Below are 72,089 nucleotides of genomic sequence, written 5' to 3'. Positions count from 1 at the left end.
AATAGCCTCCCAGAGCTGCTGTTTTGATGTGAACTGCCTCCCATCCTCATAGATCTTTTGCTTGATGATACTCCAAAGGTTCTCTATAGGGTTGAGGTCAGGGGAAGATGGTGGCCACACCATGAGTTTATCTCCTTTTATGCCTATAGCAGTCAATGACTCAGAGGTATTCTTTGCAGCAGGAGATGGTGCATTTCATGCATGAAGAGGATTTTGCTCCTGAAGGCACATTTCTGCTTTTTATACCATGGAAGACAGCTGTCAGTCAGAAACTCGATATACTTTGCAGAGGTCATTTTCACACCTTCAGGAACCTTAAAGAGCCCTACCAGCTGTTTCCCCATGATTCCGGCCCAAAACATGACTCTTCCACCTCCTTGTTGATGTCGCAGCCTTGTTGGGACACAGTGGCCATCCATCAACCATCCACTACTCTATCCATCTGGACCATCCAGGGTTGCTCGACACTCATCAGTAAACAAGACTGTATGAAAATTAGTCTTCATGTATGTCTGGGCCCACTGCTACCATTTCTGCTTGTGAACACTGTTTAGGGGTGGCCGAATAGTAGGTTTATACACCACAGCAAGCCTTTGAAGGATCCTACACCTTGAAGTTCGAGGGACTCCAGAGGCACCAGCAGCTTTAAATATCTGTTTGCTGGCTTGTAATGGCTTTTTAGCAGCTGCTCTCTTAATCCGATGAACTTGCCTGGCAGAAACCTTCCTCATTCTGCCTTTATCAGCACAAAAATGTCTATGCTCAGAATCAACCACAAATCTCTGTACAATGATCTAACAGTACAATGATCACGTTTAAATTTTTGGGAAATATCTAATGTTTTCATCTCTTGACCAAGGCATTGCACTATTTGATGCTTTTCAGCAGCAGAGAGATCCTTTTTCTTTCCAAAATTCCTTGAAACTTGTGCCCTGCTTAATAATGTGGAACATCATTCTTAAGTAGTTTTCCTTTAATTGGGCTCACCTGGTAAAGTAATTATCACAGGCATTTGAGATTGATCTCAGTGATCCAAAAAGCCCTGATACACAATACCATCTATGAGTTTATTTGAAAAACAAAAAATTACATCTTTATGACACTTAAATCCAATTTGCATAATAATTTGGAACACAGTGTATATGTTCTTCTTCCTCTTATATGTACACTGGTAATAAATAGTTAAGTAGAGTATTGTACATAAATCATGCTATTAACCTTGGTGGTCCTCTTGTGCTCTGTAAACCAACTGATGCGTGGGAGAGGTGCCGCCCTTATGTATCTGTAGGATTTCATGTTCCTGAAGGGCGGATCCCCTCTCTCAGGTGGTGCTGTCATGGACTCCGAAAAATACCGTTAACCGGTGAGTAACTAAGACTTTCTGCAGTGCTAGCTGAGGGGTTTGATATAAATTCTGATTCTATTAGGCCGACCTGCTCTTGTAACTTTTGGATGTATTCTCTTCTTTTCTTTTTCCGTTTACTAACTTCACCAAGAAAGAGCCCTTCAACAAATGCTTTCATAGGATCCCATACTATTAACCTCGAAGTGGAGTCCATATTAATGTTAACCCCTTCACGACCTTTGACGCAACGTAGGTGTCATGAAAAATCGTGCCAAAACAACCAATGACGCCTGTGTGGCGTCATGAATTGATAGCCCCCCTGCGGGTCGGGTGACAGGGGTCACTGAAAGGTCACCGGACCCGCTCACAGAGGACACCTTAGAGTTAACCACAGGGGGCGTGGTTTAGTCCCCACGTGCCTACGATCGCTCTGATTGGCAGTTTCACTTTTAACAGCCAATCAGAGCGATTGTAATATTTCATCAATGAAATTTGATGAAATATTACAAATCCAGCCATGGCCGATGCTGAAATAGCATCGGGCATGGCATGAGACACTGAACCGACCACCCCCCAACTGACTGACATCGCCAATCGGCCGCCGCCACCATCTGACGGCGCCGATCGGCAGCCGCTGTCAACATCTGCTGCCCCGCCTTCCCTCCAGTCCCCCCCGCCCTCCGATCATGCCCTCTCACCCTGCACGGTGGCTCTGAAGTCCTTCTGGCAGTCCCGGTTTGTCTCCGTCCCGGATGATGGGCGCTGCCATCTTGGAAAATGGAGGGCGCATGCTTTATAAACTTCTGTGAAGCACTTGGGGGTTCAAAGTGCTCACCACACATCTAGATTATTTCCTTGGGTGGTCTAGTTTCCAAAATGGGGTCACTTGTGGGGGGTTTCCACTGTTTAGGTACATCAGGGGCTCTGCAAACGTAACATGACACCCGCAGACCATTCCATCAAGTCTGCATTTCAAAACGTCACTACTTCCCTTCCGAGCACCAACGTGTGCCCAAACAGTGGTCCCCCCCCACATATGGGGTACCAGCATACTCAGGACAATCTGGACAACAACTTTTGGGGTCCAAATTTATCCTGTTACCCTTGTGAAAATAAAAAATAGTGGGCTAAAAATCATTTTTTGAGGAAAAAAAAAATATTTTTATTTTCACGGCTCTGCGTTATAAACTTCTGTGAGGCACCTGGGGGTTCAAAGTGCTCACTATGCCTCTAGATAAGTTCCTTAGGGGTCTAGTTTCCAAAATGGGGTCATTTGTGGGGGAGCTCCAAAGTTTAGGCACACAGGGGCTCTCCAAACACGACATGGTGTCCGCTAACGATTGGAGCTAATTTTCCATTCAAAAAGTCAAATGACGCTCCTTCCCTTCTGAGCCCAGCCGTGCGCCCAAACAGTGGTCCCCCCCCCCACATATGGGGTACCAGCATACTCAAGACAAACTGGACAACAACTTTTGGTGTCCAATTTATCCTGTTACCATTGTGAAAATAAAAAATAGCGGGCTAAAAAAATCATTTTTGAGCAAAAAAAATTATTTTTTATTTTCACTGCTCTGCGTTATAAACTTCTGTGATGCACTTGGGGGTTCAAAGTGCTCACTACACATCTAGATAAGTTCCTTCGGGGGTCTAGTTTCCAAAATGGGGTCACTTGTGGGGAGTTCCAATGTTTTGGCACACAGGGGCTCTCCAAACACGACATGGTGTCTGCTAACGATTGGAGCTAATTTTCCATTCAAAAAGTCAAATGACGCTCCTTCCCTTCTGAGCCCAGCCGTGCGCCCAAACAGTGGTCCCCCCCCCCACATATGGGGTACCAGCATACTCAGGACAAACTGGACAACAACTTTTGGTGTCCAATTTATCCTGTTACCATTGTGAAAATAAAAAATAGCGGGCTAAAAAATCATTTTTGAGCAAAAAAAATTATTTTTTATTTTCACTGCTCTGCGTTATAAACTTCTGTGATGCACTTGGGGGTTCAAAGTGCTCACTACACATCTAGATAAGTTCCTTCGGGGGTCTAGTTTCCAAAATGGGGTCACTTGTGGGGAGTTCCAATGTTTTGGCACACAGGGGCTCTCCAAATGCGACATGGTGTCCGCTAACGATTGGCGCTAATTTTCTAATCAAAAAGTCAAATGGCGCTCCTTCCCGGGCCCTGCCGTGCGCCCAAACAGTGGTTTATGACCACATATGAGGTATTGGTGTGCTCAGGAGAAATTGCCCAACAAATTTTAGGATCCATTTTATCCTGTTGTCCATGTGAAAATGAAAAAACTGAGGCTAAATAAAATTTATGTGAAAAAAAGTACTTTTTTTTTTTTTTTTTTTTACGGATCAATTTGTGAAGCACATTGGGGTTCAAAGTGCTCACTATGCATCTAGATAAGTTCCTTGGAGGGTTTAGTTTCCAAAATGGGGTCACTTGTGGGGGAGCTCCAATGTTTAGGCACACAGTGGCTCTCCAAACGCGACATGGCAACCGCTAAATATTCAAGCATATTTTCCATTCAAAAAGTCAAATGGCGCTCCTTCCCTTCTGAGCCCTGCCGTGCACCCAAACAGTGGTTTATGACCACATATGAGTAGAGTTGAGCGACTTTGGTCCGATCGGGTTTCATGAAGCAAAATTTGTTTCAGATGAAACTGGTCCGACTAGGGCAAAAAAAGTCGGAATTTCGTCCGAAACCCGACCCCAATGCAAGTCAATGGGAAATAAAAGTCGGCATTGAGTGGACGACGTTCACATTTCCAACCACCAAGTCAATTCTGGATAGCAAAATGGTAAGATGTTGAATAAGGCCGGAGTCACACTGGCGAGGAATACGGACGAGTGATAGGTGCTAAAAGCACGCATTAGACACGGACCAATCATTCTCTATGGGGTCACTCGCACCAGGCGTATATTTCTCATCCGTATCCTACGCTCCGTGCCAATCGCAGCATGCTGCGATTGTCAGCTTACTACGCCCGTAGTACGCCAATGCAAGTCAATGGGTGCGCAAAAAATACGGATTACACACGGAACACACGTGTGGCCTGCGAGCAATACGCAGGTCTTTTGGCTGGTGACAGGAAATGGGCCAATCCATCATCAGGAAGCCTAGACATCCAGGAAGTACGCCTCCACGGAGTACAGCAGCAGCATGGCGCCCACATACATTAATGTTGAGATGCTAATTGTGCTGGTGCAGGAGCGTCCCGAAATATGGGACCCACGCGATGCAAATTATGTGAACCGGACAAGAAAGGAGGCGCATCTGTCGCCAGATGTACCATGACTTTGGTGACAGACCACGTGATGAGCAGCATAAAATTCGTAAGTAGAACCATAAAAACATCATTAACCTTAGCGCGCGCTAAAAAAGGATTCGTCAATCAGCACCCCCTTCCTGTGCATGTAATTTTATTAGCCTCATGAGGCCGTTACATTTGGATGTGACACGTGGCTTCACACAGCCATAATTAGGGGTTAGGCCACAAGCTCCTCATCCTCCTAGCCAATAAAATTAGTTTAAGTGTAGCTAATGAGACCCTGTGTATCGGCCCAATTACATATGCCACCATGGGTAGAAAGCACACCCCAGAAGGCCCCATGCCTAGACTACTGTTAGAAAATGTGACCTCTCAAATATGTGATTTTGACAATCTTTCCTGTCACATTGCAGTGGAAGATGTGATGAAACGGTGGAGAAGCATCCGGGACCAGTTCCTCCGGGACCAGTTCCGCCGGGAACGCCAGCAGCGGTCCAGGAGTGGGGATGCTGGACATGTGAAACGAAAATATATATATTATGACCGGCTGAACTTCCTCGCCCCAATTCTGGATCTGAGACCGTAAGTACATACCTCACACCACATTACACAAATACATTACACAAATACTTTACAGGGACAAAAATATTGATGTATTTTTGCCTCTGTTCTATTTCATAACAGAACTCAATCCAACCTTACGGATCGAGGAACGGCCTCAGAGGCAGAGCGCATTATAGATCCTGTAGGGGATGAGGTGGCTGGCCCATCTTCTCCCCCTACAAGAAGGATGGCTGAAGATGAGGCATCACAAGACCACACAATGGCTGGCCTACACACCACACCACCAGGACGGTCTGCAGCTGCAACCTCACCCATCCTGGAAGAGCCGGGCAACTTGAGCAGCAGCCCAACTGCCCAGATCAGGTCCTCCCCACAGGCTGCTCTAGCATCACGGCGAACAAGAAGAAGGCGCCAGGTCACTCTTCAAGAGAGCAGGACCAATGTGGACACAGGGGTCCTAAATTATTTGTCCAGAGTAACTACAGATGATGGTGAGGAGGCCTATGCACGTAGCCTCACCCTTTATCTCCGTGCCCTTACCCGTGAGGTCAGGCTCCGTATTAGGGGATGTATTCAGATCCTGCTTGATGCAAGCACCCCCCCAATACCCAATATGAGGTTTTTGAATTTCTGGAGAGGTGGCAGCTCTCACCACGAAATTTAATGCGCATGAGACCATCCACACAGATGCTTGCTCAAGCAGGGTCTGAACAGCCCCTAATACGTGGGCCAACACCTCAACCCCTTCCTCCCCCTACCCAACCTTCTATTCCGCAGCCCCAAATGTCTTCCTCAAGCCAACCCCACCAATATGGCCACTTGTACCCACCCAGTGTTGGAGGCTGGTCCCAACCTGGTTGGGGACGATCTGGCTACCTTGGTGGGTATGAGCCACGGGCCTACCAGAGCCAACAAGAAGCCCCTCACCATCATCATTACTCTGGCCAGTATCCCCAACAGTCCCAGGAGGCTGGACAATTCCAGCATCATGGGCAACAGTATGGCCCCACACAGGGCGATGTTGGCCACAATGTCCAGCAGCACCCACAGGCTGTTCTTCCACGTTCCCCTTCCCCAACATATGAGGATTTATGATTCTGATGGGTGGAGATGTCCAGTGAGATGTAACTGGTGCTCCTAATATAAATGAAAAAACAGGTGTTCTCCTTCACCATCCTTTAGAACATAATTTAACATTCACATGTCTTCCAAACATATGAAACAATCCATCATGACAGGCAACGCTACCTCACGCCTTTCAGACAGATATTACATGTGTGTAGAAGAGAGAATATTTAAATGCGCTATACTGTAAAATGAAAGGATGAAAATACACTACTCACTTGCTAACGCCTAGGAAAGGCGTGCTCGCCTTAGTTAAGTAATCACCGTTTTTGTTAGCAATCTCTAGTACAAAAATTCTAGGTGACCAGCATTCAGAATATCACGCTCTCTCTATGTCTTAACAAGTGAGTTTTGTATTTTCATCCTTTCCAGTATAGCATGCTTAAATATTGTCTGTTCTACAGACAGGTAATATCTGTGTGAAAGATGTGAGGTAGCCTTGCCTGTCATGGTGGAATCTTTCTATGATTGGATAACATTATGAGGAAATGTGAGTGTTATCTTGTTGCCTTTATTTTGGTGATGGAGCTCACCTTTTGTTGGCAAATCTAGGTAAATCTAGTCATGCAGCAATGTTGTTATTTCCTAATGTTTGTTGCTGTTTTGTTATGTAATGTTAATTTTACAACAAGTTAAAGAAGGCACAAAGGGTCATTTTGGCCATTGCCAAATTTGTCTTATGGCAATATTATGTTTGCCTTTAAGCAAAAAAAAAAAAAAAAAAAAAAAGGCAAAACTAAAAATTTGTCTACTCTAGTTAACGTCTCTGTGTGATTTTTCACAATCCCTCACAACATACTAACAGACACCAACCAATGCAATGAAACACTCATAGAATCATAAAGGCTTGAGTAATATATATTTAGACACACTTAAAGCAACAAATTATAACATAGACACAGCATGCTCTTGCCAAGAAGTTGCCCCCTCAGGTGAGATAAAGTAATTAGTGAAAATATTACGCACTTTTAGGCCAGAGAGCGGTCTACGTTGAGGGTTGATAGGTGGTCTCACCCTGCGCACATTGTCCGGCCTACGCACAACACCATCAGAGGAGGAACAATCATGTATCCTGGTGAAGTTATGCAGAACAACACAGGCTTTCACAACTTCATTCACATTTTGCTCACTCAACTGAATGGCAGACTGGAGTACCCGCCATTTGGCACAAAGAATCACAAAGGAACACTCCACCAGTCGCCTAGCACGCGATAGGCGCAAGTTAAAAATTCTGCGCCTGTGGTCAAGGTTGCGCCGGGGATATGGCCTCATGACATTGCGCGATAACTGAAAGGCCTCATCTGCCACAAGGACATAAGGGACTGATTGTTCGGGGGAGCCTGGTAGCTGGCGTGGTGGTGGTAGATCCAACTGGTTGGTGCGTAGCCGCCGAACCATTATGGAAGTATTGAAGACTCTAGAGTCTCCCGTCCTTCCATAGGCCCCAATGTCAACAATTATAAACTTGTATTGAGGGTCTACCAGAGCCAACAATACAACAGAAAAGTATTGTTTATAATTGAAGAATTGGGAGCCTGAGTTCGGCGGCTTACGCACCCGGATATGTTTTCCATCCAGGGCCCCAATACAATTTGGAAACTTGATGGAGTCTTGTCCAAATTTGTGCACATGTAGACCTCACTATGCCTGAAATGGTTGACTTTCCAATGAGAAACTCATGGTGGAGGGCGGCATAAGACAGGCCAGTGGACAGGAAGCTGTAGAACAACAGAAATAGTAAAGTTTAGAATGGCTAAAGTAAAAAAAAATCAGTTACAGTGGGGCAAAAAAGTATTTAGTCAGTCAGCAATAGAGCAAGTTCCACCACTTAAAAAGATGAGAGGCGTCTGTAATTTACATCATAGGTAGACCTCAACTATGGGAGACAAACTGAGAAAAAAAAATCCAGAAAATCACATTTTTTTTTTTCATTTTATTTGCATATTATGGTGGAAAATAAGTATTTGGTCAGAAACAAGCAATCAAGATTTCTGGCTCTCACAGACCTGTAACTTCTTCTTTAAGAGTCTCCTCTTTCCTCCACTCATTACCTGTAGTAATGGCACCTGTTTAAACTTGTTATCAGTATAAAAAGACACCTGTGCACACCCTCAAACAGTCTGACTCCAAACTCCACTATGGTGAAGACCAAAGAGCTGTCAAAGGACACCAGAAACAAAATTGTAGCCCTGCACCAGGCTGGGAAGACTGAATCTGCAATAGCCAACCAGCTTGGAGTGAAGAAATCAACTGTGGGAGCAATAATTAGAAAATGGAAGACATACAAGACCACTGATAATCTCCCTCGATCTGGTGCTCCACGCAAAATCCCACCCCGTGGGGTCAGAATGATCACAAGAACGGTGAGCACAAATCCCAGAACCACGCGGGGGGACCTAGTGAATGAACTGCAGAGAGCTGGGACCAATGTAACAAGGCCTACCATAAGTAACACACTACGCCACCATGGACTCAGATCCTGCAGTGCCAGACGTGTCCCACTGCTTAAGCCTGTACATGTCTGGGCCCGTCTGAAGTTTGCTAGAGAGCATTTGGATGATCCAGAGGAGTTTTGGGAGAATGTCCTATGGTCTGATGAAACCAAACTGGAACTGTTTGGTAGAAACACAACTTGTCGTGTTTGGAGGAAAAAGAATACTGAGTTGCATCCATCAAACACCATACCTACTGGCTACTGTAAAGCATGGTGGTGGAAACATCATGCTTTGGGGCTGTTTCTCTGCAAACGGGCCAGGACGACTGATCCGGGTACATGAAAGAATGAATGGGGCCATGTATCGTGAGATTTTGAGTGCAAACCTCCTTCCATCAGCAAGGGCATTGAAGATGAAACGTGGCTGGGTCTTTCAACATGACAATGATCCAAAGCACACCGCCAGGGCAACGAAGGAGTGGCTTCGTAAGAAGCATTTCAAGGTCCTGGAGTGGCCTAGCCAGTCTCCAGATCTCAACCCTATAGAAAACCTTTGGAGGGAGTTGAAAGTCCGTGTTGCCAAGCGAAAAGCCAAAAACATCACTGCTCTAAAGGAGATCTGCATGGAGGAATGGGCCAACATACCAACAACAGTGTGTGGCAACCTTGTGAAGACTTACAGAAAACGTTTGACCTCTGTCATTGCCAACAAAGGATATACAACACCTCTCCATTATTAACCCTAGAATAGTATAGTGTTAAAAAAACACACAGACATTAATTAAAAATTCTTTTAATGAAATAAACACACCAAGTTTTTGACCACATTTATTCGTCTGCTAATCCAAAAAAGCCATGGATCTGTAAAAGAAAATAAAATAAAAAAACAACAATATACATACCTCTCCGCTGTTCAGTCAGGTCACCCGCTGCAATCCATCAGAAGGGGTTAACTAGTTTACAATGGAGACCAGTGCTAATACGACCGGCCCCACCACTGCCGAATGAATGGATTCATCTCTGCGCAGCCTCCCCGGCTGACCAGGGATGAACTAATAAGCATGGGAAAGTTTCTGAACTTTTTCCCACGCTCATCAGTTCACCTCAGGTCAGCCAGGGGACTCCGTGCAGCATCACTGACAACCGCTGGTCCATGTGTAATCCATATTTTTCTCACTCCCATAGACTTGCATTGGCGTAATTTTTGGAGGAACACGCTGACAATCGCAGCATGCTGCGATTTTCTCAGCCCGTAAAATACGGCCAAGAAATAAACGGCCGATGGGAGCTGCCCCATGGATTAACATTGGTCCGAGTGCATTGCGTTGTTTTAGCGCCTCTCACTCGTCTGTGTTTCTCTCTAGTGTGACTCCGGCTTTTGGAGGATTTATCTTCCCTAGACCTACTCTCCTTCTCTCCCACTTTCCTGCTGCGTGTCATGAGGAGATACTCAGCGATGTCCCTGGAGCACAGACCGCAGAGAGAGGAGACACACTGGTCAGTTCTGAGCTGCAGAAGTTAGACTAAGGCTGGGGTCAGACTTGCGTGTGTGATGCGAGAAACTTGCATCAATACCTGGCCTGTTATGAATGAGTCACCGTAGGAGGCAAAAACAGAAATACTAGCTAAGTCCAGAAAACCAGAGAAGTTGGCAGCTATCGGATTGCAGACCCCTGAACCTATCAACAACAACTAGCAGTAGCCGTGGGGGGTTCCTACGGTGCCCTAGACCCCTAGATCACAGCCGGAGAACTACATAGCCTAAAGACAGAAAGAGAAATCTAAACTGCCCCAGAGCAGACCCCAAAGCAATAGGCAGCCCCCAACATATAATGACGGTGAAGCAAGATGAAAAAACACTCACACAGATAGAAAGATAGGCTGAGCAAATGATGGGGCCCAAGCTAACTAAATAGGACAGGATAGGAAAGCTGCTGTCTGCAATCCGCCAAAAACCCTATCAAAACAAGGGCCAACAGGCTGATAGGGAAAAAGGCCCTGAAGACGCTAGGCTTCAAAAAGACTATATCAGCACTCAGGTATTCTCTGAAGACAGAGCAAAAAGGAATTCACAACACTGGCCCTACCGGCGGCACTCAGGACCGGAGTGTGCAGCTGCATGTATTACTAGGCAGCCCCACTCTCCGGCCCTGAGTACCGGTGGCAGCGCCGGGTATTGATGCGAGAGACTCGCGAGTTTCTCGCATCACACTCGCAAGTGAGGATTTTTTAGGATGGAAAGCAGGAGCTGTTTAAAACTCTTCTTCACATGCTGTCCAGGTCAAGCCCCCAAAAAATGACATTTAGCCTAAGCATGCCTAAAGCAGAAATCTTCAACATGTTTCCAAACCATCGACTATGGAAACTGGGAGTTGTAGTTCTGCAGCAAGTATGTGTGGGGGGGGGGGATAATGCTGGAGAGCAAGGGTACCACCATCTACTCTAAGAAGAGCACAAAGGAGTACATTTTTTTTTTTTTTAATTATCCAGCATGGGGAGAGAATAACTTTACAGATCACTTTATCATCAGATTTAATTTCATCCCTGTATATTCCTGGGTTTTTACAGACCATACTCTTTTGGGGTACAGATGATGGCAATGATGGAGCAGCACCTGTGTTTCACTAATGCTGCATTTACAGATTATCATGGTGGAGTTGTTTTATGATTGTTTTCCAGTGTGAACAGGCCGCCAATGAATGAGAAAAGCACTTTTTCAGTTATCTTCTATGCAGCACAATAGATCACTGTTCTCGGCAGCATATAGTCCTATAAACAGGACTAGGGTTGCCGTAGTTCTCGGCAGCACATGTGCACAGATCGCTCACTGTACATTATGTACTGCGTTGTGCTCTGTAAATAGGCGTGTAACATTTACCAACTGGTGGTCCATGTAAACAGGGGATTGTTTTTACAATCATGGGGGGAGGATAATGGGTTTGACCCATCACTGCCATTATCTGTACTCCAGTTCGGTATGATATAAAAGCAGCAAATAAACTGGGGTAAGACAAGTAATTCTTAAAGAAGATGAGGCCATTGAGCCTTCTATACCATGAAATATCTGTGAACAAATTATTAAACAGCCTGTATGTAAGTATTTGGATAAGAATACAGTAATTAACCAGAACAGCATGGATTTGTAGCAAAGAAATCATGCCAGACTAATCTAATTTCCTTCTCTGATGGAATCACTGACTGGGTGGATCAGGGAAATCTTGTAGATATAGTATATCTCGAATTCAGCAAAACATTTGATAAAGTATCTCATACTATCCTTTTTGAGAAATGACTAATATGAAGTTGACAAGGGTACGGTTAGGTGGGTTCATAATTGGCTTAGTGATCGCACTCAAAGAGTTGTAATAAATAATTACATATCCAATTGGAAAAGTGTTACAAGTGGGGACCACAGGCCTCTGTCCTGGCCCCAGTGTTACAAGTTGGGTACCACAAGGCTCTGTCCTGGCCCCAGTGTTTACCATTTTTATAAATGATCTAGGTAAGGGAACTGAAGGTAAACTAATCAAATTTGCAGACAGTGCAAAGCTAGGAGGGATAGCTAGCACTAGAGAAGACAGAAAGGATTCAGAAGGATCTAGATAAGCTTGAACAATGGGCAGCTACTAATTTATTTTTTTATTTATTCATTTTACTCATTTATATAGCGCCATTAATTCCACAGCGCTTTACAGACATTATTGGCACTGTCCCCGATAACAGAATGGTATTTAACAGGGAGAAATACAAGATTCTACATCTGGGCAATAAAAATGAAAATTATTTTTACAGAATAGGAGGAACAGAACTAAGCAACAGCACGTGCAAAAAAGCCTTGGGTATACTAATAGATCACAGACTTCACAAGTCAACAGTGTGATTCAGCAGCAAAAAAGGCAAACATAGTTCTGGGATGTATAAGAGAAGCACAGAGTCTAGAATGCATGTAGTAATTCTTCCCCTCTACTTCTCCGTGGTCAGTCCTCATCTGTATACTGTGTCCAGTTCTGGGCACCACAATTAAAAAAAAGACATCGAAAAACTGGAGCAAGTTCAGAGAAGAGTGACCAGTATGGTGAGCGGACTGCAAAGTACGTCCTACAAGGAACTGTTAAAGGATCTGGGAATGTTTAGCTGAAAAAAAGAAGGCTAAAGGTACTGTCACACTTAGCGATGTACCAGCGATCCCGACCAGCGATATGACGCTGTCAGGATCGCTGGTACATCGCTAAGTGGTCGCTAGTGAGCTGCCACACAGGTAGATCTCACTAGCGACATCGCTGGGGACGGGGATCGCTACTTACCTGTCACACTAGGCGATCCTGCGTCCTCCCGCCCGGCTCCACGCTCGTCGCTCGTCTCTTCACAGGAAGCGCCGCAGGAAGCTTACGACGAGAAACGGTCCTGGACGTTCTCGCGCGATCAGCGATAACCAGCGGGGGAGCCGGTCGTAGGTAAGTATCAGACACAGCGATATCGCTAGCAATATCGCTATAACGTCACAAGTTATAGCGATATTGCTCGCGATATCTCTTAGTGTGACAGGCCCTTTAGAGGAGACTTGCATAAAAAAGCCCTTTACAATAAAGGAAGGGAAAGGAATGTATATGATAACCAATACTTTTATTTATACATCAAATCAACAACAGTAAAAAGGATGCCTCGTTAGAGAACAGGCAACATTTTGCTAACCACGCATTGTTAATTGTAAAATTTCCAGAATCTAAATAGTTCCATAACTTGCTGATTTTGCAGAAATAATAGCAGCTATTTAATTATATATTTTTTACAAAATCACCTATATATACCTATTACCAGTAAATGGATATATAATTATTAATAATTCACAGATGCAGTAGGGAGATGGGAGAAAGTTCCACAAAGTCAACTATCACTGCAGACCTCCATCAGTTGGGCCTTTATGGCAGACTGGCCCGACGGAAGCCTCTCCTCAGTGCCAGACATATGAAAGCCCGCATAGAGTTTGCTACAAAACACATGAAGGACCCCCAAACAATGAGAAATAAGATTCTCTGGTCTGGTGAGACGAAGATAGAACTTTTTGGTGATGATGCGGTATGTGTGGAGAAAACCAGGCACTGCTCATCACCTGCCCAATACAATCCCAACAGTGAAACATGGTGGTGGCAGCATCATGCTATGGGGGTGTTTTTCAGCTGCAGGGACAGGACCACTGGTTACAATTGAAGGAAAGATGAATGCGGCCAAGTACAGATATCCTGGATGAAAACCTCTTCCATAGTGCTCTAGACCTCAGACTTGGCCGAAGGTTCACCTTCCAACAAGAAAATGACCCTAAGCACACAACTAAAATAACAAAGGAATGGCTTCAAAACAACTCTGTGGCCATTATTGACTGGCCCAGCAAGAGCCCTGACCTAAACCCAATTGAGCATTTCTGGAGAGACCTGAAAATGGCTGTCACCAACGTTCACCATCCAACCTGATGGAACTGGAGAGGATCTGCAAGGAAGAATGGCAGAGGACTCCCAAATCCAGGCGTGAAAAACTTGTTTCATCATTCCCAGGAAGACTTATGGCTGTACTAGCTGAAAAGGGTGCTTCTACTCAATACTGAGCAAAGGGTCTGAATACTTATGACCATGTGATATTTCAGTTTTTCTTTTTATAATAAATTTGCAAAATTTCTACATTTGTTTTTTCAGTCAAGATGGGGTGCAGAGTGTACATTAATGAGAAAAAAATGAACTTTTTTGAATTTACCAAATGGCTGCAATGAAACAAAGAGTGAAAACTTTAAAGGGGTCTGAATACTTTCTGTGCCCACTGTATATTTCCCTTTGGGGGGTGTGCAGGGCAGCTTTTAACCCCTTAATGACTGCCGATACGCCTTTTAACAGCGGTAGGTAAGGGTTCTTAAACCGCATCGCTGAGGAATAAGGGTATAGCCCCCCCCCAGAGTAGTCAAGACCCCAGATAACATGATTCGGGTCGGTTTTTACCGACCCCGGTGTTGCGATCGCCGTTATTATCGGTATAACGGCGACCGCAAAAAAAAAGTCTGATTTTCCATTTACTTTCTCTCTCCTCTGATGTGATCGCACATCACAGAGAGAAATAGGGTCCCCCGATCCCCCCAGTACCTCTGTTGCCTCTGCCACCCCCCGTGAAGTCCCCTGGGCTGCTAGCATCTTCTTCTGGGAGAAAATGTCTCATGTGCAGTATGCCCGCCGAGATCTGCCGGTCGGCAGCCAGCAACAATAGTAAATTTTTCCTATTGGTTCAATTTGATCACTGTAATAGACCCTATCACAGTGATCAAAATAAAAAAAAAGAAGTTCTCTGCGGCTCTCATGCCCAAGATTCCCAGCCCCGCAGTGTGAATAAACCATAAGCGACTGCGGGGCGGGATCTGTGGCAGCGCGTCCACGCAGGTGCGATAGCCAGGCCATGAAGGGACGTGAGAACGGGCAGCACTAACTGCGCATGCCCAAGAAAATATATTACAGCGCAGGCGCCAGGATTTGAAAATGAACACAGAGGAGGTGGAGCAAAGACATAAGGAGGAAATGAATGATGGATGCGAGGCGTCGGTGTCAGAGGGGGAAAGACCTGCCCCCCGGTCAAGATTCTGGTATGTCTGACTAATTTTATAAATGATTATTTCTGCGGTGGAAGGGACGCTAAATAAAAGAGCCACCTTGACAGAATGCAGCATTAGTGCTGCACAAGGTGGCTCTTTTACTTAAAAACGCCTGGGGGGGGTGACAGGTTCCCTTTAAGGGCACAACTAAAAGTTTGAAAATTGCAATTTTTTTTGCCAAATTTCCATTTTTTTCATAAATAATCGCAAGTCATATCGAAGAAATTTTACCACTATCATGAAGTACAATATGTCACAAAAAACATTCTCAGAATCAGTGGGATCCATTGAAGCGTTCCAGAGTTATAACCTCATAAAGTGACAGTGGTCAGAATTGTAAAAATTGGCTTGGTCATTTAAGCACCAAATTGGCTCTGTCACTAAGGGGTTAAACTACTTGATCAAATTATATACATTTTAGATTTATTTTTAAGATAATTAAAAAAAATTTAATTTCCTTGTTTTATTTTTGTTTGGTCATAAATGGAATTTTTTGGCCTTTTGAATATTGGTTCAAAAAATGACTCCTCAATACCCTAGAGCAGGGATGGGCAATTCATTTTCCCAAGGGGTCACATGAGAGACTGACTGATAATAATCCTGCTAGATTAAAAGAACAGTCATCATCTGATCTCTACAGTAGGTTTGCTGAGAGGGGGTATCCTAAATCTATACTGGATACTGCTTTAGGAAGAGTAGACAGTAGTCTCTCTACAGAACAAGATCAAAGCTCAGACACTGCCAGGTAAAAAAAGAAAAAAGATCTATTTTGAACTTCGAATTTGGCCCCATGGACTGACAAATTCCATCTGCGAGTAATAAAAATTGGCATTTACTAGAGGGAGAAAAAGAAATCTCTGCTATAGTTGCAAGGGGTCCGCTTGTAACTAATCGAAAAACCAAAAATATTAAAGACATACTAGTCCAAAACTGGGTCAGAATTGAAGCAGAAAATTGGTTACAAAGAAATATTCCAGTCGGTAATCATAAGTGTGGAAACTGTTCTTTTTGTTCACTACATTTAACTACCAAGTATCTAAATTTGGGAGGCTGCGAGATTTTATAACTTGCCGTACTAATTATGTTGTCTACGCCATTTTTTGTCTGTGCGGTTTCCAGCAAGTTTTTTTTTTATGTTTGTTCACTTAGAAATTTTCTGGTGAATGGGAGACTTCTACAGACCTGGGTGTTGTAGGAGGAACAGAGTGGTTGCATGCTTATATGAACTTTGCTAGTTCCTCCTACATAGGACCCGTAGAAGCGCAATGTAGCGTGAAACGGCTGTCATCCAGCACGATTTCCACTTGTTTGCCTGCCTGCATTGATTTTAAATGATTCCACAATAAAGGACATTTTTTATGGGACGGTGAGTGCCAGTTCCTTGCTTCTACTTGGTGATTTTGGACATTCTCTGCATTGTTCCTTTGAACTTGGCACCCGTATCCCAGGAGTTTGGATTGCCTCATTACCCCGGAGCTGAGCAGCTGTGCCGGTCTCTGCTCTCTTTTTTCCCCATTTGTCTCAATGTTAATACAACTTTATATTGTAATTAATGTTCTTATCAGTTAATAGTGAGCATAATTAAGTATGACCCCCACATAGCCCTCCTACAGTATATACAGCATGAACCCTTATATACAGCATGAGCCCAGCTCATAGATCTCCTATATACAGCATGAGCCCACCTCATAGACCTCCTATGTACAGCATGAACCTCTATATACAGTATGAGCCACATATAGCCCATCTACCATATATGCAGCATGAGCAACTATATATGAGACCCCACATAGCCCTCCTATATACCGCGTGAGCCCCCCAGATAGCCCTCCTATATACAACATGAGCCCCCCACACAGACCTATATACAGCATGAGCCTCCCACATAGCCCTCCTATATACAGCATGAGCCCCCTCACATAGTCCACCTATATACAGCATGAGCCCCTATATATAGCATGAGACCCCACAAAAGCTCCTATGTACAGCAATAGACCACCTAAACACAGCAAGAGCCCCCCACACAACCCACTTATATACAGCATAAGTCTCCTACATAGCCCACCTATCTACTCTACAGCATGAGCCCCCCACAAAACCCACCTATATAAAGAACGAGCCCCCCACAAAGCCCACCTATATACAGCATGAGCCCCCCCAGATAGCCCTATGTACAACGTGAGCCCCCCACACAGCCCTCCTATATACAGCAAGAGCCTCCCACATAGCCCTCCTATATACAGCATGAGCCCCTCACATAGTCCACCTATATACAGCATGAGCCCCTATATATAGCATGAGACCCCACAAAAGCTCCTATGTACAGCAATAGACCGCCTAAACACAGCAAGAGCCCCCCCACACAACCCACTTATATACAGCATAAGCCTCCTACATAGCCCACCTATCTACAGCATGAGCCCCCCACAAAACCCACCTATATAAAGAACGAGTCCCCCCACATAGCCCACCTATATACAGCATGAACCCCTATATACAGTATGAGCCACATATCGCACACCTATATGCAGCATGAGCAACTATATATATGAGATCCCAGAGTCTTCCTATATACAGCATGAGCCCCCACATAGCCCTCTTGTATACAGCATGAGCCTCCCATATAGCCCTCCTATATACAGCATGAGCCCCCCCATAGCCCTCCTATATACAGCATGAGCCCCCACATAGACCTGCTATAGACAACCTGAGCTCTCCACATAGACCTATAGACAGCATGAACCCCCAACATAGCCCTTCTATATACAGCATGAGTCTCCTCACACAGCACTTCTATATACAGAATGAGCCCCCACATAGCTCTCCTATATACAGCAAGAGCCCCCCACATAGCCCATCTAAATACAACATGAGCTCCCCACATAGCCCACCTATATACAGAACAAGCCCTCCACATAGCCAACCTATATACAGCATGAACCCCTAGATACAGTGTGAGCCAATATAGCCCATCTGTGCAGCTTGAGCAAATATAGTATGAGACCCTACATAAGATCCTATATACATAAGCCTCCCTGCATAGCCCTCCTATGAACAGCGTGAGCCCTCCATTTAGCACACCTATATACAGTATGAGCCCTACATAGCGCACTTATATACAGCACGGGCCCGCGACATAGCCCTTCTATATACAGCATACCTCTATAATACAATATGAGCCTCATATAGTCCACGTATATGCAGCAAGAGACCCTATATAAGCTCCTATTTACAGCATGAGCCCCCACATAGCCCTCCTATATACAGCATGAGCCCCCACATAGCCCTCCTATATACAGCATGAGTACCCACATAGCCCTCCTATATACAGCATGAGCCCCCACATAGTCCTCCTATATACAGCATGAGCCCCCACATAGCCCTCCTATATACAGCATGAGTACCCACATAACCCTCCTATATACAGCATGAGCCCCCACATAGTCCTTCTATATACAGCATGAGCCCCCACATAGCCCTTCTATATACAACATAAACATCCACATAGCCCTGCTATATACAGCATGAGCCCTAACATAGTCCTCCTATTTACAGCATGAGCCCCCACATAGACCTTTATATAACATGAGCCCCCACATAGACCTTTATATAACATGAGCCCCCACATAGACCTTTATATAACATGAGCCCCCACATAGCCCTCCCTGCAATGCGGGATCATCCCGGGTCAGTGGCGGACGTCCTGCTCAATGATTGGTGCACTTAGAGTGACCCTATCACCTGGAGGACCCCAGAAAGCTGCTGTACAGGTGGTACTTCACACAGTACAGATTGTCTAAGATCTACCGCAGCTCCCCAGATGTGTGCTGGAGGTGCGGAGACTCCAACGCCGATATGTTACATGTCTGGTGGGACGCAGTCTCCCATCCAGTGTCTCAGATTAGTGGCATCCCAATGAAAATTGGGAGAGAGCAGGCGCTTCTGGCCATTGACCTGGATTTAATTCCGCACGAGTTTCGGACAGTGATTGCGCACATCCCCATAGCTACTAGAATTAAAATCGCAGGATATTGGAAAAACCCCAAATGTCCGTCATTAACTGAGATCGTAGCTTTGGTGAATGACAATCGTTTATCAGAGAAGACAATTGCTTCATCCACCAATAATACAACATCATATCTCAGGAGCTGGGACAGCTGGAGGTCGTTCAGACTAAACACTGTGTCATAGAGATGTAATAGAGCTGTTAATGGTAATATACGGTATAATAATCTGATGTCATCGCCCCTTCTCTTTCCCCCATAATATCTAGCGATGTTAAATTACTATTAGAATTAGCTGATAAATGACGGAGAAAGTTTTTGTAACGATGAACAATGATTGAAGGCTAAATGGTTGTTAAATATGACTTTATTTAAAATTAAAAGTTTATGGTTAAAAAAAGGAGGGCTGAGATAAGTGGCTACGTTTAGATACCACACCATATAAGATCTATTACTATAGTGATTACGTCCATTATGTATAACGGTTAGTTTCTTGGTGGAGGAGGCATGATACAATAGTCACCGAATAAGAATTGTCTTAATCAGCTGTAGGATATGAGGACATAATAAATAATGTCCACCTTGAGATTGATATACTATTTTTCAGCAAAAACTGTCAATTTTTTGATAGTCAGATAATTATAGGTGTATAGGTTACACCTTCTGGTGCTGGTTATGTGCGTCTTTTTAGATGTGTAATCACAATATACATATGTGTATGTTTACTTCCCCTTAATCCCCTAACTGGTGATATGTAATATTTTATCTATGGTTCTAAACAATAAAGTTGCTTTTTATATTAGTAATACAAGCCTTCTAATCATCGTTTTCTTTTGTGGGATATAGAATCATAGAATCGTAGAGTTGGAAGGGACCTCCTGGGCCATCTGGTCCAACCCCCTGCTCAAAGCAGGATTCGCTAAATCATCCCAGTCAGATGTCTGTCCAGCCTCTGTTGAAGACTTCCATTGAAGGAGAACTCACCACTTCTCGTGGCAGCCTGTTCCACTCATTGATCACTCTAACTGTCAAAAAGTTTTTTCTAATATCTAATCTGTGTCTCCTCCCATTCAGTTTCATCCCATTGCTTCTAGTCTTTCCTTGTGCAAATGAGAATAAAGTTGATCCTTCTACAATGTGACAGCCCTTTAGATATTTGTAGACAGCTATTAAGTCTCCTCTCAGTCTTCTCTTTTGCAAACTAAACATTCCCAAATCCTGCAACCTTTCCTCATAAGACAGGGTTTGCAGACCGGTCACCATTCTGGTCGCTCTTTTCTGAACTTGCTCCAGTTTGTTGATGTCTTTTTTAAAATGTGGTGCCCAAAACTGGACACAGTATTCCAGATGAGGTCTGACCAAAGAGGAGTAGAGGGAAATAATGACTTCACGTGATCTAGACTGTATGCTTCTGTTAATACATCCTAGAATTGCATTTGCCTTTTTTTGCTGCTGCATCACACTGTTGACTCATATTCAGTCTGTGATCTATTAGTATACCCAAGTCTTTTTCACATGTGCTGTCACTTAGCCCTATTCCTCCCATTCTGTATATGCTTTTTTCATTTTTATTGCCCAGATGTAGTACTTTGCATTTTTCCCTGTTAAAAAACATTCTGTTAGTTGCTGCCCACTTCTCCAGTTTATTTATATCTTTTTGAATCCTCTGTCTCTCTTCTCTAGTATTAGCTATCCCTCCTAGCTTTGTGTCATCAGCAAATTTAATCAGTTTACCCTCAATTCCTTCATCTAAATCGTTGATAAAGATGTTGAACAATACATGGCCCAGGACAGAGCCCTGTGGTACCCCACTTGAGACATTCTTCCAACTGGATGTGCAGCCATTTACGACCACTCTTTGGGTCCGATCACTAAGCCAGTTATGAATCCACCTAACAGTTGCCTTGTCCATTCCATACTTAGCCATTTTTTCAATAAGAATTGTATGAGATACGTTGTCAAATGCTTTGCTGAAGTCAAGATATACTATATCTACAGCATTTCCCTGATCCACGCAATCAGTGATTCCATCATAGAAGGAAATTAAGTTAGTCTGACATGACTTATTAGTTACAAACCCATGCTGACTCTGTTTAATCACTTCATTCTTATCTAGGTACTGACATACATGTTGTTTAATAATTTGTTCAAAGATCTTTCCTGACGCTAAATCCAAATTTTGGAAATGTTCTGGAGTATTCGCTCGTTTGTAAGTCAAGGCCGGGTGACTTGTTGTCTCTCGTTCCTCTAATTGTTTGCTGTATTTCTGCTTGGTTTAGTATATGTAATGCTTCCTCTGGTATCTTAGGGAGTTGTATGTTCTCCAAGAACTGATTTATCAGTTGGGGGTGGGTTGTGGTATTGCCGTATTTTCCTGTAGGTTATAGAGGGAAGAATAATAATTTGAGAAGGTATTGGCGATTTCCTTCATGTTATATATTATGTTTTTTGGACGTCCTGTATGTGGGATAACCTTCGTTTGGTCATTTTGGCTTTGATTTTGTTGGCTAGTATTTTGCCCGCTTTGCTTCCCTGCCAGTAATATTTGGCTTTACTTTTCCGTAGACTGTGCTCGTATTTGTGTTCGAGCAGTTGGTATAATTCACACCGTAGCTTCTGTAGTTTTTGGAGAATTAGGTTTGTGCACCTCTTCTAGTGCGGTTATGTTTTGGTTAATTTCCTCTCTTTGGCGTAGTCTTTTTTTTAATTTTGGGATGCTATTTGGAGCAGTTTACCCCGGATGTCGGCCTTGTGAGCGCACCATACTGTAGATACGGACACATCAGGTGTTATTGTGAAATATATTAATAATGCTTCCTGTAATTGGGGCCTAATGTTATAGGATGTGATTAAATAATTATTTACCCTACATGGGGACTGTCAGGTATTTATATCCCTCTATGATTTGGCAGGAGACGGGGCGTGCTCCGACCAGGTGATGTTCCCTATCATGGCCTTTCGGATATCCTGAACCAACCATTTATCTGTGACCATTAGGTCAATCCTGGAGTAACCTCTATGTGAGTGTGAGTAGAAGGTGTAATCCCGTTCAGAGGCTGCAGAACCCACCAGACATCATAGAGTTCTTCCGCTAGGAGGGTCTGAGAGAGTGAGCGGGAGGGTGTATCGATTTTTCAATGTTGAGACAAGGGGTGATATTAACCCCTTAACCCCCGGAGCTTTTTTCGGTTTTGCCTTTTCATTTTTCGCTTCCCTCCTTCCCAGAGCCATAACTTTTTTATTTTTCTGTCAATATAGCCATGTGAGGGCTTATTTTTTTTGCGGGACGAGTTGTACTTTTGTTTTTACCTTGTTTAGTACTAGAAAATGGGAAAAAAATTCCAAGTGAGATGAAATTGCAAAAAAAAAGTGCAATCCCACACTTGTTTTTTGCTTGGCTTTTTTGCTAGGTTCACTAAATGCTAAAACTGACCTGCCATTATGATTCTCCAAGTAATTACGAGTTCATAGACACCAAACATGTCTAGGTTCTTTTTTATCTAAGTGGTGAAAAAAAAATTCCAAACTTTGCTTTAAAAAAAAAAAAAAAAAAAAAAATTGCACCATTTTCCCGAGACCATAGCGTCTCCATTTTTAGTGATCTCAGGTGGGTGAGGGCTTATTTTTTGTTCACTGAGATGACATTTTTAGTTATACCATCTTGGTGCGGATACGTTCTTTTGATCGCCCGTTATTGAATTTTAATGTAACGTCGCGGCGACCAAAAAATCATAATTCTGGTATTTTGAATTTTTTTTCTTGCTACGCCGTTTAGCGATCGGGTTAATTTTTTTTTATTGATAGATCGGGCGATTCTAAATATATGTATGTGTGATTTTTTTGTATTGTTTTATTTTGAATGGGACAAAAAGGGGTGATTTGAACTTTTTTTTTTTCATATTTTTAAACTTTTTTTTTTTTTTTTTTTTTACACTTTTGGCATGCTTCAATAGCCTCCACGGGAGAATAGAAGCTGCCACAACTATCAACTCAACTACATAGAGACAATGAGCAGATCGCCTCTATGTAGCTGAATTACTGACCTCAGGTTGTCATGCCGATGCACCGGTGACCCGCGATCATGTGACTTGGGTCACAGATGCGCGTATTTCTGGCCCAAAAGCACCATTTAGATGCCTCTATCAGCGTTTGACAGCGGCATTTAACTAGTTAATAGCTGCAGGTGGATCGTGATTCCACCCGTGGCTATTGTGGGCATATCAGCTGTTCAAAACAGAAAAAAGATGGAGCCCAGATCAATGGGGGGGGGAATACCGACATTGGCGTAATAATATGTCCAATGTCGGTAAGGGGTTATAGGCTCCACAGACTAAAAGGGCACCTTTTTTAACCTTTGCTACTACCGCCAGGGTGTCTAAGAAATAGAATCTGCTTGGGGTTAGGACCATAAAATGGAGAAAATTGTGTGTTTTGTTATTTATGGTGCAGACTAGGATAACGTACCTGCCCTCGTCATCCACTACGCTGGTGATTAGCTGGAAGGCGACTGTGTTCTTTATCGCAATTACTACTCCTCTCTTATCAATTGCATGGGAAGTTCCCATTCTGCAGTCTGGGGGTGTCCGTGCTATTTAGGTGGGTTTCCTGAACACATAGTACGTCGGCTTTTAGGGATTGGGCCTCTTTCCATCTTTTGAATGGACTATTCAGTCCTTTTACATTAGTGCTGGAAATGTGAAGAACCACATACAAATTACAGATAAAATCTAGAGTTAGGTCCATATATATTTGGACAGACAAGATTTTTCTAATTTTGGTTCTAGACATTACCACAATGAATTTTAAACAAAACAATTCAGATGCAGTTGAAGTTCAGACTTTCAGCTTTCATTTGAGGGTATCCACATTAAAATTGGATGAAGGGTTTAGGAGTTTCAGCTTCTTAACATGTGCCACCCTGTTTTTAAAGGGACCAAAAGTAATTGGACAGATTAAATAATTGTAAATAAAATGATCATTTCTAGTTCTTGGTTGAAAACCCTTTGTTGGCAATGACTGCCTGAAGTCTTGAACTCATGGACATCACCAGTTGCTGTTTCCTCCTTTTTGATGCTCTACCAGGCCTTCACTGCGGTGGTTTTCAGTTGCTGTTTGTTTGTGGGCCTTTCTGTCTGAAGTTTAGTCTTTAACAAGTGAAATCATGCTCAGTTGTGTTGAGATCAGGTGACTGACTTGGCCATTCAAGAATATTCCACTTCTTTGCTTTAATAAACTCCTGGGTTGCTTTGGCTTTGTTTTGGGTCATTGTCCATCTGTAGTATGAAACAACGACCAATCAGTTTGGCTGCATTTGGCTGGATCTGAGCACAGTATGGCTCTGAATACCTCAGAATTCATTCGGCTGCTTCTGTCCTGTGTCACATCATCAATAAACACTAGTGACCCAGTGCCACTGGCAGCCATGCATGCCCAAGCCATCACACTGCCTCCGCCGTGTTGTACAGATGATGTGGTATGCTTTGGATCATGAGCTGTACCATGTCTTCGCCATACTTTTCTCTTTCCATCGTTCTGGTAGAGGTTGATCTTGGTTTCATCTGTCCAAAGAATGTTCTTCCAGAACTGTGCTGGCTTTTTTAGATGTTTTTTAGCAAAGTCCAGTCTAGCCTTTTTATTCTTGATGCTTATGAGTGGCTTGCACCGTGCAGTGAACCCTCTGTATTTACTTTCATGCAGTCTTCTCTTTATGGTAGATTTGGATATTGATACGCCTAGCTCCTGGAGTGTTGTTCACTTGGTTGGCTGTAGTGAAGTCGTTTCTCTTCACCATGGAGATTCTGCGATCATCCACCACTGTTGTCTTCCGTGGGCGCCCAGGTCTTTTTGCATTGATGAGTTCACCAGTGCTTTCTTTCTTTCTTAGGATGTACCAAACTGTAGATTTTGCCACTCCTAATGTTGTAGCAATTTCTCGGATGGTTTTTTTCTGTTTTTGCAGCTTAAGGATGGCTTGTTTCATCTGCATGGAGAGCTCCTTTGACCGAATGTTTCCTTCACAGCAAAACCTTCCAAATGCAAGCACCACACCTCAAATCAACTCCAGGCCTTTTATCTGCTTAATTGAGAATGAAATAACGAAGGGATTGCCCACACCTGTCCATGAAATAGCCTTGGAGTCAATTGTCCAATTACTTTTGGTCCCTTTAAAAACAGGGTGGCACATGTTAAGGAGCTGAAACTCCTAAACCCTTCATCCAATTTTAATGTGGATACCCTCAAATGAAAGCTGAAAGTCTGAACTTCAACTGCATCTGAATTGTTTTGTTTAAAATTCATTGTGGTAATGTCTAGAACCAAAATTAGAAAAATGTTGTCTCTGCCCAAACATATATGGACCTAACTGTATATGTCACTAAAGGACAATTAAGAAAAAATGGGGAAACAAAAAACAGATCTTAAATTTGTGAAAAACTGTAAGAGTTTCAAAAATAGAGTTTGGTTCTAAGTGAACCTCCTGGATATGCTCCGCTCTCCAGTATATAGTGGGTGGAAGGAGAGAAACGAAAATTCTCCTCTCATGCCTCCGCAGACCATGGTGGAAAGTTTTGTCTTTCTTGTACATATCCACTCTTTCCTCAATGTGGGCGGCATCCTCTTCTAGGTATCTTCGTCCACATTCGCCAGCGACCACTTCTGCAGCAGAGTCATGGCCTCTCGGGGGAAGTCAGGACCTGTGTGGTTCCATTCTTGGTGACGATCAGCTTCACCGGGTAGCCCCACTTGTGTGCGATCCTGTTGTCCCGCAGGATCTTGGTGGCTGTGAATTCCTGCCTTCTGTTCAGGGTGACGTCGGGCAATTACATCCCTAGGTGCACTTTTGGGTTTGGGGATTCTGTGCGCTCTGTGTTTTAGGAGGACTCGCTGTTCCGCCTCGGGGACTAGTGTGGTAAAAAAAAATAAAAATATATAGCAATTCTATCTACAGCACGCGACACCCCACCTAGCCCTCCTATCTACAGCACACACCCTCACATAGTCCACCTATATATAGCCTGAGGCCCTATATATAGTGAGACCCCACATAAGCTCTTATGTACAGCAACAGACCTATATACAGCAAGAGCCCCCCCCCATAGCCCTCCTATATACAGCATGAGCCCCCACATAGCCCTCCTATATACAGGCACATTTTTCACACAAATAGGGCTCGTTCCCCCGACACTCGACTCCACACAGCAGACACGTCTGCTGTGTAAGCCGCACACTGGTGGAAGGAGCAGCCAGCGACCCCGTCCTCCACCAAAGTATTCAGCGCTGTCTGCATCCTGAGGACGGTGGTGCCATCAGATGTGTGCAGGGAGCGGGCATGGGCCAGTGTTTTTCAGCCTTTTGGCTGTTGCGGGACAGACTGGAGCATACAGACGGCCAGATGTGGTCTGCAGTAAAACCTCCTGACTGGATACGTTTTTGCGTCACAAGGATGACGTGGTGACAGGCAGACAAAGCAAGAGATGGTGATCAGACAGGTTGGAGGCGGCGCGCAGTACTCTTGTTTGGTAGCGACAAGTACTGCCGCGGTTGCAGGAAGGTCTGGCAATGCCTTTCGCTGTTCTACTAAATCTGCCTGGCCCTGATCTCCTGGCCATGGGAGATGAATGTGACGTGCCAAAGAATCAGTGTCCATAGCTGTGATTGCAGTCCGGATCATTTTTGTGCACTGGAATATTTCTTTAAATAGGGCCACGTTCACACAGCCTCCACATTTTATCATCTCCCCGATAACACAAGGCTGCATGGCGATCATCCGAAATAACCTGGAGACATGTGCTATCCCCCCACCTCCATCGCACTGATGGAGGCCCCAAAAGTTCTTCACCCAAAACACCAAAATGGCAAAATGTTCCTTTTATTTAAAACGCTAAACAGGTGAGACACTGAACCATTGTTCTCCAGCAAGTCCTTAAATAAAAAAAAGTGCATAGAAAAAAAAACACTGTCCTTACAAATCTTTATACATGTATGTACAAGTCTTCGCATGCTGTCCGCAGCTGATATTCTCAGAACAGCGTTGTGATCGCCGCTCGTCCCCCAGAAGAAAAAGGTTAGGAAAGCAAAAAAGAAAAAAAAAGAAAAAAAAAAAAAAAAAAAAATCAAGAGAACATCATGATACATTGCAGAGGGGAAATCGGGGTCGTTAACCATTTCAGGCCTGGGAAGGTCATTAGCAGCAAAAGGAATAAAAATTGTCACCCCCAAAAAAAGGAACTTGTGTTTGTTCCTTTGCTCCCCGACATTTGGATCGGTCATCATCCGATGGGAGTGATCTAAGAAAAAGCACTGGTTAAAAAGAGAGACCACCTATTCCCCTAGCTGTGAGACACCCATCGGGGGAGAGGAGGGCAAACAACCTGGAAGCAGCAGCGAGGGAGAGGAGGAATCTAGAGAGGACCCTGAGAGGAAGGAGAGGACCTGCCCTTCAGGACAGAGGGTAAAGTGCGGTTTCCAGTGCTGCTCTCCTCTGCGCAGAGAGAAGCACTATTGATCTTTCTCAGCCCGGTCAGGGAGGCTCGGTGGTCTGCCATGGGAAGTGCCAGCACCTCCACAGCCGGCTGGGCTCAGTTGAGGAATCGGCGACACTTCTTGGCACCGCAGTTACAGTGCAGCTTGCTGCTGGCGTCCTCGATGGGGAACTTGTAGTCGTAGGTCAGCTCCTCGCCGCGGTAAATGCTCCGGAGGGCGAAGATGACAATGTGTTTCTGGCCTTCCACGTGGATCACCCTGGAGTAGCAGTTGGGCTCACACGAGTGGTTGATGAATCTCGCTGCATTCCCGTGCATCGTGGCGTCCACCACATCAAAGTCATCGATACGGAACATGTAACAGCCGATGCCCTGGAACAAAAGGTAACGTTAGTCTCCTCTGCCCGGATCCTCCCGACAAATGCTTCCTTTCCTCAGTGAACGGGAAACATTTGTGCTTCCAAACATGGACAGGAAACAAGAGATCTTGAAAACTTGACAAGTGAAACACGAAAGCCGCCATATTGGTGCAGATTTACCTTGCTATCGTAGTATTTCTCCCGCTTGTCAGTCAGGACGGCACGGATCACGTTGCCGGAATATTCGATGACCATTTCGCCAGCATCGATGTTCCTTTTACAAAACAGCCCCCGGCCGTGAATGGCAGACCTGAAGAAGGAGAAGCTGTCAGGACACGGCGAGGTCACGTGGTGCAAGCAGCCGGACCCCCACTTACCTGTAGACCCCCACCGCTTCTTTGGACGTTTTCTTCAAGTGCCTGAACCTCATCGCCATGGGGAGATCCAGACTTGTCGCTCGCCTGAAAATACAGCGTCAAATAAGTTAAGGTGTGGGTACAAAAATAAGTGACCCCCTTTCCCGGCAGAGCAACGCCATCATAGTACCTGGTGGACTTCAGCTGCACCTCTTCCTCCTCTTCCTCGAGTGCGTACAGCTCCGGCAGGTTGCGGTGCTGCGACGCCAGGAAATTGAACATGTCGAAGGTGCTCTTCCTGTCCCGAAAAAAGAAAAAAAAAAGAAAAAACTAAATACACCGAAGCATCAAGTATGGGGGAGATAAGCGGTGCCTGCACGTACCGAACATAGAACTCGCTCCGCGCGCACCCAGACGTGTTGATCAGCAGCTCTTCCTCCTCTACCTCCTGCGGATGGAAAAGGAACTTATACCCGCGGCAGCGCTCGGCTCCGATGAGCTGCTCCAGGAGGAAGAGGACAGCGTCGTGCTGAACTCCCAGCATCCGTGATCCGCTCAGACCTACGGGAGGAAGGCTCAGTACAAAGGGTACCACTGGCCCCGTGATTGTGACCTCACTCTGACACCCATCCGCCTCTCACCGGAAAAGGACAGCTGCCGGAGCCTCCCGACACCTCGCGCCTCCTGCACCTTCTCCACCACTCTCCTCCATGCACCTGAACGGGAAGAAATCAAGTCCGAAAACCAAAATCCTTTTTTATTCATCAGCTCTTAAACTGTAAAGGGTTGCAGGGTCTGACAAGTCCCTGAAGGTGTGATCAGCGGATTTTATGGAAGCAGTTGTCAGTGATTGGAAATCACAGAACAGTCAGCAGATCACTGCTCAGCCATGGACCACGGAAAGCGAGAAAGAAGTCTAAAAGGGGGCTGGGCTGGGGACCTCCTTAAGCTCAGCATTATGGGTGGTCTCATCGCTGCCCGTACCTTCAGCGCTGTCGGACTGGGTGTAGAAGCCGTCCTCGCTGATGATCTCAAAGCGCAGGTGCGGTCTGCCTCTTTTCAGGAACAGATTCTCCTTCTCCTCCAGAAATCGGTCCTCAAAGTTGTCAAAATTAGGGGAGAAATCTGTAAAGATGGAGACAGAAGACCCCCAGTAACTCCAGGAAAGTGGTGACAGTGACAACTCTTCTAAGAGGGGTGACCTCAGTCATATTGTCACCCAACTTTCTCAGAACCTGACGTATCAGTTACAGAAGAGGACGGTGCTGGATACTGGGGACCCTGCACTCCGTTACCTTCCACGTGATCGGAGACCGGAGACTCTCTTGCCGATTCTGACATTGGTAATTCGGTTTTCACATCCACAGTGAGGTCAAGAAGAAGCCTAAAACATGGTGAAAAAGGAAAGTTCAGACCAAAAGAAGTGCCCCTGACCCGGCCCCCCCAACCCCACCCCACCAGCGCGTCTTCCTTCTGACCCTGAGCAGCAGGACTCACCCGTTCATGTTCATCCCGGGATCCTCATCATCCAGCAAGTCTAAGTCCACAATCTCCTGCACAACCGCTTCACTCATCTTACGCTTTGGTCTGTAAAAGAAACCAGTAGTAAATGCAAAATATACCTCAAACCTGCTGAAGACTCGTTACATTGTATCAGCGAAGCCAGGAGATTACCTACACTGATACATTGTAACAAACTCTCACCTGAAAGTATTCAGAGCTGAAATCTGAATAGTGAGTGCAGCTCTGGAGTATAATACATGATGTAACTCAGGATCAGTAATGTAATGTAGGTGCAGTCACTGTGTACAATCAGAATAGTGAGTGCAGCTCTGGAGTATAATACATGATGTAACTCAGGATCAGTAATGCAATGTATGTACACAGTGACTGCACCAGCATAACAATGAGTGCAGCTCTAGAGTATAATACAGGATGTAACTCAGGATCAGTAATGTAATGTATGTTCACAGCGACTGCACCAGCAGAATAGTGAGTGCAGCTCTGGAGTATACTACAGGATGTAACTCAGGATCAGTAATGTATGTACACAGTGACTGCACCAGCAGAATAGTGAGTGCAGCTCTGGAGTATAATACAGGATGTAACTCAGGATCAGTAATGTAATGTATGTACACAGTGACTGCACCAGCATAACAATGAGTGCAGCTCTAGAGTAGAATACAGGATGTAACTCAGGATCAGTAATGTAATGTATGTTCACAGCGACTGCACCAGCAGAATAGTGAGTGCAGCTCTGGAGTAGAATACAGGATGTAACTCTGGATCAGTAATGTATGTACACAGTGACTACACCAGCAGAATAGTGAGTGCAGCTCTGGGGTATAATACAGGATGTAACTCAGGATCAGTAACGTAATGTATGTACACAGTGACTGCACCAGCAGAATAGTGAGTGCAGCTCTGGAGTATAATGCAGGATGTAACTCAGGATCAGTAATGTAATGTATGTACAGTGACTGCACCAGCAGAATAGTGAGTGCAGCTCTGGAGTATAATACATGATGTAACTCAGGATCAGTAATGCAATGTATGTACACAGTGACTGCACCAGCATAACAATGAGTGCAGCTCTAGAGTATAATACAGGATGTAACTCAGGATCAGTAATGTAATGTATGTTCACAGCGACTGCACCAGCAGAATAGTGAGTGCAGCTCTGGAGTATACTACAGGATGTAACTCAGGATCAGTAATGTATGTACACAGTGACTGCACCAGCATAACATTGAGTGCAGCTCTAGAGTAGAATACAGGATGTAACTCAGGATCAGTAATGTAATGTATGTTCACAGCGACTGCACCAGCAGAATAGTGAGTGCAGCTCTGGAGTAGAATACAGGATGTAACTCTGGATCAGTAATGTATGTACACAGTGACTACACCAGCAGAATAGTGAGTGCAGCTCTGGGGTATAATACAGAATGTAACTCAGGATCAGTAATGTAATGTATGAACACAGTGACTGCACCAGCATAACAATGAGTGCAGCTCTGGAGTATAATACAGGATGTAACTCAGGATCAGTAATGTAATGTATGTACACAGTGACTGCACCAGCAGAATAGTGAGTGCAGCTCTGGGGTATAATACAGGATGTAACTCAGGATCAGTAATGTAATGTATGTACTCAGTGACTGCACCAGCAGAATAGTGAGTGCAGCTCTGGGGTATAATACAGGATGTAACTCAGGATCAGTAATGTAATGTATGTACACAGTGACTGCACCAGCATAACAATGAGTGAGGCTCTAGAGTATAATACAGAATGTAACTCAGGATCAGTAATGTAATGTATGTACACTGACTGCACCAGCAGAATAGTGAGTGCAGCTATGAAGTGTAACACTTTACGCTCTGTCACATACCTTGTGTTTCTCGTCTTCTCAAATGCGCAGTTTAAATTCATGACCACAGACTGCGTTAATGTCTGCGAGTTTGGTAATTTCAGTTTATCAGACAAGTCCAGTTTGAGTTTCTTGCTGGCAGATGTGCTGGCAGCACCGATGGCCACTCTCTTCATGCAGACGTGTGGTACTTGGACTGGCTTAGGGGGGGCCGGCTGTAGGAGAGGCAGCTGTACCTGCGGCTGGGCCGGCGGGAGGCGAGGCAGCTGTACCTGCAGCTGGGCCGGCGGGAGGCGAGGCAGCTGTACCTGCGGCTGGGGTTGGGCCGGCGGGAGGCGAGGCAGCTGTACCTGCGGCTGGGGTTGGGCCGGCGGGAGGCGAGGCAGCTGTACCTGCGGCTGGGGTTGGGCCGGCGGGAGGCGAGGCAGCTGTACCTGCGGCTGGGGTTGGGCCGGAGGGAGGCGAGGCAGCTGTACCTGTGGCTGGGGTTGGGCCGGCGGGAGGCGAGGCAGCTGTACCTGCGGCTGGGGTTGGGCCGGCGGGAGGCGAGGCAGCTGTACCTGCGGCTGGGGTTGGGCCGGCGGGAGAAGAGGCAGTTGTAACTGTGGCTGGGGTTGACCTTGAGGGGTTGGAGCAACACTGAGTAGTCCCCCATTCATAGAGAGACCCTGCAGAAGACACGTCTGAGAGATGCCAGTGATGGTGGGGGCCATCATGTTCTGTGGCCCCAGGGTGAGCTGCCCGTTCCCCTGCAACAGGTTTAACATTGGAACAACTCGCAGCGTCCATGTGGGTGCAGGGGCCGTCTGTAATAAAACGGTGCCAAGGTTGGTGTTTGGGGGCTGCACCGGAGGTGGGAGCTTGGCTGCGGCCGGCTGAGGAAGACAAGGGATGGGAACCTTGTTTGTGATCTTCGGGGCCACCTTACTGGGCCGGGCAGGGGCCACCCGTGTGATTGTGACACAATCGGATTTAGTAAGGTCCTGTAGCAGCGGAGCATTTCCTGCCACGTCCGAGCTGCTGCCCGCCACGTTTATCACCAGGGGGCCCGTCGGCTTATTGCATGATATAATGTTCGATCCAGAATTGTTTCGGAGGCCGGATGCCGGTTCGATGGTCAGGCACAGCGGGCCATTATTGGGCATGGCCAGTAGTGGACGACACACTCTCTGCACTTGTGGGGGGTCCCTGAGCGGCGGTGGTCCCTGCTTTACACAGTCCGTGCCATTGGACAGTGAAGGAGCTGTAATCCCGTTCAAAATGATGGCGGAACTGGTGGCCGCCGGGGTGGACACCTCCTGCTGCACCGCAGTCTGCCCTCCTGTCCCAGACACTCCTGCTGCTTTCAGCACAAACTCCACTAAATCTGAAGGCAGGTGGGTGGGGGTCTTACCGCTGCCCAGTGGGTCGTTGCGGCTTTGTGACGTGTCCTCGCTGTCCGTACTGTCGTGGATGCCGTCCAGCTGTTCAATATGTCCGGACGTCGCAGACATCATCAGTGGGCTTAAAGGTTCATGGGACACCACCGTCCGAGTCAGCCCATAGTACTGGTCGCCCACTTCCTCCTCTGTGCTGCTGCCGCCCTCAGATTCATCCACCAGTGCCTCGGAGCCTGCAATCAGCGGGATTCTGCACTGCAGCGGACCGGTGCCCACCTCAGACGCGACGCCCGTCGGCAGCGGAATCTCGCTCTCAGAGGATGACCGGCGGATAGCCGGCACAGAGGAGCTGGAGGGGGGTGAGTTGGGGAGCAGCACAGAAGACTGACGGGTGGTTCTGGGTGACGGCGGCGGGGGGCGTCTGGACCTACGGTGAGGCGTCACATCAGGATCGCTGACCTTGAGGATGTGGTGGGATAATGGGGAAGACGTTGTACTCCCTGAAAACAGCAAAATAAAGTCATCAGAAATTAGAAAGTCCTGGGAAGAGGAGACATCAGCCCTATGCTAATGGAATCAGAGCTCACCTGGGGACGGCAGCGGGCGGGAAGAGCCTCCGAGCGGCCGCCGTGTTGGAGAGAAGTTTGGATTCTTCATCCGTGCACCGCAGAAGGATCGGGGGGCAACTGCGGAGGTGATGGGCTCTGAAGGGGGCGGTCGAGAAACCGGGGTTCTCTCCGGGGTGGAAGGACTGACTGAGACCTTCTCAGCTGTCAGAAAACAAAGGTCAGGTTTCTGCTCATCATTGTCCTCCACATCAATAGCAGCCCTGCTATCCTCCTTGTCAGGGGCCCCCCCCTTTCCTTATACAGGGTCAGTATGGTCTGGTAATTGGGAGCCAGCAGTGAATAACTTGTACGTACAATGAGAGGGCATGGCTGTATATAGTACAAAATAGGTGAATGACCAAGTGGTCCCCATATCCCTCACTTACCATGACTGTGCTGTCCCCAGCTGGGGCAGTTATCTGGGACGTGTCCTGGGCTGTGGATGATGGTCCTGTTATCCTCTGGGCCGTCCAGTCCTTCCGGAGGAAGATCCCCCTCTTTAGGCCGATGCTCGACCACCCTGCATTTGTACCAGCAGCGCCGCCGGGCGTTCTGCGTGCTCCAGTACAGGCGAGAACATCTGTGGGAGACGGATACGATGGATGGAGGCGCCGGACTAACCGACCACAGACCCAACTAACAGACGAGCCGCAGGACACTTACTGGTAACCGACGGGGAAAATCTTCCCTTCAGACACAGATAAATCTGAAAGCATGCCCAGCGAGTCTATCTTCATGGAGCCTTAAAGGGACAAAGAGGAAAGAAAATTGTTAAATACTTAAAAAGATGATATGGGAATACGGGAGTAGAGCCCCCTAGTGGCGAGGTTACGTAATCCAGAGATCAGTATATACGTCTGCACTTTCTCTGTGCCGATATTGTGTCCCACTCTCCAGTCACCACTGTAGTTGCACTCGCAATTCTTCCTCTTACCGATCATCATGTGGATGTCCTCCGTCTCCAGACCCTGAAGAAACTTCCTCCTAAAGTTGATTCCGTCAAAGTCCACATAGACTCTGCGCAGCACGTCAAAGGAGTCGGCGGCGACCGTCTGTGCGTAAATACAGAGAGCGGACAGTGAGCGCCACAGACCTGTGCATCCCCCCTGCCCTCCACCACTGCACAGGGTTACACAGGACCCCCCATAGTCTATACTTTAGGGTCTCACCGTCCCATCCAGCACCACAGTCCTGTGCATCCCCCCTGCCCTCCATTACTGCACCGGGTACATAGGACACCCATACCCTATACTTTATGGTCTCATCCACCAGAACCACAGACCTGTGCATCCCCACCTTGCCCTCCACTACTGCATCGAGTACATAGGACCTCCATAATCTATACTTTAGGGTCTCATCCACCAGCACCATAGACAGGTGCCTCCACCCTGCTATATCTGGTACACAGGACCCCCGTACTTTATATTATACGGTCTCACTGTCCCGTCCAGCACCACACACTTGTGCATCCCCCCTGCCCTCCACTACTGCACCGGGTACACAGGACCCTCATACTGTCTACTTAAGACGGTGTGCCCACATTGCGTTTTTAAGCGTTTCAGTCGCTGCGGAAACGCTTAAAAAACGCTAACAAAACGCAATTCTATAGGATTCCGCAGTTGCTGTGCCAATGCTGCAGATTTTTCCGCTGCGGAATCGCATAGTGGTAAAATCCGCAGCATGTTCATTAATTCTGCGGAATCGCGGCGATTCCGCAGCCATAGGATTGCATTGAAACGCTCACTTTACGCATGTGGCTATGCCCACCATGCGTAAAGTGAGCGCTTCATGTGCAGATGGTACTCAGGGTCTGGAGGAGGGAAGTCTCTCCTCCATGCTCTGGGTACCATATTCCTGTAAGAAATAGAATTAAAATAAAAAATAGGGATATACTTACCCTCTGTCGGCCCCCGCTACGTCATCAGAGGTCAGTCACACAATGCATCCCTGGGGTCGACAGAGGGCAAGTATATCTCTATTTTTTAATTTTTAACATTCTTTTACTATTGATGCTGCTTAGGCAGCATCAATAGTAAAAAGTTGGTCACACTTGTCAAGCACTATCCTTCACCAAGCAAACATGTGTTTCCTGTATATTACAGGATGAGTGTGCCCTCTGTGTAGATGTGTTATACACCGAACAGTATAGGGCATAGTGAACAGATGTTCTCATATGTTTAAATATGTATATTGTATTTGATATAAGTTTGCTTTTCGGTACATTTAAGAAATCACTTGTCTCTTGCTCATATTTTAGATGCTCACAAATAGGAAAGACTTGATTCTTGCTTATTATAAGATTATGCATTTTTACAAAATGTATTTTAAGTGACCAACCTGTCAATCACTTTTCCAAGCGATGCTTCAAATCACTTGGAAAAGCGCTAGCATTCTGCAATCTAAAAACGCTTGCAAAACGTGTTTTGCGGGAAAACAATTCCGCAGCATTTCTGCAACGTGGGCACATAATCTAAGGGTTTCACCATCCCATCCAGCACCACAGTCCTGTGCATCCCTCCTGCCCTCCACCACTGCACCAGGTGCATAGGACCCCCATACTCTATACTTTTAGGGTCTCACCGTCCTGTCCAGCAGACTCGTGTGTTTTTGACAGAACATCTTCTTGTCGTCCTGGAAGCTGCAACGCGTTGCTCGTGCGCACATGAAGTGGAAATTACTCTGGCACGTGGACAGGCAGCAGCCAACCGTGGCGCCAATCTTCATACAGTGCTCGCAACGCTGCCAGAAATAAGAGGAGAGTTACAGAAGAACAAGAGAAGGAGAGACGAATGCCAGGAATAAAACCAGTCACTGACAGCAAGCAGAAGAACGGAAAGCAAACTTCGATATCAGATGTAATGATCTTGGGAGTAGTAGTTAAAGTAACACTGAGCTCACCAGCTGCCGTCCTCTCGCCACGGCGGCATGCACGTTTTTCAGGGAGCCGTCATCCTCCTCGAACACCTCGGCCGACCAGATGGCGCAGTTGATGTGAGTCCACTCATTCTGGCCAATATAAAGGAGTCTCCCGGCGTCCTAGGAGGGAAGGATTGGAAAGATTGGCGACCGCTCCGCAGTACAGCGCCCAGGATGACAGTGGCTTTAATGTCGGGGTGCTGGGTGACAGCTGCATGGTACAGTGCCCAGGAAGACAGTGGCTGCAATGTCGGGGTGCTGGGTGACAGCACCCAGGGTGACAATGGCTGTAATGTCAGGTGCAAGGCGACAGCTGTGTGGTACAGCGCCCGGGGTGGCAGTGGCTGTAATGTTGGTGTCCTGGGTGACCACAGCACCGGGTGCCTTGGGGGTATAATAATAAACACCCAGCTGTCCCAGAATGACAGAAGGGAATTACTGTGGTCTTGTCTCATTACCTTGGGGTTGTCGTCCCCGTACTTCGGGCACAGAGCGCACTGCCGAGTGTCTTTCTCCAGATCTAGCTCCATCCCAATTTCTTTCCTCACTGAAAAGAACAAAGCCAGGAATAAAAGAAATGAAGAAGTGACAAGTGGCGCCCCGGCGGAAGATTACAAGGTGATACCTTTCTGAGGGGATACTGGCTGCGGCTTGATGCCATTGCTCTGGGAGCCATCTTCTCTCTCCCGCCAGTGGGCATAAGTATGATCCGGATAGGGGGGCACCACGGCGTGAGGAAGGAGCCCACTGTAAGAGCAGAAGCATATCAGTGCGGGTCAGGCAGGAAAGGGTTACGAAGCAGGGCCGCAACGGAGCCGGGAAGCAAGGCCGCAACGGAGCCGGGAAGCAAGGCCGCAACGGAGCCGGGAAGCAAGGCCGCAACGGAGCCGGGAAGCAAGGCCGCAACGGAGCCGGGAAGCAAGGCCGCAACGGAGCCGGGAAGCAAGGCCGCAACGGAGCCGGGAAGCAAGGCCGCAACGGAGCCGGGAAGCAAGGCCGCAACGGAGCCGGGAAGCAAGGCCGCAACGGAGCCGGGAAGCAAGGCCGCAACGGAGCCGGGAAGCAAGGCCGCAACGGAGCCGGGAAGCAAGGCCGCAACGGAGCCGGGAAGCAAGGCCGCAACGGAGCCGGGAAGCAAGGCCGCAACGGAGCCGGGAAGCAAGGCCGCAACGGAGCCGGGAAGCAAGGCCGCAACGGAGCCGGGAAGCAAGGCCGCAACGGAGCCGGGAAGCAAGGCCGCAACGGAGCCGGGAAGCAAGGCCGCAACGGAGCCGGGAAGCAAGGCCGCAACGGAGCCGGGAAGCAAGGCCGCAACGGAGCCGGGAAGCAAGGCCGCAACGGAGCCGGGAAGCAAGGCCGCAACGGAGCCGGGAAGCAAGGCCGCAACGGAGCCGGGAAGCAAGGCCGCAACGGAGCCGGGAAGCAAGGCCGCAACGGAGCCGGGAAGCAAGGCCGCAACGGAGCCGGGAAGCAAGGCCGCAACGGAGCCGGGAAGCAAGGCCGCAACGGAGCCGGGAAGCAAGGCCGCAACGGAGCCGGGAAGCAAGGCCGCAACGGAGCCGGGAAGCAAGGCCGCAACGGAGCCGGGAAGCAAGGCCGCAACGGAGCCGGGAAGCAAGGCCGCAACGGAGCCGGGAAGCAAGGCCGCATCTCATCATATTCTAGAGGAGTTTACACAGGAGGCACTCACTTGTTTCCAGATTTGTGGTTTTTCTCCCAATATTTAGAGTCCTCGACATTAAACCAAGTAAAACTTTTCTCCATCAGCTACAAAAAAAATATATGAAGATAATAACATTAAAGAGAAGCGTGAGTGCAGCTCTGGGGTATAATACAGGATGTAACTCAGGATCAGTGATGTAATGTATGTACACAGTGACGGCACCAGCAGAATAGTGAGCGCAGCTCTGGGGTATAATACAGGATGTAACTCAGGATCAGTGATGTATTCTATGTACACAGTGACGGCACCATCAGAATAGTGAGTGCAGCTCTGGGGTATAATACAGGATATAACTCAAGATCAGTAATGTAATGCATGTACACAGCGACTGCCCTAGTAGAATAGTGAGTGCAGCTCTGGGGTATAATACAGAAGGCAACTCAGGATCAGTAATGTATGTACACAGTGACTGCACCAGCGGAACAGAGTATAATGCTTACCTTGATATACAAGGTTTTCACAGCTTCCCCGTCTTCATCCAATTTGCCGCTTTTCATGGTTTGTTGGATAATCCACACCAAGTCATCGTTGAACATGGCCTGAGCAGATGAAAATGAGGATAAAATGACTGATGAAGGTTTGGGGACTGAGTGACGTACGGCCTGGTACTCACTATGGAGTTGTAGTACCCTTCCTCTAGCAGGTGGCTCATAGACTCCAGGTCACAGGGATTATGGTGACACTGTCCCTGGTTGTCTCCGACTTTACACTGTAAGGGGCGAGATGACATTACACATGGTGGCCTCCTCTGGATGGTGCTTGAGTCACACGTGACAGTCAGGACGCAGGAAACCTCACCTGCACGCACTGCATCAATGGGGTGGAAATCTTGGCTGTCATTAATTCCTGCAGAATTTCATGGAGACCTGCTGTGAGCTCGGAGAGCATGGCCTCCCGCCATATTGGGCTGGTGTCGCCCAGGCACGGGGGGCAGGTGTAGACCACGCTGTCCGGCAGGTTAGACAGGATCTCGTATCCCTCATCTGGAATAGTAAGGATATATATGGCTGATGTCATAGATCCAAAGCGCAAACCCCACATCCCTGCACCTAGGGCGTCACTCACCGGAGAGGCCCTCACACTTGGAGTGCACCCACTTCAAACATTTAACGCACTGTATCATTTTACTCTCATAGTCATTTTCTTCGTAGCAGCGATTGCAGATTGGGCAGAAATTTCCTGCAGGGGGAAAAAAAAAAAAAAAAAGAAAAATAGAGGAGACCATGGATTCACCATCCGGATACAGAATCGGAGGAAAGAGAAGCAGGGGGTCCGGGATCCTACCTTTATTATACAGGCTGGAGCATTCAGTGCACAGGTTACCACCTTCTGCTAGTTCCATATCGGCGTTCACAGCAGGAGATGCTCCGCAGCTCTTACAACGGATGCAGGATGAGCAGAGCTGCAACCAAAGAAGAGGCGCACTGCTGTCATACAGTGCAGCAGGAAGAGTGGAAGGAAAGACGCATATGCTGCAGGACTTCACCAGGGGGAGCTAGAGTATCAATCTGTACGTAGTGAGCTCCCTCTAGCGGTGGCTGTATAAATCTGTAAGTAGTGGGCTCCCTCTAGCGGTGGCCGTATAAATCTGTACGTAGTGAGCTCCCTCTAGCGGTGGCTGTATAAATCTGTACGTAGTGAGCTCCCTCTAGTGGTGGCCGTATAAATCTGTAAGTAGTGAGCTCCCTCTAGCGGTGGCCGTAAAAATCTGTACGTAGTGAGCTCCCTCTAGCGGTGGCTGTATAAATCTGTAAGTAGTGAGCTCCCTCTAGCGGTGGCTGTATAAATCTGTAAGTAGTGAGCTCCCTCTAGCGGTGGCTGTATAAATCTGTACGTAGTGAGCTCCCTCTAGTGGTGGCTGTATAAATCTGTAATCTGTGTGTAGTGCACCTCGCCTAGTGGTGGCTGTATAAATCTGTAAGTAGTGAGCTCCCTCTAGTGGTGGATGTACATACATATATGTATTGAGCTCTCTCTGGTGGTAGCTGCAGGTAGACGCACTTATTAACCATGTGTGTATGCCGGGGTTGGGGACTTACCCAGCCTTTCCTGCTGCGCGGTTGGTTGACAGGGTACCTTGGACCCAAACAGTTAATGTGATAATTTGTCTGACACAGTTCACACTCCAGTAAAGGCTGTAGGAAAAAAATATATATGAAAACATAAGTGGTAAAGTTCTATTACAGGGCTGGTTCAAAAGTAATCGCAGTGAAAAGCAAGCAGAGATCTTGAAAATTGATATTTGAAAGTTGGAAAAGATTTTATTACACCCATTCTGAATGAGTGATCTGACGCCGGCGCATCCATGTGATGTCGCACGAGACGAGGACCCCGCACCTTTTTAGCCTTCCCCTTGCGTCCGCACACATTGCAGAACTTGCATCGTTGGCAGCACCAGCCGTCCTCCTGCTCGGGTAAAGGCCGCTCGGACTCCTCCAGGCAGAATGTGTGGAAAGGTTCACAGCACACCTGACAGTACAAGAACTGCGGAGAAGGAAGAGTCAGAGGGAAGGCATGGAACCAAAAACACGGCCTCATCAGTGGGGGTGGGCACTGTACCTGGTGATGCCCGCGGCTTGCACACAGCAGGCACACGTGTGTCGGAGTTATGGGCACAGAGGTCAGGATGCTGAGTCCCCCCATCAGCCACACGTTCTGCAAGTCACAGTCCTCCTGAAAGACAAAAGCAGTGACATTCAGCTCCATACAAGGAAGCGGGTGCAATGGGAGGAGAAAGGCGCCCCATAGAAGAGAGCGGTCGCACCAGGTGGTAGAACAGGGGAGCGGGCACATCGGGGGATAAAGAGTGCCCCATACAGAGGAGCAGGCACACCAGGGGGTAATGGGCGCCCCATACAGGGAAGTCACACTAGGGAGTGAAGGGGGGCAAAGGGCGCCCCATACAGGGGAGCAAGCACAACAGGGAGTAAAGAGCCCCATACATAGGAGCGGGAGCATAAGGATGTAGAGGGCACCCCATACAGGGGAGTGGGCGCATAAGGGGGTAATGGGCGCCCCAAACATGATTGGGTGCACCAGGGGCAATCAGGGCAGGACCAGAGGTCTGGGGCAGTGTGGGTGGTGGGGGCCACCATTTCCACATATTGAGCTGCACCTTGAAGTCCACGCGCAGGCGATGCGTTCCATCAGAAGACTTGATCTTCGTTGATGATCCATTCAGCATAGAGTCCTGGGAGGAGGAAACAGTGGACGGTTAAAGTGATGACACCGAACCCAGAGAAGAAGTGGCCAAGAGCAGCGGTGGCGGCTGCACTGAACTCACCGGCTTCGGCCCGGACCTGGCTCGGAGGATCAGGGGCTGCTGCGGGGTTCTGCGGGGTTTACTCTGCTCCTCCGAGTCCTGGGGAAGCAAATCTGTGACATGAGAAGAAACAGATTTTTTTCCCCTAGAAATCACGTTGTTACTCTCTATGTGTGGGGTACAAACAGAGCAAATTAGCAGCAGACACTCGCTAACACGTCGTTGGCTCTAACAATACATGGGCCGAGCCAACCGAGCACCTCCGGGCTTAAAGGGCGACTCCGGCATCAGCCTCGTGATCAAGGCAGACGCCTGGAGTGTGCCTTTAAATAGATTTGTCCCAAAAACTTTTACAACTTTCTAAAATACTTCTGAACTGAAACTTTAATAAACTTGGTGCATCTTGGAGTTTAATAAACTGACGTCCCACCCCCTCCGACTACAACCCCCGACTTCTAGGCGCAAGGAAGAAAATTGAAATGTCAATTTCTCATTTTCAAAATCTGCAATTCTAGGCAGTGGATGGCATCCTTGTCGACCTCGTCCTGGCCTGAAACTTCTCACAGCTGAGATTATGCTACAGTTTTACCCCCCTGGACAATCCTCTGTGGGCTTGACAGCCCTAGCTCCAGACCAACATGTCTTATCTGCACTGATACAATGTAACAGACTATTAATTGCTCCTGACTGCAGGATTATTAGTCCATGATTGTTACAATGTATCAGTGCAGGTAAAATGTATCCTTTGGAGACTGGGCTGTGTGATGTGTGGGGGTCCGACCTGTACAAACCCAGGCAGCTGCACCTGTGTTCTAGTGTAGACTGCACTGATACATTGTAACGAGCTTTGTCCTGTATAGCTAATCCAGGAATCGGTCATTACACTGTATCAGTGAAGTCTTCAAGTCTGGAGACCAATCGCAAAGGATTACCCAGAGTGGGTGCTGCTGCAGCGAACCCTCAGCTGTGAGCAACCTCTGCTTCTAAACAAGAATTCACTGACAACAAGCAGAGATCTTGATGAGGAAATCAGTCAGTATTTTAGGAAGCTGGTTCGGGCCCGGGGACGCGTGCGGTCGGCTCCGCTGTGGTTATTAGGTGCAGGACGCAGGTAGTAAAGAGCAGGAGAAGGCGCTCACTCTTACCAGACTCCCGTCTCTGTTTGTGGCGGGGGACGCTGGGGCTCGGGTCGTAGTCTGATTCTTCGGAGTCGGGGAAGAGGTCGTAGCAGGGGCGCTGCTTCACACAGCGGCGGGTAGATTTGCGCTGGGTCGTCTGTCCAACTTCCAAGCGGTCGGAGGCTTCAGTGTCTTCGTTGCGGAGGGAGTCGGTGATGTAGTCGTCCGATTCGGAGGCGCTGTCGCGGGTCGGCGGGAGGTGTCGGATCGCTTTCCGTCCTGTGGGGGGGGGGGGGGGGGGGGGGAGAAGTAGTCATATCATCAAGGTCTTCGCTGACAACTTATGGCGGCAACCACCTGCAGCCGATTTAACCCTTTCATATCAATACGTATCCATGCAGCTCCTCTAAAATTTACTTATTAATCTCTTGCTTGCTGTCACTGAATGTAAGCATCATTGTTTGATGTTTACATTCAGTGTTTTAACGACCAAAGTATCAGAGGATAGAGTACTGATCCAGTTGACATTGTTGCAAACTCTCAGAGCTACATAAAACGACTGGCTACAACTGTAACAGCCCCTCAGCTTTGAGATACAAGGCAAGATTTTAGTCTCTGGATGGAAACATTAGCTGATAGCAAGCAGAGATCTTCCCACCGCTGCTCACCTTTGTGTGAGAGCCTCTGCAGCCGTCGGGCTTCAATCACGTCGCATCTCTTGTAACTAGGAGAGAAAGGAGACACATGAGAACCCGAGCGCGAGATCAGTGGCGTCCGGCGCCATCTCTCCAGAGAACTCACACGCAGCATTGCTTCTTAGTATTGGGGCCGCCAAATTTGGTTTTGTCCAGGCAGTTGATGCAGGTGCCACAGTCGTTCACCACTGTGCAGCCCTTGCACTCGCCGCATCGGGTCATGCGGAACTTGGCTCTGGACAAGGCCTTGGGTCTGCGCGCGGGCGGCTGCTTCGCTGGCTTGGATTTCACGACGGTGATGGTCTCATCGGAGGCGGAGGAGTCGTCTGTAATGGCAGAAACGTGGGTGAGCGCCTGCGGACACTGAAAAAACACTACAGGTATAAATGAGAGGAGTCCTCACCTTCTGGAGCCGCGGAGGTCACAGTGATCTCCCTCTCACACAGCGGCAGGGCACTGAGCCGCGGGATGTCCTCGGGAATCATGGCGCGGGGCTGCCCCAGGGCCACGGCAGGGTGTCTGCACACGTGCTTGATGCGGGGTCCTTGCAGAGGGGAATCCTGGCCCTGCAGGGGAAAAAAAAAACGTCAGTCTGCGGCAGAAGAGACCATCAGTCCTGACCTCACAGGGGACAAAGTGTTACCTGAGCAGCTGGAGACGTTGTGCCATTATCACCCTGAGACGAATCCGCAGCCTAAAAATAAGAACGTGCAGACTTGAGGGTGATCCTGAAATACTCTGTGCTGCCAGCTATCCAATCTCTTACACCAAGATAAACATACTCCTCTCCTAAAATACTCTGCACTGCTGGGAGTCTTGTTCCTTCCTTAAAACCAGTCCGTACACTCCTATTCTAAAATACTCTGTGCTGCTGGGAGCTCAGCACCTTCCATAAGATCAAGCAGGCTCTTTTCCTAAAATACTTTGTGCTGCTGGGAACCCATCTACTTCCAATATGTGAGCCCACACACCTATATTTTAAGTGCTGCTGAAAACACAGCTGCTTTCACTGTGTAGCCTCCAACAAGATCACTAGTACAGTCCGTCCTGAAATACTCTGTACTGCTGGCAACACAGCTCTTCCACAATTTGACATCTGCTGGAGACCCTGTATCTTTCACTGTCACCTCCAGCAGTGTCCTGAAATTCTCTTGTGCTGCACTGCAGATTCTCCCGCCATCTCTTATCTATATCTTAGCCTGTGACATTGCAGAAGATCAGTGTACTCCTTGCCTGAAATACTTTGTGCTGCTACGAACCCAAATCCTGGCCCTATGTCAACTCTTAAGAGATGAGCAGACCCTTCTCTTGAAACACTATGCTGCTGAATACCTGCTATTTGACCTCTCGCAAGATTAGCAAACACCTATCCTGAAATACTTTGTGCTGCTGCTGAATACCTCACCACAGTGACCACCTGACAATTTAAAATAGGGATTTTTGTGTACTCACCGTAAAATCCTTTTCTCCGAGCCAATCATTGGGGAACAAAGACAGTGGGTGTTATGCTGCTTGCCACTAGGAGGACACTAAGTAACACAGAAAAAAGTTAACTCCTCCCCTGCAGTATACACCCTCTCGCTGGCTGGGAATTCCCCAGTTTGGTGAAAAAGCAGGAGGAGCATTAAACAAATGACAATAATCATAACTCTGTCAAAACCTAGAAATGCTACAGTGAGCCAATAAGCCAAAAAGGGTGGGTGCTGTGTCCCCCAATGATTGGCTCGGAGAAAAGGATTTTATGGTGAGTACACAAAAATCCCTATTTCTCCTATGTCTCATTGAGGGACACAGACATTGGGTCTTCCTAAAGCAGTCCCTGGGTGGGGAACATACAATTGCTAATACCCCATGTACCACTGACTCAACACTGTGGTACTGCCGATTGCAGGATGCATTTGCCAAGAGCTGCATCCGCAGAGGCCCGAGAAAGAATTAGGCAATGTTTGTAAAGGTATGCAGGCTGGACCAAGTCGCAGCCTTACAGACAGGCCTGAGAATGAATTTGGTAATGTTTTGTAAAGCTGTGCAGGCTGGACTAAGTCGAAGCGTTGAAGACCTGTTCTGCCGACGCCTGGTGCCGAATGGCCCAAGAGGCGCCCACTGAGCGGATAGAATGCGCCTTAAACCCTGCTGGGATAGGTGTGTCCCGGACATGGTACGATTCCTGAATAGCCAAGTAAATCCACCTGGCTAGCGTGGTTTTTGAAGCGGCTAGACCCTTCCTATGCCCCTGTTGAAGTACGAACAGGGCATCTGACGTGGAAGGGAGCCGTCCACGAGATGTACTGTTTCTGAGTCCTGACCACATCCAAGGTGTGGAAGGCCCTCTCAATGCAATGAACTGGACCCGGACAGAAGGAAGGCCAAACAATTTCTTCATTGAGATGAAAAGAAGACCCGACTTTGGGCAGGAAAAACGGGGACGTTCTGAGAGCTGCCTCGTCCTGATGAAAAATTCAGGAACGGAGGACGGCAAGACAGGGCTGCCAGTTCAGAATCTTGTGTAACTGACGTAATTGCCGCTAGAAAGACAACCTTCCAAGAAAGAATAGCTAGTTGTACGTCCTGCAGTGGTTCGAAAAGAGCCTCCTGTAAGGCTCCGAGAACCAAGTTAAAGTCCCATGATTCCAATGGCCCTTAATACAAGGAGGCACTACCTGGGAGACTCTCTGAATGAATGTTTTCATCTGAAGTTCGGTGGCAATTTTTGCGTTAGAATAGTACTGACAAGTCTGAAATCTGGCCCTTGAGCGAGCTAAGCACGAGACCTTACGTTCATCCGAATTGTAGGAAATCCAATATGGAAAAAATAGAGAACACCAGTGGGGATCGACCATCGTCCTTGCACCGCGAAAAGAAGGTTCTCCAGGTGCGGTGATAAATGCGCATGGACACGAGCTTCCTAACACTAAACATGGTGGAGACCACATCGGGAGAAAAAACAGCCTGTGTTAAAAACCAGGATTCAACGGCCACACTGTCAAACACAGGGCCCCGGAATTCTGGTGGTAAATCTGGCCCTGTGAGAGTAGATCCATGCGATCTGGAAGTCGCCAGGGGACACTGGACACTAGTTGTACTAGTTCTGCGTACCATGGCCGGCGCGACCAATCTGACGTGACTAGGATCACTGGTATTCCTTCCCTCTGCTCTAATTTTCTTGATGACCCTCGGGAGCAAGGGAAGAATGCACGGGAGCCGGAACCGGTACCACGGCAGAACTAGGGTGTCCGCTCTGATGGCGCATGGATCGGGTAATGAATCGAGGAACCCTGTTTAGTCTTTAGGCCATATGATCCACATCCGGAGTCCCCCAGCGATGGCAGATCTGCTGAAAAAGACTTCCGGATGAAGAGACCACTCTCCTGAGGCAAGGCCTTGGCGACTGAGAAAATCCGCCGCCCAATTGTCTACCCCTGGGATGTGGATTGCTGAGATGGGCGACTAGTTGGGTCTCGGCCCAATGGAGGATGTGACTCACTTCGTGCATGGCCATCCAGCTCCGAGTACCCCCCTGACGGTTGATATACGCCACAGCCGTGGCGTTGTCGGATTGGATCCTGATGAGGTGACCTGCGAGGAGATGGAAACTCAGTAGAGCTAATTTGATCGCTTGAATGTCCAAGATGTTGATGGGGAGACGTGACTCTTGAATTAACCAACGACCCTGTGCCGTGTGGGGACGAAGAAAAAAACCCTCACACAAGCCTAGGAGACTGGCGTCGATGGTCACCACCGACCATCGTACTGGGAGAACTTCCCTTAACTCAGGGAGGATTTCAGTGTCCCCCGCTTGGGGGCTCGTCTGAGCCGCAGGGACAGAAGGAACCGGCGGTCCAAGGAGAACGGTTTCTTGTCCCAAGTTAACAGCAACGCATGCTGTAAAGGGCGGAAATGGAACTGTGCGAATGGGACCACTTCCATCGCTGCCATCATGTTTTCAAGAACTATCATGCTGAAAAAATATGGAGTGAGAAACCGGACGGGAAAGAGTCCGCGTTGCCTGTTGAAAGGCTCGGGCCGTTTCTGGAGTGAGAATGACCAACCCGCGGGAAGAGTCCAAGATCAATTCCAAAAAGGAAATCTGCTAGACCGGTGTTGGGGAAGAATTTTCGAAGTTTATCTTCCGACCCAGGCGAGAAAGTGTATTTACTGTGATACAGGGCTGTGGAGTCGGTAAGCCAAACCTGCGACTCCGACTCCTCAATTTCCCTTACACCGACTCCGACTCCAACTCCGACTCCACGACTCCGACTCCCACACATATTGCTTATATTTAAGTGAAAAATTTATTGTAGTACAATGTGAACCTCAGACATTTAATCATTTTTATGATCCAATAATCAAGATATTTATATAGAACAGAATATATATTGGTGTACTACCCGGTTTTCATTCTTTTTGGTACAGATACGATATGGATAGACAGATATGGATAAATGGATAGATAGAGCAGATTTCTAATCTGCTTTTGCTATTGAAAACATTATCTATGAGCTCAAAAACCTTTCAGGTGATGCAGTTTTTTAAAAAGATGATCAGCTTTTGCAGCTGAAAAACGTATCCTCAAAAAACAAAGGAAAAACGCTGTGTGTGAATGTAGCCTTAGATCAGGAATATAACAGCCATTTATAGGACATTTCATAACTTTCCCAAACTCCTATGAAAAAATATTCAGCACATCCTGCATTGAATTACTGTACCCAATTTATTATATATTTTAGGAGTCGGAGTCGGTCCATTTTATACCGACTCCAACTCCGACTCCACCAAAATGAGCACCGACTCCGACTCCACGACTCCGACTCCACAGCCCTGCTGTGATATCCGCGGATTTCTCGCAGGCTGGAAGGGATGGACCTTTGATCAGCAGGTTGTCCCGATACGGCAGTACCACCACTCCCCAAGCGTAGAGAATGGCCATGACAGCCGATATGGCCTTGGTATAGACCCTGGTGGCGGTGGCAAGAGCGAAGGACAAGGCAACGAACTAGAAGTGTTCTTCTCGAATTGCAAAACGCAGGAACTACTGGATGATAGAGACTCTCCCTTTTGCATGGAGGTGACACCGATCGGAGGAATTCCATTCGGAATCGCCGTACTTTGACTAACTGATTTGACAGCTTGAGGTCCAGTATGGACCGCATCGTTCCTTCCTTCCTTGGAACCACAAAGAAAGGTTTGAATAAAAAAACGCTGAACCATTCGTCTTGAGGGACCGGAAGGGTGACTCCGTCCCTTTGCGGCGCATGGACGGCCCAAAGGAAGGCAGTGACTGAATGACAGCAGACGGCCGCCTACTTTGTCGGTGTCTGCCGGATACCACAAGTCATTGAGGATCTATGGGATCTGCTTCCTTAGGTCCAGATGCTGTCGGCCTTGGTTCCAAGAGCGGTTAGGTCTGTGAGAGACCTGGGAACCTGTCTCCACGCAGGGACCGACCTGATCCGGAAGAGAAGGTTGTGGAGGACCAGCTGGAGCTGTTGCGAAAAAGGTCGACAAAACGAGTCGGCTGTTGATTCCGAAAACGGACGGGCAGCCCCTTGTTGGGGAAGAAACCTACTCTTCCCCCCCGGAAGTGTCAGAAATTAGCTGGCCTAGTTTCTTGTCCAGTCAGGCGACCAGTTTGATACGGCAGAGGTCTTTAATCTCTTGGAGGTGAAATCTGCCCGGCAGTCGCGTGGCCATAGGGCTGTTCTGATGGAAACTGCATTAGCGGTTGCCTTAGCAGCGCAATTAGCGGCATCTAAAGAGGCGTCTACTGCAAAATCCCCTGCGTGAATTATCTGCTTGGCGACACTGGTTGTCTCCGGAGGATTGCTACCTTGGAAGGCAGTAATTAAGACCTCTTCCCAGGTGGCCATTGCCTTAGCCACTCAAGTCGCCGCGAAAGATGGGGAAAAAATGCCGCTTCTGAAGCTCCAAAAACTGAACTGGCGAGGTAGCCAATTTGACAATTGGAGGAGTTTCTGACTGAAGAGCCCTCAGAAACAGATCAAAGCGTTTTAGGAGCAAGGCACAATACAGGAGGTTCCACCGAGGGGGACTGTCTGGAGTAAAGGGGTATTTAGCCTCGGTAGGCTTTTGCCCTGTGAACCGGTTATGTGATCGGATCCTACGTTTCTAGACAATGTCCTTCAACTCCGGATGGCTGGCAAATACCCTGTGTACACGTTTAGTCTTCTTAAAGGAGATAACGTGTTATGGAGCGGGAATATTCTCCTCGTCCAATGTCAGAAACTTGTTGACTGTCAGAGAATCAAGCGATTCATGGACATTTGGGGAATTCTGAGGGACTGACGTGTCAGACTCGAATTCAGAGAAATGTTCTCTGCGAACATTAGGAGAGGGTTTTAGAGCGAGAGACAGAACTCGCCGATGCTGAATCGAAAGCGTGACTAGGGGATGCGTCATGTGTCCGCTTTCTAGAGACCTGTGGATCCCTTGAACGAGCACGGCCCCCTGCTGGCGGATGGTTCCCGGCCGTCGCCAAAGCCCTCCTCGGGCGGTAAAGACGCATTCTGACTTAAAGAGGATTCCCGGAGGAGTCTATAGCCTTGGTCAGTGACTCCACAGACCGTGACAAGGACGCGGCCCACACAAGGGGACTAAACTCAGGGAGCACCTTGCATCGGCGGTGGATGGCGTCTTAGCACAAGCCGGGTCGCAATCCGTGCATAGCGGATTAGTCTGGGTACTGGGCAAGGCAGTCTTGCAAGAGGTACCAGCGGTAAAGAAGGCAGTGCGCTTATTAGCCCCCTTTTTTGCTTCCTTAGACTGAGACGTAGTGCCCATGAAAGGGTTACAAGCAGAGCCGGGGCTGCAGCTGCAGGTAATGTGCAGCGAAGGGGTTAAGCTTTTCTCTGAGAGCAGATGCAGCTTACCCGCGGTCCAGATGCTGTGTCCCTGGGAGGAATATCGGAGGCCCTGTAGCATCACCAGGAGTTGTCCATCCATGCGCACACCCCCGCAGCCGTCAGAGCCCGAAGAGCAGAGAAGGGGTTAAGGACATGGCCCCCGAGACTAGCAGGGAGCCACTCGTACAGAACGAGAGGCGCCAAAGACGTGGGCGGCGGCGCTAACAGTGGGCGGCGCTATGTAAATTGCAGCCTAGTAGGCCGAAAAGCTGGGGACTACATTTTTAGGCCTACCCGTGGCGAGTGCCGGGTGAAGGGGGGAGCCGCGATGGGGCGCCGGTATGCCACCTCTGAGACTCGGTCAGCGCTTCTACCAGGGACCAGGACCCGACCCCATACCTCCAATCTGGTGCTCGCACCGTCTGCGCTGTCCAGGAGCCTGCAGGTTTCATCCCATCTCAGATCCTGAGGTAAAAAAGCTCCCAGGCGATGTAGCAGAGCCGGAGAGGTTGTTACAGGGGTATTGCTCAATCGATCCACCCTATGGGCAGGGGGACGGAAAGCTATGGGAATGATTCAGGGCATCCAAAAGCGCTGCTCAAGTCTTCTCCGTGCGCTCGCCCTCGTATCCGGGTGGGGTATCGGGACTGTAAAGGAACCATCGCCAGAAGAATCAGCCCCAGTCATCGCAGGAAAGTGTACGGGGAGGTATACTCCGCGTGCTTGCCTGTTGTTGGTTCAGGGGAGAGCAGTCCATTGAAAGGAACCGTCGCCCCCTTCATTCCGTTAATTGAAAAACAAAAATTTACAGAAAATTCAAAAATAAAAACGGTGGGGTCTGAAACCAGACCCAAGTGCCTCCTACAGACTCTAAGCAAGAACTGGGGAATTCCCAGCCAGCGAGAGGGTGTATACTGCAGGGGAGGAGTTATCTTTTTTCTGTGTTTACTTAGTGTCCTCCTAGTGGCAAGAGGCATAACACCCACAGTCTGTGTCCCCCAACGAGGCATAGGCGAAATACTCAATGCTGCTTTTTTTTTTTTTTTACATTGGAACTTTCAGTTCCTAATCTCCCACTTAGGTGATTGTTATGTAAACGACTGTACGTGAGGAAACCCCCGGGTGCAGCCCTTACCAGTTCCACGTTCTTCTGCTTGTCTATCTTGAAGAGTTGTATCTTGGCCTTTTCCAGGAGGCTGATGACCTTCTTGTCGGTGCCAGAGAGGCTAATTTCGTTGGGTGGGAAAGTGGCGGCGTTTTCCCGAGACCCCACACCGGACGTCAGATGGGCCTTCACCACCACCTTGCGCCCTGCGGCCTGGGCATTGTGCAGAGTCATGGCTCCAATCTCCAGGGCTTTGCTGGATGCATCCAGTGGGTCATTCTGCTGCAGGTTGCCGCTCGGCTTCTCCGATTTCAAACTTGAGGCATCTACAGCTTCGGTCTTGTCCAGGTTCACCACCATGTTGCCAGAAAGGGAATCCACAAACAGAGGGAAAGCCAAATGGTTCGCTCTCCTCCCCGAAGACTGCAAATCACTAGGTTTAGTCAGAGCCGACACCAGGACTTCTGGAGAAGAGGTGACTGCGGTAGTGGAACTGTGGTCGCTCTGCTGCAGGCGGCTCGTGGTGGCCTCCGTGTCTTGGAGGGAGACAGACTGGTAAATCTTCAGGTGCGCGGCGCTGGGTGTAAACTGAGGAGCGCGGAGGAGAGGAGAACGCTTGGCAGACTCTACTTTGGGAGGAACGCTGGATGAAGGAGGGGAAGACGTTGAAGCGGGCGTGCTGGTCTTTAAGGGGTCCTCGGGAGAGGTTGAAGATTGCAGACGAAAGAGAGGTTGAGTAGATAACGGCGCCTCCTGAAGCTCCGAGACGTTGGACGACCGCCAGCAAAATGTTGGCGCTCGGAGGATATTTTTGCGAACGCTTTCAGAAGGAGCGGCGGAAGTCGAGGAGACGATCTGGGGGCAGTCAGTGTTGGGCAACGTTGGAGGTAGAGAGTTCAGGTGGTCGTCTTCGTTAAAAAGACTAAACCGAGGGTCAGAAGGAGGAAGATGAGTGTCGGAGAGCACCTGCTTCTCCAGCTCAGCCATGGTGAGGAGCGGCTTGGACTGGACCTTCTTAGTTGGGTTCTCAGCAGCCGGTGGCTCCGAATCGTCTATGAATCTGCGAGGCATTTTAATGACGCGGGAAGGTCTGCCGCTCGCTGCCGGCTTGAGGAAGCCCCCGTCGTCATTAGTGGGGGTCTCAACTTTGGCAGGAGATTCTGGTTTAGACTCGACCTTGGCCTCTGCTTGCATCATCTTAATCATAAGCCTTCGCTGAGCCATGCGCTCCGCCTTCAGTGCTCGCTTCAACTTTTCCTTCTGACTTCGCAGAATCTTAATCTTTAATATTGGGAGAGGCGGCTCAGATTTGTCACCTAAACTGCTCTGTTCGTTCCGTGGGGCTGCAATCAGAGTCGACTCCATCGCTGATGACTCTGGAGGAGTCTCTTCAGCCTCCAATTCAGGACCTTTCTCCTTGGACTTGGTAATCTCTTCCTTATCGTTGGCAGCTTTGTCTTCTTCATGGCCTGAGGTTTCTGTGCCATCTTGGCCATCGTTCTTTGATTGATCAGTGGTTTCTTCCCTTGTAGGTGCGGTTTCTTCTGCAGAGGACAAAGAAGACTGCTTACAGTCAGTTGTTAGAGAATCAGTGTCGATCAGTAGTTTCTCTTGTTCTTCCTCCTTACTGTCGTCTTCATACGTTGGCGTTTCTACCTTGGCTTCTTCCGATTGCCTTTCCTGTCGACAACTTCCGCGCAGCTTCCACTTCACCTTGGGGACTTCACGGCTCCTCAGTCTTCTCCGTTTTGTTACCTCTTTGGCCTCTGGTGCCCCTTCGGACCTCTGTTCTCTGACCTTTCCTCTCTTGGATTTACAAGTTACCTGGCTTCTTGGTTCTCCTGAACTGGTGACAACGGGTGCAGATGTCTCATCCAGAGTCTTCCAAGTGGAGGAAATCGACGTCTTCATATTGGCATCTGCCGGATCTGAGGAGCAACCTTCAGGGGGTTCGGTGCTATTACTCTCCCCAGCAGATGCATCGGGGAATCTGTCTACTTCTTTGACGCTTGCTTTACATGGACGTGGTGCCGTCTGAGTCCGGTGTCTAGATCCGGTCTGCTTTCCGTTGCTCTTCCGACACCTGTTGTGGACAGGAGGAACAGTGGAGCAATCTGGTGGCTTAGTGAGATCATTGGGATGTGGATTTCTTTCAGGGGAGAAGAAAATGCAGGGAGCTAAAGAGGAAACACTATGACTGACGGGGGATTTGGGGGTCTCCTTCGCAGAACACAGTATAGTAGGAGAATTCAGACTATACAGAGAGGGGTCCAGTTGTGTCAGATGCACCCGTACGATCTTCTCGGGCGTGAAACTCTTCTTAATATTGTGCAGTGCCAGGCTGGTGTGCTGCCTGACCGGCGTTGTGGGGCCCTCTCGCGTCACACATGGTGCAGGGGGACTGGCAGGACTCGCTGGCGTGGAGCAAGACTTCACAGATGGAGCACAGTGGGACAAGGATTTAGATCTTGGACCTAAAAGAGAAAAAAAATAAATGTAATGAATTATCCTAATTGTTTGCAAAAATGTCAGCTGTAACCCCTTCCCGAAATCTGCAGGAGCACAGAGAGATCTCAGACGTGACCACAGCTGGCTCCGATTGCTGCAGCGAGCCTGGAGGTTCTTAGCTCATAGACAGGGAAGAGACCCAGGCAATGGCCAATGGGAAAGGGTATGCAAATTCGCTTCCCACCAAACGTCTCCAGCGCCACCTACTGGTGGGAGATCGTACATCAATGTCTGACCCACAGAGGAGCCATGAGCACAGGTGTTCTGGGGTCCCATCCCCTTTTCAGGACAGAACAGGGGACTGGCTGACACTAAATCAGCCTCTCCTCAGCCGGAAATGGCTGATAACAGGGAACACTAGTGGGCCGAGCTTTAGTAATTCGAGGGGTCTCTTTACCTTTATTTGAGCGCAGGGCAAGGCGCAGAGCACTCTGCTTGAACTCCTCCTCGCTGAACCCCTCAAACTCCCCCTGAAAAAGACAAAATAAAAATTTGATTAGAGGCCTCAAGACTCTATATGAGAAGTCCCCTTTCCCACACCATCATCACAGGGGGCTGCACCCCCTCCCCACCCCAGGAGGCCACACCCCCTCCCATCATCATAGTCGGCTGCATCCCCCCTCCTCACCACCCCATCACAGGGGGCTGCCTGTAACGGACCTTCAGCTGCAAGATGCACAGACACTATACAGGTTGTTTGACCCTGAACACAACCATTCACTAACAGCAAGCAGAAGTCTCGGAAACTGTGAAGGAAAATCTGCCTTCTCTTGACAATTTTCAGACCCCCATAGATCCTGCATGATGTGGCCGCCACTCTGGTGCCAGGACCCCACTCTCCCTGTGGCGGTATAGTCGTGCAAAAAGACTAAAGGGGGACTTAGCGCCAAATCAGATTTCATTTTCGGAACCAGTGGTGGTGTATGAGGCCGGACCCGGATAGATGACTATCAAAGTACATAACGGGAACATTCCACTACGAACAGAAGCCCCCCTAAAGTGAACGCCGTCTACAGTGGGATCAGTCAGGACAATGATCAGATATAATCCTCCCGGCATGTGACCAACTATTGAGCCTTTACTCCTTAATGTCTATGGACGTGCACAGTCCGTCATGGCAGGAGGTAACTTCCCACACCATGACGGACTCTGCACGTCCTGCCTTTGAACTGTCACTGCGTGTAAACACTCAGTTTCAGTTCAGAGAGGCACAGCAAGGGGGGCAGGGACCCTTGCACTCGGTCCCTGCACTCACAGCGCTGTGAATGACTGACCAGTCTGACAGACCAAACAGCAGCGATGAGGAGAGGCTGAAATTTGAGCTTCTCCTTGCCCGATCAGTGTAGGAGCTCAGCGCTGCAGTGGCTGAGCCTCCTGCACTGACAGCTAGGAGCGGAGCCCCCACCGCCCCTGGCTGTTAACCCCCTCACCGCTGCAATCGAGCGTGATCGCAGCGTTCAGAGGGGAAAGCAGAGGGTAGGGGGCTCCCTCTGATTCAGGTCGGCATCCCCGCGATGTAATCTCGGGGCCCGACCTGTGCCATGATGACCCGGAGGTGTCATGACAACCTCCGGGTCATTTACCTACGGAAAGCTGGTGAGATCATGCTCACAGCAAGGTGTCACCAGCTTTCAGCATTGGTATAATGCATTACAATGCTGGAGCATTGCAATGTATTATACCTAAAGTCAAAGCGAAAGTGAAAGTCCCATAAAGGGACAAGGTAAAAAAAAAAAAAAAACAAACAAAAAAAAAAAACATTTTTTTTTAAAAAATATGTAGAAAAAAAAAAAAATTAAAAAATAATTTTAAAAAATCCCTAAAAAAATCCCCTAAAAAATAAAAATAAACAAAACCACACGTTTGATATTGTCACGTCCGTAAAAATTCCATCTATAGAAGTGCCACCCTAGTTAACCCCTTCAGTGAACGCCACAAAAAAAAAAGTAAGCAAATTATACTTTTTCCAAGCGGTATCATACTGCTTGGAAAAAGTGCAATAACACGCGATCAAAAAAACGGATATAAATAAACATGGTACCGCTGAAAACGTCATCTTGTCCCGCAAAAAACGAGCCTCCAAACAGCATCATCAGCGAAAAAATAAAAAAAAGTTATAGCTCGCAGAATAAAGTGATGCAAAAATATTTTTTCTATCAAAGTTTTTATTGTGTAAAAAACACCAAAACATAAAAAAATGATATAAATGAGGTATCACTGTGATCGTAGTGACCCGAAGAATAAAGCTGCCATACAAATTTTACCACACGCGGAACAGAGGGAGAAAAAAAAAAAAAAAAAAAAAGCATTCCTCAATAGCTGGTTTTTGTTCAATCAAAAAATGAACAGAAAAATCAAAATAGAAAGCGATCAAAAATCGTTGTGTGCCCGAAAATGGTACCAATAAAAACGTCAGCTCTTGCCACAAAAATCAAGCCCACATATGACTCTGTCGGCCAAAATATGGAAAAATTATAGCTCATTAAAGATTTTTGTGGAAAAAAAATATGATTTTTTAATTTTCACAGCTCTGCGTTATAAACTTCTGTGAAGCACTTGGGGGTTCAAAGTGCTCACTATGCATCTAGATAAGTTCCATGGGGGTCTAGTTTCCTAAACGGGGTCACTTGTGGGGGTTTCCTTCTGTTTTGGCACATCAGGGGCTCTGCAAACGCAACATGATGCCCGTAGAACATTCCATCAAAGTCTGAATTCCAAAACGGCGCTCCTTCCCTTCTGAGCTCAGCCATGTGCCCAAACAGTGGATCCACCACACATATGGGGTATCAGCGTACTCAGGAAAAACTGCACCACAACTGTCTGTTGGGGTCCTATTTTTCTTGCTACCCTTGGGAAAATAAAAATTTGGGGGCAAAATGATCAATTTTGTGGAAAAAAAGATTTTTTTATTTTCACGGCTCTACGTTATAAACTTCTGTGAAGCACTTGGGGGTTCAAAGTGCTCAACACACATCTAGATAAGCTCCTTGGGGGGTCTAGTTTCCAAAATGGTGTCACTTGAGGGGGGTTTCCACTGTTTAGGCACATCAGGGGCTCTCCAAATGCGACATGACGTCCGCTGTCGATCCCAGCCAATTTGACATTCAAAATCTCAAATGATGTTCCTTCCCTTCTGAGCACTGTCGTGCGCCTAAAGATTGGTCTTCCTCCACACATGGGGTATCGGTGTGCTCAGGAGAAATTACACAACAAATATTGTGATTCATTTTCTCCTGATACCCTTGACAAAGTAAAAAAAAATTGTGTCCAAATAAAAAATTAAATGTTCATTTTTTCCTTCCACATTACTTCAATTCTTGTGAAGTACCTAAACGGTTAATAAACTTCTTGAATGTGGTTTTGAACACTTTGAGGGGTGCAGTTTTTAGAACGGTGTCACTTTTGGGTATTTTCTGTTATACTGACCCCCCCAAACTCACTTCAAATGTGAGGTGATCCCTAAAAAAATGGTTTTGTAAATTTTGTTGGAAAAATTAGAAATCGCTGGTCATTTTTTAACCCTTATAACTTCCTAAGAAAAAAAAAATTTGGTTCCAAAATTGTGCTGATGTAAAGTAGACATGTGGGAAATGTTATTTATTAACTATTTTCTTGTGACATATCTCTCTGATGTAAGGGCATAAAAATTGAAAGTATGAAAATTGCAAAATTTTTGCCATATTTCCATTTTTTCATAAATAAACGCAAGTTATATCGTAGAAATTTTACCACTAACATTAAGTACAATATGTCACGAAAAAACAAAGTCAGAATCAGCGGGATTTGTTGAAGCGTTCCAGAGTTATAACCACATAAAGTGACAGTAGTCCGATTTTAAAATTAAGGCCTGGTCTTTAACCTACAAAATGGCTTGGTCGTTAAGGGGTTAAAGGGGCAATGCACATTAATAAACAGGCCCCAGGAGAGGATCATTATTTCATGGACCCTTTTACACGGGATGAAGCTCCATTCTAGAACAACCCACAGTGAGGAAAACTCAATATAGTGGCCCGATTCACTGTGGCAGCGATCTCTTTTATGAGATCTTATTCAATGCTGAACAGATTTAACACCTTTAAGGCCGACTATGGTCATTAATATCATCCCAGACTCCATATGTGTAGAGGAAACCCTGACCCCCACTGCCATCCTATGCTGTGGTGACATCATAGGGGACCTGTACAGTCAATCCTGAGAACCTAGAAAGACCCCCAGGGCTTCTCTGCACAATAAAAAAAACAAACCAAAAAAAAAACACAAAAGCACATTCTATAAAACTCTGAAATCCCAAAATGTAAAATTACCCAAATGGTGGACACCCATAAAGAAAAAATGTCATTAAAATGTAATTTTTCAATCGCCGCATGCGTCAAAAAAAATAAGACGCAGTCAAAACACTAAGTACAAAATGCAAATAAATCAATAAAAATGGCTTCAATCTGTTAAAATAACAAGAAAAAAAATAAACAAATAAAGAAACAAAAAATAAAATCAAGAAAAAAAAAAAAAAAATGGAGCTTGGTATGAGTGGATTTCTTTTGCAGGCACAGAATAAAGGCAAATTCCCAAACAGTAAGGCTGTGTGCACACTAGGGTGACCGCAAAAAATCGATGTCGGAATTTTGTCCGTCTGGACCCCACAAAACGATTCCCCTTTCCAGATATTGAGATAGCCAAAATTTGAGCTCGATCAAACGACGTTAACCCGTGCCGCTCGTCGCTCAAAGTTTGAAAAAATCCAAATTGAGGTATTTTAAGATTTAGGTATTTTGCATAGTCTGTTAGACTATAAAGAATGTGACAACAACATTGCAGAAATAGCCCTGACCACATTTTCGAACCATTTGTGGTATTTGAATGCAGAGTTGGAGGGATTATCGTTTTTTGATCCCATAAAAATAAAATAAAATAAAAATAAGCGTCCTAGTCATTTCTATGCATTGTGCACATTGATGCGTTTTTTACCGCAAAAAAAACACATCGTGGTAAAAACCGCAGCATGCTAATTAATTTTGCCGATTTTTCCGTGGTTTTGGCTTCTTCCATGCGTTTTGAAACCGCTGCGGAAAAAAACGCATCAAAAACCGCGCAAAAACCGCCGCGGAAAAATAGGTGCGGTTTCTGGGAAGGGAGTCAGGTTTTCAAGCAGAAATTTTCTGCTGCGTGTGCACTTAGCCTAAAGATGCACGATTATCCTGTCCTGGAGAATTCACTGAGTGACAGACATTGGTAAAATAATGTAGAAAAGTATTTTTTAGGCTTTTTTGACACTGCAAAAAAAATTAAGCATTGTGTAATGTGGGTAAAACAGTCTCAAAAATCCAATTTCTCCTGCAAAAAGAAAGAACTAAAAAAACTATTAAAAAATTTAGAAGTTCTACAACTAGTTCTGCTCATCCTGGCCTTCTGGTTCATGCAGGGAAGGCTAGAACTACAGACTGCGGGGTTTATCAGCGCACGGTCACGGCGGCCATCACTGGGCGTCATCCTGTACCAGCCATAATGAAGATCAAGATAACTTAATAGAACGCGAGAAATGTCACATCGAAGGATGACTAAACACAAGAGCATAAAGACAACTCCCATCATCTGCAATCTACAGGGATCACAGACAAAAACATCATCATTCGAACTACAGAACCAACAGGGGAAGAAGGGTACAAATCAGCAGAGTAAACCAACCTTTACATATCCAGTAACCAAGAACACTGACCGGACACAAAGCACAAAACTCATCAAAAACAGATTATACCAAAGATAAATACATAGCCTGCATTATACCCCAGAGCTGCACTCACTATTCTGCTGGTGCACTGTGTACATACATTACATTACTGGTCCTGAGTTACATCCTGTATTATACCCCAGAGCTGCACTCACTATGTACATACATTACTGATCATGTGATACACCCTGTATTATACCCCAGAGCTTCACTCCCTATCCTGCTGGTGCAGTCACTGTGTACATACATTACTGATCCTGACTTACATCCTGTATTATTCCTCCAGAGCTGCACTCACTATTCTGCTGGTGCAGTCACTGTGTACATACATTACATTACTGATTCTGAGTTCCATCCTGTATTATACTCCAGAGCTGCACTCACTATTCTGCTGGTGCAGTCACTGTGTACATACATTAGTGATCATGTGATAAATCCTGTATTATACCCCAGAGCTGCACTCACTATTCTGCTGGTGCAGTCACTGTGTACATACATTACATTACTGATTCTGAGTTCCATCCTGTATTATACTCCAGAGCTGCACTCACTATTCTGCTGGTGCAGTCACTGTGTACATACATTACTGATCCTGAGTTCCATCCTGTATTATACTCCAGAGCTGCACTCACTATTCTGCTGGTGCAGTCACTGTGTACATACATTAGTGATCATCTGATAAATCCTGTATTATACCCCAGAGCTGCACTCACTATTCTGCTGGTGCAGTCACTGTATACATACATTACTGATCCTGAGTTACATGCTGTATTATACTCCAGAGCTGCACTCACTATTCTGCTGGTGCAGTCACTATGTATATACATTACTGATCCTGAGTTACATCATGTATTATACTCCAGAGCTGCACTCACTATTCTGCTGGTGCAGTCACTGTGTACATACATTACTGATCCTGAGATACCTCCTGTATTATACCCCAGAGCTGCACTCACTGTGTACATAATTATTTCTATAGTGACTTTACTAAGAGAATAGTGAGTGCAGCTCTGGAGTACAAAATGACATCATCAGGCACTACATAAAATATTAGGAGCTTTTCCCACCACTGATTATGCTAACATACAGATAACACATCAATAACTGATTGGATACCTCCCTACAGACTAGTAACATCGCGCAAAAAAAAGCTTCTCCCCAAGTCTTAGGCTATGTGCACACGCTGCAGTTTCTGCTGCGGTGTACAGTAACATAATATACTATGGGAAATGGAAACTGCAGTGCAGACGGTGCAGATTTTTCTGCGCGGATTTGCTGCGGTTTCTAATCCCCAGAAATTGACATGTCAATTCTTTCTGTGGATTCCGCTGCGGTTTGCCATCTCCTCTATTGTAGAGGTGATAAACCGCAGGGCAAACCTGCAGGCTAATCTGCAGGTAAACCACAGGTCTTTTGACCTGCGGATTTTTCAAAATCCGCAGCAGAATCCGCAGCGTGTGCACACACCCTTAAACGTCTCATAACAGAGCAGTAGAAAGCAGACAGTAGCCCTATGGTTAAGTGGCTGAAAGAGGGGGGCAGTGGCCGATAACATTGGGGGGCCCGCAGGCGACAGTGGGCGAATAACGGGAGTGGGGATGCAGACGACGAGAGCGGGCGATAACGGGGGTGGGGATGCGGCAGACGACGAGAGCGGGCGATAACGGGGGTGGGGATGCGGCAGACGACGAGAGCGGGCGATAACGGGGGTGGGGATGCGGCAGACGACGAGAGCGGGCGATAACGGGGGTGGGGATGCGGCAGACGACGAGAGCGGGCGATAACGGGAGTGGGGATGCGGCAGACGACGAGAGCGGGCGATAACGGGAGTGGGGATGCGGCAGACGACGAGAGCGGGCGATAACGGGAGTGGGGATGCGGCAGACGACGAGAGCGGGCGATAACGGGAGTGGGGATGCGGCAGACGACGAGAGCGGGCGATAACGGGAGTGGGGATGCGGCAGACGACGAGAGCGGGCGATAACGGGAGTGGGGATGCGGCAGACGACGAGAGCGGGCGATAACGGGAGTGGGGATGCGGCAGACGACGAGAGCGGGCGATAACGGGAGTGGGGATGCGGCAGACGACGAGAGCGGGCGATAACGGGAGTGGGGATGCGGCAGACGACGAGAGCGGGCGATAACGGGAGTGGGGATGCGGCAGACGACGAGAGCGGGCGATAACGGGAGTGGGGATGCGGCAGACGACGAGAGCGGGCGATAACGGGAGTGGGGATGCGGCAGACGACGAGAGCGGGCGATAACGGGAGTGGGGATGCGGCAGACGACGAGAGCGGGCGATAACGGGAGTGGGGATGCGGCAGACGACGAGAGCGGGCGATAACGGGAGTGGGGATGCGGCAGACGACGAGAGCGGGCGATAACGGGAGTGGGGATGCGGCAGACGACGAGAGCGGGCGATAACGGGAGTGGGGATGCGGCAGACGACGAGAGCGGGCGATAACGGGAGTGGGGATGCGGCAGACGACGAGAGCGGGCGATAACGGGAGTGGGGATGCGGCAGACGACGAGAGCGGGCGATAACGGGAGTGGGGATGCGGCAGACGACGAGAGCGGGCGATAACGGGAGTGGGGATGCGGCAGACGACGAGAGCGGGCGATAACGGGAGTGGGGATGCGGCAGACGACGAGAGCGGGCGATAACGGGAGTGGGGATGCGGCAGACGACGAGAGCGGGCGATAACGGGAGTGGGGATGCGGCAGACGACGAGAGCGGGCGATAACGGGAGTGGGGATGCGGCAGACGACGAGAGCGGGCGATAACGGGAGTGGGGATGCGGCAGACGACGAGAGCGGGCGATAACGGGAGTGGGGATGCGGCAGACGACGAGAGCGGGCGATAACGGGAGTGGGGATGCGGCAGACGACGAGAGCGGGCGATAACGGGAGTGGGGATGCGGCAGACGACGAGAGCGGGCGATAACGGGAGTGGGGATGCGGCAGACGACGAGAGCGGGCGATAACGGGAGTGGGGATGCGGCAGACGACGAGAGCGGGCGATAACGGGAGTGGGGATGCGGCAGACGACGAGAGCGGGCGATAACGGGAGTGGGGATGCGGCAGACGACGAGAGCGGGCGATAACGGGAGTGGGGATGCGGCAGACGACGAGAGCGGGCGATAACGGGAGTGGGGATGCGGCAGACGACGAGAGCGGGCGATAACGGGAGTGGGGATGCGGCAGACGACGAGAGCGGGCGATAACGGGAGTGGGGATGCGGCAGACGACGAGAGCGGGCGATAACGGGAGTGGGGATGCGGCAGACGACGAGAGCGGGCGATAACGGGAGTGGGGATGCGGCAGACGACGAGAGCGGGCGATAACGGGAGTGGGGATGCGGCAGACGACGAGAGCGGGCGATAACGGGAGTGGGGATGCGGCAGACGACGAGAGCGGGCGATAACGGGAGTGGGGATGCGGCAGACGACGAGAGCGGGCGATAACGGGAGTGGGGATGCGGCAGACGACGAGAGCGGGCGATAACGGGAGTGGGGATGCGGCAGACGACGAGAGCGGGCGATAACGGGAGTGGGGATGCGGCAGACGACGAGAGCGGGCGATAACGGGAGTGGGGATGCGGCAGACGACGAGAGCGGGCGATAACGGGAGTGGGGATGCGGCAGACGACGAGAGCGGGCGATAACGGGAGTGGGGATGCGGCAGACGACGAGAGCGGGCGATAACGGGAGTGGGGATGCGGCAGACGACGAGAGCGGGCGATAACGGGAGTGGGGATGCGGCAGACGACGAGAGCGGGCGATAACGGGAGTGGGGATGCGGCAGACGACGAGAGCGGGCGATAACGGGAGTGGGGATGCGGCAGACGACGAGAGCGGGCGATAACGGGAGTGGGGATGCAGACGACGAAAGCGGGCGATAACGGGAGTGGGGATGCAGACGACGAAAGCGGGCGATAACGGGAATGGGGATGCAGACGACGACAGCGGGCGATAACGGGAGTGGGGATGCAGACGACGACAGCGGGCGATAACGGGAGTGGGGATGCAGACGACGACAGCGGGCGATAACGGGAGTGGGGATGCAGACGACGACAGCGGGCGATAACAGGGGGGGATGCAGACGACGACAGCGGGCGATAACAGGGGGGGGATGCAGACGACGACAGCGGGCGATAACAGGGGGGGATGCAGACGACAGCGGGCGATAACAGGGGGGGATGCAGACGACAGCGGGCGATAACAGGGGGGGATGCAGACGACAGCGGGCGATAACAGGGGGGGATGCAGACGACAGTGGGCGATAACAGGGGGGGATGCAGACGACAGTGGGCGATAACAGGGGGGGATGCAGACGACAGTGGGCGATAACAGGGGGGGATGCAGACGACAGTGGGCGATAACAGGGGGGGATGCAGACGACAGTGGGCGATAACAGGGGGGGATGCAGACGACAGTGGGCGATAACAGGGGGGGATGCAGACGACAGTGGGCGATAACAGGGGGGGATGCAGACGACAGTGGGCGATAACAGGGGGGGATGCAGACGACAGTGGGCGATAACAGGGGGGGATGCAGACGACAGTGGGCGATAACAGGGGGGGATGCAGACGACAGTGGGCGATAACAGGGGGGGATGCAGACGACAGTGGGCGATAACAGGGGGGGATGCAGACGACAGTGGGCGATAACAGGGGGGGATGCAGACGACAGTGGGCGATAACAGGGGGGGATGCAGACGACAGTGGGCGATAACGGGGGGATGCAGACGACAGTGGGCGATAACAGGGGGGGATGCAGACGACAGTGGGTGGTGGATTCCGCTGCGGTTTGCCATCTCCTCTATTGTAGAGGTGATAAACCGCAGGGCAAACCTGCAGGCTAATCTGCAGGTAAACCACAGGTCTTTTGACCTGCGGATTTTTCAAATTCCGCGCGGATCAATCCGCAGCAGAATCCGCAGCGTGTGCACACACCCTTAAACGTCTCATAACAGAGCAGTAGAAAGCAGACAGTAGCCCTATGGTTAAGTGGCTGAAAGAGGGGGGCAGTGGCCGATAACATTAGGGGGCCCGCAGGCGACAGTGGGCGAATAACGGGAGTGGGGATGCAGACAACGACAGCGGGGATGCAGACGACGACAGCGGGCGATAACGGGAGTGGGGATGCAGACGACGACAGCGGGCGATAACGGGAGTGGGGATGCAGACGACGACAGCGGGCGATAACGGGAGTGGGGATGCAGACGACGACAGCGGGCGATAACGGGAGTGGGGATGCAGACGACGACAGCGGGCGATAACGGGAGTGGGGATGCAGACGACGACAGCGGGCGATAACGGGAGTGGGGATGCAGACGACGACAGCGGGCGATAACGGGAGTGGGGATGCAGACGACGACAGCGGGCGATAACGGGAGTGGGGATGCAGACGACAGCGGGCGATAACAGGGGGGGGATGCAGACGACAGCGGGCGATAACAGGGGGGGATGCAGACGACAGCGGGCGATAACAGGGGGGGGATGCAGACGACAGCGGGCGATAACAGGGGGGGATGCAGACGACAGCGGGCGATAACAGGGGGGGATGCAGACGACAGCGGGCGATAACAGGGGGGGGATGCAGACGACAGCGGGCGATAACAGGGGGGGATGCAGACGACAGCGGGCGATAACAGGGGGGATGCAGACGACAGCGGGCGATAACAGGGGGGGGATGCAGACGACAGCGGGCGATAACAGGGGGGGGATGCAGACGACAGCGGGCGATAACAGGGGGGGATGCAGACGACAGCGGGCGATAACAGGGGGGGATGCAGACGACAGCGGGCGATAACAGGGGGGGGATGCAGACGACAGCGGGCGATAACAGGGGGGGGATGCAGACGACAGCGGGCGATAACAGGGGGGGGATGCAGACGACAGCGGGCGATAACAGGGGGGGATGCAGACGACAGCGGGCGATAACAGGGGGGGATGCAGACGACAGCGGGCGATAACAGGGGGGGATGCAGACGACAGCGGGCGATAACAGGGGGGGGGATGCAGACGACAGCGGGCGATAACAGGGGGGGATGCAGACGACAGCGGGCGATAACAGGGGGGGGATGCAGACGACAGCGGGCGATAACAGGGGGGGGATGCAGACGACAGCGGGCGATAACAGGGGGGGGATGCAGACGACAGCGGGCGATAACAGGGGGGGGATGCAGACGACAGCGGGCGATAACAGGGGGGGGATGCAGACGACAGCGGGCGATAACAGGGGGGGGATGCAGACGACAGCGGGCGATAACAGGGGGGGGATGCAGACGACAGCGGGCGATAACAGGGGGGGGATGCAGACGACAGCGGGCGATAACAGGGGGGGATGCAGACGACAGCGGGCGATAACAGGGGGGGGATGCAGACGACAGCGGGCGATAACAGGGGGGGGATGCAGACGACAGCGGGCGATAACAGGGGGGGATGCAGACGACAGCGGGCGATAACAGGGGGGGATGCAGACGACAGCGGGCGATAACAGGGGGGGATGCAGACGACAGCGGGCGATAACAGGGGGGGATGCAGACGACAGCGGGCGATAACAGGGGGGGGATGCAGACGACAGCGGGCGATAACAGGGGGGGGATGCAGACGACAGCGGGCGATAACAGGGGGGGGATGCAGACGACAGCGGGCGATAACAGGGGGGGGATGCAGACGACAGCGGGCGATAACAGGGGGGGGATGCAGACGACAGCGGGCGATAACAGGGGGGGGATGCAGACGACAGCGGGCGATAACAGGGGGGGGATGCAGACGACAGCGGGCGATAACAGGGGGGGGATGCAGACGACAGTGGGCGATAACAGGGGGGGGATGCAGACGACAGTGGGCGATAACAGGGGGGGGATGCAGACGACAGTGGGCGATAACAGGGGGGGGATGCAGACGACAGTGGGCGATAACAGGGGGGGGATGCAGACGACAGTGGGCGATAACAGGGGGGGGATGCAGACGACAGTGGGCGATAACAGGGGGGGGATGCAGACGACAGTGGGCGATAACAGGGGGGGGATGCAGACGACAGTGGGCGATAACAGGGGGGGGATGCAGACGACAGTGGGCGATAACAGGGGGGGGATGCAGACGACAGTGGGCGATAACAGGGGGGGGATGCAGACGACAGTGGGCGATAACAGGGGGGGGATGCAGACGACAGTGGGCGATAACAGGGGGGGGATGCAGACGACAGTGGGCGATAACAGGGGGGGGATGCAGACGACAGTGGGCGATAACAGGGGGGGGATGCAGACGACAGTGGGCGATAACAGGGGGGGGATGCAGACGACAGTGGGCGATAACAGGGGGGGATGCAGACGACAGTGGGCGATAACAGGGGGGGGATGCAGACGACAGTGGGCGATAACAGGGGGGGGATGCAGACGACAGTGGGCGATAACAGGGGGGGGATGCAGACGACAGTGGGCGATAACAGGGGGGGGATGCAGACGACAGTGGGCGATAACAGGGGGGGGATGCAGACGACAGTGGGCGATAACAGGGGGGGGATGCAGACGACAGTGGGCGATAACAGGGGGGGGATGCAGACGACAGTGGGCGATAACAGGGGGGGATGCAGACGACAGTGGGCGATAACAGGGGGGGGATGCAGACGACAGTGGGCGATAACAGGGGGGGGATGCAGACGACAGTGGGCGATAACAGGGGGGGGATGCAGACGACAGTGGGCGATAACAGGGGGGGATGCAGACGACAGTGGGCGATAACAGGGGGGGGATGCAGACGACAGTGGGCGATAACAGGGGGGGGATGCAGACGACAGTGGGCGATAACAGGGGGGGGATGCAGACGACAGTGGGCGATAACAGGGGGGGGATGCAGACGACAGTGGGCGATAACAGGGGGGGGGATGCAGACGACAGTGGGCGATAACAGGGGGGGGATGCAGACGACAGTGGGCGATAACAGGGGGGGGGATGCAGACGACAGTGGGCGATAACAGGGGGGGATGCAGACGACAGTGGGCGATAACAGGGGGGGGATGCAGACGACAGTGGGCGATAACAGGGGGGGGATGCAGACGACAGTGGGCGATAACAGGGGGGGATGCAGACGACAGTGGGCGATAACAGGGGGGGATGCAGACGACAGTGGGCGATAACGGGGGGGGATGCAGACGACAGTGGGCGATAACGGGGGGGGGATGCAGACGACAGTGGGCGATAACAGGGGGGGATGCAGACGACAGTGGGCGATAACAGGGGGGGATGCAGACGACAGTGGGCGATAACAGGGGGGGGATGCAGACAACAGTGGGCGATAACAGGGGGGGGATGCAGACAACAGTGGGCGATAACAGGGGGGGGATGCAGACAACAGTGGGCGATAACAGGGGGGGATGCAGACAACAGTGGGCGATAACGGGGGGGGATGCAGACGACAGTGGGCGATAACGGGGGGGGATGCAGACGACAGTGGGCGATAACGGGGGGGGATGCAGACGACAGTGGGCGATAACAGGGGGGGATGCAGACGACAGTGGGCGATAACAGGGGGGGATGCAGACGACAGTGGGCGATAACAGGGGGGGGATGCAGACGACAGTGGGCGATAACAGGGGGGGATGCAGACAACAGTGGGCGATAACGGGGGGGGGGGTATGCAGCAGATGACAGTGGGCGTTAACTGGGGGAGATGCAGACGACAGTGGGCAATAACAGGGAGCAGCAGTCTTGAACCGAGGGCTCCGATAACCCATCACATTGGGGTCCCCCCTGTCTGGTCCTCCCCCGCCCCCCGGGCCCGCTGTCTGCACACAGCGGATCAGATACATTGCACAAACAGACACATCGGACATGTTGTATCACCGCCCGACCGCAGCGCTCCTCCCCGGTCCCCGACGCCCACCTCGGCGCTGTCACTGTCCCGGCCGCAGGCCCCCGCCAGGCGCTGCATGTTCAGGTGGAGTTCGAGGATCCGGAGGTGAACGGGGTCTACGATCTCCGCCGCCACTCGCCCAGTGCTGGTAAACGGCACCCGAACTCTGTCCGCCCGGTTCCCGCTCCTTCCCACCCACGGCCGGCCGGGAAAGCGGCCCCGAACCGAGCCCGAGGCTCCGGGACCAGCCGAGGCCGCAGCCGCCATCTTGATCCGCTCTGGGAACTACAATAATAATGCTCACAGCGCCGGCGCCAATGTCTCTGCCGCCTCTAGGCTCGAGGATTCATGGGACATGTAGTCCTGACGAATGGGCTCAGAGCACAGCTCAGTAAGACGGAGAACTGCAGTTCCCAACAAGCACAGCGCTCGAAGTTACGGGGTACGCCTGCAAAGGAGCACAGGGGTTGGCGGGAAATGTAGTCAAGTCCAAAAGGCTTCGATTTCTGAGAAGAAAGAAGCAGCTAGACGCTACGAATCCCCCACATTCCACTAGCGAGAGGTGTCTAGTAATAGGGGTTAACGACAGACGGCACGCGGCGGAATAAAACTGGGCCTCTGAATAAAAATCCCGAATAATGGCCGAACGCTGCATGTACAGGTGGCGCGCAAGGGATGATGGGCAATGTAGTTTAAACAGTTCCACTGTTAATGGTATTCTATATGATTGCGAACTACATGGCCCAAGCGTAGACTACATGAGGGCCGTGTTGCCTTGTGGGTGACGAGTCTTATTGGGTTTTCGTCTCCCATTTACTTGAATGGAAAATGTGGCTTGTATGAACTACAGCTCCCGGCAGGCTGTGCGCTCTAGCGGGCTTTTATGTGTGTTATAAACTGAGAAATTTCCCGCTTAGTTCTGAGGAAAGGGAATAAATCCTTGCGAAGCTTTTCTATGTGGAGTCCATGGGAGTTGTCACTGCATGGAATGTGTTTTACAAATAAAGTTATTTGAAATGTGTCATTTTTTTGTGTTTTGTACGTTTCTAGAATGCAAATGTCGGAATCATGGAACTTTCTGTGTCAAAATAACAGTGGCCTCAAACCCATCGGCGCATGCGAGTGAGATCGTATGGTTGCCAAAACAAAAATGGGATATTAGCAGCTTTTTAATGGAATTTATTTAACTTTTTCTTACTTCCTGTGTTACCCATTTTATAAGCCCCTCAAAATGACTTCAAAAGTGAATAGAGCCCTAAAAAAATAGGTTTTCCTCGAAAAAAATAGAAATCGCTGGTAAAATTTTAACCCTTCTGACACCGTAACACGATAAATGGATGACTGATACAAAGTAGACAAGAAGGAAATGTTATTTATTCTCTTTTGTGACTTTAGAAGCCTTCAAGTTTGAAAATTCATAGAGCATGGAGCAAAAAAAAAGTCAACGAATATTACAAGACAAAAAAAAATCAAAGGGACTAAAAAAAAAAAATGAATGGCCAATAGTGCCATGAAAGTAAAAGTCTCAGAATCACTGTGGTGTATGGAATGGCCGGAGATGTTAGCACTATAGCACATCATGTGACGCATGTCAGACAAATTGGGCTTACTAAGTGGTTCACAGGCCCGGAACAGCACCTAATAGGCAATGGGGGCAGGCCACGTGGCTGCTATGGGGCTTGTGAGACGATACAGTTGAAAGCAATGATGGAGGAGGACGTGTCAGCTGAGGCTCCCTCCTCCTTCATTCTTTTCTTCAGCGTCCAACGTCTCAGCGCAGTGGGTGCGATTATGTCACTACATGGCGTCTACTGTGCTCAGATTTAGTGTACTATACTGTATGGAGAGTGCTGTATATGGAGTATAGGGAATGCATTACACTAAAATAGGGGGGGAAGCCAGCACTGCTTAAGGCTAGAACGCATAAATTGAAGTGCATATGCACATAATATCCAGCTGTATTAAAAAATGAGATATTTGGCAAAAAAATTGATCAATTCAATTGAGCCACCCCGCCGCGCCAAGGCAATCTCATGTGGGGGGTCCTACTCTACATTTATAATAAATACTGTGCCATTACGGCCTCCTAAGAGCATGACCACATCAAGTGCAATCTGTGCCTGAACATTGCTGGATCGCTCCCATAAAGCCAGATGAAACAAGTGCAGATGAAGGCCAACCAGGTCTGAACACAGACATATCAGGATTGACCTCCACACATTGCCCAACCAGCAAACATAGATGAAGGGCGATATTGGCCCGGACACAGGTGCACAATTAAATAAAGCTTGGGGCAGGGCGGGGCTGCCGTGTGTGTGCACAGCAGCCTAGATCCATCATAATGAACACAGAAAAATTTATATCGGACATAGCCAAGCGTGCACGGCAGCAGTGGTGGTGAGCCACAAACCAACAACAAGAAAATAGGGGGGGAAGCCAGCACTGCTTAAGGTTAGAACGCATAAATTGAAGTGCATATGCACCCCCCACATGAGATTGCCTTGGCGCGGCGGGGTGGCTCAATTGAATTGATCAATTTTTTTGCCAAATATCTCATTTTTGAATACAGCTGGATATTATGTGCATATGCACTTCAATTTATGCGTTCTAACCTTAAGCAGTGCTGGCTTCCCCCCCTATTTTCTCAATGCATTACACTGTATTGGGGATTGGGGACTATGGGGGTGTGTTATACTGTATGGACTATTGAGTGCATTATACTGCATGGAGGACTATTATACTGTATGGGGAGTGCAGCATACTATATGGAAGACTATGGGGACTGCATTATACTGTATGGAGGACTGCATTATACTGTATAGAGGACTATGGGGTGCATTATACTGTATGGAGGACTATGGGGTGCATCATGCTGCATCAAGAACCATGGGGAGCTCATTAAACTGTAAGGGGAATGCAGAATAATATATGGAAGACTATGGGGACTGCATTATACTGTAAGGAGGACTATGAGATGCATTATACTATATGGAGGACTATGGGGAGTGTACTGTATGGAGGACTGTGGTGAGTGCTGTATACTATATGGAGTTGTTAGCACCACTCCAGAGTACTGCTCTGCCAGGCATGGTCTCCGGCGTGTCACTTCACTCACCCGCGCTGTGGTCGGTTCTTCTCTTCCCCATGCTTTGCATGCTCCCAGCAGAGCTTTCAGCCATGTCTCTAGGGCTCGCGCTCACTCCTGCCCTATTAAAGGGCTTGCTATTTCCTCCCCAGCCAATGGCTGAGAAGCATTATGTATATATTGCTTCCTCCCACTGGGGAGGTGCCTGAGCAACCTTCCTGTTTCGCTGTCTATGTTGTGTAAGGTTGCATACCAGTCCCTACTGCACTCTAGTGCAGACCCTGCCTGTTGCACTCTGGTGCAGACCCT

General features: G+C 48.9%; 1 protein-coding gene across 2 annotated transcripts; it reads right to left on the bottom strand.

Moving 5' to 3' along the window:
* Positions 1-27,224: 27,224 nt before the first annotated feature.
* Positions 27,225-68,968, bottom strand: KMT2B (lysine methyltransferase 2B). Of its 2 annotated transcripts, none has more exons than XM_073570408.1 (37): positions 68,726-68,968; positions 54,508-54,580; positions 51,633-54,076; positions 44,281-44,331; positions 44,041-44,203; positions 43,744-43,963; positions 43,611-43,666; positions 42,970-43,221; positions 41,846-41,991; positions 41,678-41,752; positions 41,122-41,235; positions 40,900-41,046; positions 40,602-40,697; positions 39,847-39,964; positions 39,628-39,741; positions 39,361-39,545; positions 39,176-39,271; positions 39,003-39,101; positions 38,530-38,606; positions 37,465-37,586; positions 37,298-37,386; positions 36,822-36,959; positions 36,504-36,662; positions 34,858-34,975; positions 34,587-34,665; positions 34,310-34,503; positions 33,903-34,085; positions 31,958-33,815; positions 30,066-30,155; positions 29,864-29,952; positions 29,553-29,693; positions 29,210-29,284; positions 28,952-29,129; positions 28,759-28,866; positions 28,590-28,673; positions 28,393-28,522; positions 27,225-28,225 (listed from the first exon to the last, which is right to left on the bottom strand). In XM_073570408.1, the coding sequence occupies exons 1-37, from the start codon at positions 68,960-68,962 to the stop codon at positions 27,950-27,952; spliced, it is 8,874 nt and encodes a 2,957-aa protein (XP_073426509.1). In that variant the 5' UTR covers positions 68,963-68,968; the 3' UTR covers positions 27,225-27,949. The 2 variants fall into 2 exon arrangements, with proteins under 2 accessions (XP_073426509.1, XP_073426510.1); XM_073570409.1 differs by having other exon boundaries at positions 41,846-41,937.
* Between the last annotated feature and the right edge of the window lie 3,121 nt (positions 68,969-72,089).

This window comes from Dendrobates tinctorius, unplaced genomic scaffold (genome assembly GCF_039654945.1).
Source record: "Dendrobates tinctorius isolate UK_male_01 unplaced genomic scaffold, ASM3965494v1 ptg000028l, whole genome shotgun sequence".
Taxonomy (NCBI): Eukaryota; Metazoa; Chordata; class Amphibia; order Anura; family Dendrobatidae; genus Dendrobates; species Dendrobates tinctorius.
The sequence above is the reverse complement of the archived record's forward strand: the minus strand, read 5'-3'. Positions and strand labels throughout refer to the sequence as shown.

What these genes read in the sequence shown, in the direction of transcription:
- KMT2B (XM_073570408.1), bottom strand. Translation starts at nt 68,962, where the DNA reads ATGGCGGCTGCGGCCTCGGCTGGTCCCGGAGCCTCGGGCTCGGTTCGG. An exon ending in CAAGCCGCGGGCATCACCAG is followed by an intron (nt 41,047 to 41,121) that starts GTACAGTGCCCA and finishes CCTTCTCCGCAG; the next exon opens with TTCTTGTACTGTCAGGTGTG. An exon ending in GGTCTCCGATCACGTGGAAG is followed by an intron (nt 29,694 to 29,863) that starts GTAACGGAGTGC and finishes CCATCTTTACAG; the next exon opens with ATTTCTCCCCTAATTTTGAC.